Source organism: Hyperolius riggenbachi, chromosome 4 (genome assembly GCF_040937935.1).
Source record: "Hyperolius riggenbachi isolate aHypRig1 chromosome 4, aHypRig1.pri, whole genome shotgun sequence".
Taxonomy (NCBI): Eukaryota; Metazoa; Chordata; class Amphibia; order Anura; family Hyperoliidae; genus Hyperolius; species Hyperolius riggenbachi.
Genome location: NC_090649.1, coordinates 113644277 through 113716365, shown reverse-complemented (window position 1 = coordinate 113716365; position 72089 = coordinate 113644277). Strand labels below are relative to the sequence as shown.

Sequence of the window (72089 nt, the reverse complement as noted above, 5' to 3'; positions counted from 1 at the left end):
AGAGAGAGAGAGAGAGAGAGAGAGAGAGAGAGAGAGAGAGAGAGAGAGACAATGCCTCCAGCTGCGCTGAAAGTCCTTTCTGATAGGACGCTTGAGGCAGGGCAAGACAGAAGTTGGATGGCAAATTGTGACAGCTCTGGCCACACGTCAAGCCTGCGCACCCAGTAGTCCAGGGGTTAATCGCTGCTCAGAGTGTCTACATCTGCACTTAAGGCCAGGCAGTTGGCTACCTGCCGGTCGAGGCATTGGTGGAGGGTGGATCCGGAAGGGCTAAGGCGAGGCGTTGGACTAAAGAATGTCTGAATGTCCGACATCACCAGGAGATCGCTAGAGCGCCCTGTCCTTGCCTGCGTTGACATTGGAGAAGGAGGAAGATTACTGGCAAGTGGCACCTTTATTGCGTTGTGCTGTGACATCACCCTTAAACACACTGTAAAGCCTAGTTGCCAAAAGGTGTTGCAAGTGCTGCATCCTTTCAGCCTTGTGGTGATTTGGTAACACCTCCACCACTTTGTGCTTATACCGAGGGTCTAGTAGCATTGCCACCCAGTACAGGTCCTTCCCCTTGAGTTTTTTTATACGGGGTCCCTCAACAGGCTGGACAGCATGACAGACGCCATCTGCACAAAGTCGGATGCCGACATACTAGCCATCTCATCTTGCTCTTCCTCAGTGATGTCAGGTAAGTTCTCCTCCTCCCCCACCAGCCACAAAAAATACCACGGGAAAGGTGAGCAGCACAAGCCCCCTGCGATGCCTGCTGTAGTTGTTCTTCTGCCTCCTCCTCAAAATAACCACCTTCCTCATCTGACTCCTCTTCCCCAGAGGACTCCTCCCTCCCCCCTCCTCTGTGATGCCACAGCTGTTGATGATGCCACCGGTGATGTTTCCCACAACTCTTTCTCCTCTTCCTGCTCACGCTCCTCTACAGCTTGATCCACCTGTTTGTTCAGAGTGGCCAGGAGAGCTACTCCAGTGTGATGCTCTACTTTGAGGCAAGACATTTCCAAAAAGACGTGACACCGTCATACCTGGCATGCAGCATAGGCCCTGGGGAGCTGGGGGGTGTTGTTGTAGAGGAGATCGCAGCACCAGTAGAGTGGCACTGCCACTCAGCCGAGGAGGAGGACGATGACAGCGAAGAGGATGTAGCAGGAGGAGAAGGAGGAGAAAGAGAGGAGGTGGCAGCAGGCCTGCCTGCAAGCCGTGGAGGTGTCACAACTAGGTCCGCTACACAGCCACGTACTCCCTGCTTGCCAGCAGGTCACCAGGTTGACCCAATGTGCAGTATAAGTAATGTACCTGCCCTGACCATGCTTTGCAGACCAGGCATCCGTGGTCAGATGGACCCTTGACCCAACACTGTGTGCCAAAGATGACACCACGTGCCTTTCAACATCACGGTATAGTTTGGGTATCGCCTTTTGAGAAAAGTAATTGCGGCCTGGTATCTTCCATTGTGGTGTCCCAATCGCCACAAATTTTTGGAAGGCTTCAGAGTCCACCAGCTGGTATGGTAACAGCTGGTGAGCTAACAGTTCCGCCAAGCCAGCTGTCAGACGCCAGGCAAGGGGGTGACTGGCAGACATTGGCTTCTTCCGCTCAAAGATTTCCTTAATGGACACCTGGCTGCTGCTGTGGGCAGAGGAGCAGGAACAGCTCAAGGTGAGAGGCGGAGTGAAGGAGTGTGGCTGTGAAGGTGCAAGGGATAAAGCGGCTGAAGATGCTGCACCTGAAGGAGGAAGAGGAGGCTGAGGGTGGCTTTGCTGTTATGTGCTGCTTTTACTCAGGTGGTCATCCCATTGCCATTTGTGCTTTTTCATCATGTGCCTTCCTAAGGCAGTTGTCCCTACGTGGGTCTTGCTCTTTCCACGACTCAATTTTTCGTGGCAGAGAGAACAGATGGCATTGATCTCATCTGAGACAGACACACAAACAATGTCCACACTGCTGAGCCCTAGAATGATGGCACTTTGGTGGTAGCGTCAGCAGCTGACCTTGAAGGGCATGTTGGCTGGCTGTCCATAGGTGGCGATACATGCCGCCGGACACTGCCACAAGCTGTTTCTGATGACGTGCTCCCCTGCTTCTTTCAGCAACTCGTTGCAGTGACTGCTGGTATAAAAATGTGCAGCCATACAGGTGCAGTGAAAATGGATGCACTGACTGCTGCTATATAAAACTGCGTGCAGTCACACACAGGTGCAGTGAACAGGTATGCAGTGACTGGTATATAAAACTGTGTGCTGTCACACAAAGGTGCAGTGAAAGGTATACAGTGACTGGTATTACAATACAATGTGCAGCTGTCACACAGGTGCAGTTCACAGGTATGTACAGACTGGTATATAAAACAGCGTGCGGTCACACACAGGTGTAGTGAAAGATATACAGTGACTGGTATTATAATACAATGTGCAGCTGTCACACAGTGGTGCAGTGAACAGGTATGCAGTGACTGGTATATAAAACTGCGTGCTGTCACACACAGGTGCAGTGAAAGGTTTACAGTGACTGGTATTACAATCCAATGTGCAACTGTCACACAGGTACAGTTAACAGGTATGCACGGACTGGTATATAAAACAGTGTGCAGTCACACAGGTGCAGTGAACAGGTATGCAGTGACTGGTATATAAAACTGCGTGCTGTCACACAGGTGCAATGAAACGTGTACAGTGACTGGTATTGCAATACACTGTTCAGCTGTCACACAAGGACTGGTATATAAAACAGCATGCTGCCACACAGAGGTGCAGTGACTGGTATATAAAACTGGTATATAAAACTGCATGCTGTCACACACAGGTACAGTGAAAGGTATGCAGTGACTGGTGTATTAAAGGGGCACTATGGCGAAATTTTTTTAAAATATGTGCAAACATACTAAGAAGTACGTTTTTCCCAGAGTAAAATGAGCCATACATTACTTTTCTCCTATGTTGCTGTCACTTACAGCTAGTGTTGGGCGAACAGTGTTCGCCACTGTTCGGGTTCTGCAGAACATCACCCTGTTCGGGTGATGTTCGAGTTCGGCCGAACACCTGACGGTGCTCGGCCAAACCGTTCGGCCATATGGCCGAACTAAGAGCGCATGGCCGAACGTTCCCCGAACGTTCGGCTAGCGCTGTGATTGGCCGAACGGGTCACGTGGTTCGGACCCGAACGCGCTCTGATTGGCCGAACGGTCACGTGGTTCGGGTAAATAAATACCCGAACCACGTCATATCTCCGCCATTTGTCTGTGGGTTTAGCTTTGGGTAGGCAGGCAGGGTAGTTCGCGCTCCAGCCACGCTAGCCAGGGTCCCCCCTGTCATTGTGTCACTGCTGGGAACAGTAGTACACCGCTTGCTCAGCCACACTATATAGCATTCTGTTTACTGCCACTCTGTGTACCTCGCTCAGCCACACTATATAGCATTCTGTTTACTGCCACTCTGTGTCTGCTGGGAATAGTAGTACACCGCTTGCTCAGCCACACTATATAGCATTCTGTTTACTGCCACTCTGTGTACCTCGCTCAGCCACACTATATAGCATTCTGTTTACTGCCACTCTGTGTCTGCTGGGAATAGTGGTACACCGCTCGCTCAGCCACACTATATAGCATTCTGTTCACTGTTCTGTGTCTGCTTGGAATAGTGGTACACCGCTCGCTCAGCCACACTATATAGCATTCTGTTTACTGTTCTGTGTCTGCTGGGAATAGTGGTACACCGCTCGCTCAGCCACACTATATAGCATTCTGTTTACTGTTCTGTGTCTGCTGGGAATAGTGGTACACCGCTCGCTCAGCCACACTATATAGCATTCTGTGCACTGTTCTGTGTCTGCTGGGAATAGTGGTACACCGCTCGCTCAGCCACACTATATAGCATTCTGTTCACTGTTCTGTGTCTGCTGGGAATAGTGGTACACCGCTCGCTCAGCCACACTATATAGCATTCTGTTTACTGTTCTGTGTCTGCTGGGAATAGTGGTACACCGCTCGCTCATCCACACTATATAGCATTCTGTTCACTGTTCTGTGTCTGCTGGGAATAGTGGTACACCGCCCGCTCAGCCACACTATATAGCATTCTGTTCACTGTTCTGTGTCTGCTGGGAATAGTGGTACACCGCTCGCTCAGCCACACTATATAGCATTCTGTTCACTGTTCTGTGTCTGCTGGGAACAGTAGTACACCGCTCGCTCAGCCAGAGTATATAGCATTGTGTTTACTGCCACTCTGTGTACACCGCTCAGCCAGACTATATACCATTGTTTACTGACACTCTGTGTACACCGCTCAGCCAGACTATATACCATTGTTTACTGACACTCTGTGTACACCGCTCAGCCAGACTATATACCATTGTTTACTGCCACTCTGATTCTGCTGGGAACAGTAGTACACCGCTCGCTCAGCCAGACTATATAGCATTGTGTTTACTGCCACTCTGTGTACACCGCTCAGCCAGACTATATACCATTGTTTACTGACACTCTGTGTACACCGCTCAGCCAGACTATATACCATTGTTTACTGAAACTCTGTGTACACCGCTCAGCCAGACTATATACCATTGTTTACTGCCACTCTGATTCTGCTGGGAACAGTAGTACACCGCTCGCTCAGCCAGACTATATACCATTGTTTACTGACACTATATAGCAGACTATATAGCATTGTGTGTACACCGCTCAGCCAGACTATATACCATTGTTTACTGCCACTCTGATTCTGCTGGGAACAGTAGTACACCGCTCGCTCAGCCAGACTATATACCATTGTTTACTGACACTCTGTGTACACCGCTCAGCCAGACTATATACCATTGTTTACTGCCACTCTGATTCTGCTGGGAACAGTAGTACACCGCTCGCTCAGCCAGACTATATACCATTGTTTACTGACACTCTGTGTACACCGCTCAGCCAGACTATATACCATTGTTTACTGCCACTCTGATTCTGCTGGGAACAGTAGTACACCGCTCGCTCAGCCAGACTATATAGCATTGTGTTTACTGCCACTCTGTGTACACCGCTCAGCCACACTATATAGCATTGCGTACTCTGCCAGTCAGTGTGTATATTGCTGGGATCAGTAATACTCCACTCACCGTCAACCACTATATGAGCTCAACATGAGTTCCCCAGAGACCTCCGCTGTGAGCAGCACTCCCAACAACAGCAACAGCCAACGCCCCACGCAAGCTATAACATCCACCCCAGCAGCCAGTGGTCAGCAGCAGCCCTCCCCGGAGGAGAACGTTGTGTCCATCAGTCCGTCGCCAGAGCGATTAATGAGGGCTGCCATTGAGGAGATGATGGGGCCTGATGTGGAGGAGGAGGTCTGGCTCAGGCCAGCATCCCAAGTTAATGTTGAGGACGATGAGGGGTCTGTGTCTGGGGATGTTGGGGTGGCAGAGGTGGTGGGTGGGTCAGACTCAGGAGAAGAGTTGTATGATGAGGATGATGATCGGGACCATCTGTATGTGCCTCAGAGTCCGACCCCGGAAAACATGTTGTATCGTGTGTTTAGGTACTAAAATCTGCGTTCCCTCCCAGTAGTGTTGGGCGAACAGTGTTTGCCACTGTTCGGGTTCTGCAGAACATCACCCTGTTCGGGGTGACTATATAGCAGACTATATAGCATTGTGTTTAATGCCACTCTGTGTACACGGCTCAGCCACACTATATAGCATTGTGTTTACTTCCACTCTGTGTCTGCTGGGAACAGTAGTACACCGCTCACCCGCCACTGTATAGCATTGTGCTCTGTGTCACTGCTGACAATAGTGGTACACCGCTCACCCACCACTGTATAGCATTTCTGTACTGCCACTGTACTGCTGCCAGTCAGCGTGTACTTTAAGGATAAGTGAAATGAGGAAGAAATCCGGTGAAAGAGGGAGGGGCAAGGGAAGAGGTGTTTCCCCTGACGGTTCACGTACAGGCCACAGGGGAGCACCCAAGAAAACCCACTCAATACTGCCCATGTTGTCCAGGACAACAACCCTCACAGATCCAAAAGAACAGGACCAGATAATTACTTGGATGACCTCTCAAGCGTCCAGCAGTGGGTTAAGCAGCACCAGCACATCACGCACGAGGTCCGAGTCCTCAGCCAGTTAAAGTCTGGGCTTTCTTTGAAGACTGCACTGAGGATGTTACCATGGCGATTTGCAAGGTGTGCAAGACCCGCCTGAGCAGGGGGAAAAGTATTAACAACCTCTCCACCACCAGCATGAGCCGCCACATTCTATCCAAACATCCCACTCTGTGGGCAAACGCGGCAGGACAGGGTACCACCAGCAACACTGCCTCCCTTGGGTTCACCAGACTCACCACCAGACCCGCCTCAGCAGCAGCAGTAGCCCAGCCATTGCGTGGTTCACAACATTCACAAACATCAGACGATGCTGACACTGTCACTTTCCGGACTAGTGCTCTTGAGGTCTCCCAGTGTTCATCAAACACAACAACCAACAGCCCTTCGGTGTGCAGCGCTACGGTTGAGTTGTCTGTCTCTGAGATGTTTGAGCACAAGAGGAAATTGCCAGCAAATGACCCCCGGGCCGTGGCAGTAACAGCCAGCCAGCATAGCCAAGCTTCTGGCCTGCGAAATGCTGCCATATCGAGTGGTGGAGACAAACAGCTTCAAGGGCATGATGTCAGTGGCCATCCCACGTTACGTTGTTCCCAGCCGCTACCACTTTGCGCGCTCTGCAGTGCCTGAGTTGCATGAGCACGTGGTCAGCTAAATAACCCGAAGCTTGAAGAATGCCGTTGCCTGCAAGGTTCACCTCACCACTGACACCTGGACGAGTGCGTTCGGCCAGGGTCGATACATCTCCCTTACCGCGCACTGGGTGAACCTTGTGGAGCCTGGCAGCGATTCCTCACCTGCTACGGCGCGGGTGTTGCCCACGCCGCAAACAGCTGGATAACAACAGCAGCACCTACCTCTCTGACTCCTTCTCCTCCAACGCATCTCAAAGCTGTACCTCATCCGGAAATGCTAACCCAGCACCAGCAGCAGTAGGATCGTGGAAGCAGTGCAGCACAGCTGTTGGCATGCGTCAGCAAGCGTTGCTGAAGCTGATCTGCCTTGGGGATAAGCAGCACACAGGGGAGGAAATTTGGAGGGGAATAAAGGAACAGACGGATTTGTGGCTGGCACCGCTGGACCTGAAACCGGGCATGAAGCTAGACACCTGGCACGAACTGGCAATGTACGCAATAGAGGTGCTGGCTTGCCCGGCAGCCAGCGTTATGTCGGAACGCTGTTTCAGTGCTGCCGGAGGCATCATCACAGATCGGCGTATCCGCCTCTCCACAGAAAATGCAGACCGTCTGACTCAAATTAAAATGAATCAATCCTGGATTGGAAACGACTACGCAACACTCCTGGACCCCAACCAAGTAACATGACCGATGAACATCTGGGATGGTTTAGCGTTTCCGGTCCCTGTTTATTGAACCTCTCATCTGTATTACATTTATGACTGCATGGCGGCAAAAAGCATTGCTGCTATATCCGCACGCTTTTTGTCCTCATGCAAGGCCTGGGTTGTTGTGTCTCACAAAGCGTGGCCTTCTCCTCCTGCGCCTCCTCCTGTTCCATCACGTGTGCTGCTGCTGCTGCTGCTGCTGCTGGGTTACCGTTGCCGCGTGGTCCCTGTTTATGGAACCTCTTATCTTTATTACATTTATGACTACATGGCGGTACAAAGCATGCTATCCGCACGCTTTTTGTCCTCATGCAAGGCCTGGGTTGTTGTGTCTCACAAAGCGTGGCCTTCTCCTCCTGCGCCTCCTCCTGTTCCATCACGTGTGCTGCTGCTGCTGCTGCTGCTGGGTTAGCGTTGCCGCGTGGTCCCTGTTTATTGAACCTCTTATCTTTATTACATTTATGACTACATGGCGGTACAAAGCATGCTATCCGCACGCTTTTTGTCCTCATGCAAGGCCTGGGTTGTTGTGTCTCACAAAGCGTGGCCTTCTCCTCCTGCGCCTCCTCCTGTTCCATCACGTGTGCTGCTGCTGCTGCTGCTGCTGCTGGGTTACCGTTGCCGGTCCCTGTTTATGGAACCTCTTATCTTTATTACATTTATGACTACATGGCGGTACAAAGCATGCTATCCGCACGCTTTTTGTCCTCATGCAAGGCCTGGGTTGTTGTGTCTCACAAAGCGTGGCCTTCTCCTCCTGCGCCTCCTCCTGTTCCATCACGTGTGCTGCTGCTGCTGCTGCTGCTGGGTTAGCGTTGCCGCGTGGTCCCTGTTTATTGAACCTCTTATCTTTATTACATTTATGACTACATGGCGGTACAAAGCATGCTCTCCGCACGCTTTTTGTCCTCATGCAAGGCCTGGGTTGTTGTGTCTCACAAAGCGTGGCCTTCTCCTCCTGCGCCTCCTCCTGTTCCATCACGTGTGCTGCTGCTGGGTTAGCGTTGCCGCGTGGTCCCTGTTTATTGAACCACTTATCTTTATTACATTTATGACTGCATGGTGGTACAAAGCATGCTATCCGCACGCTTCTTGTCCTCATGCAAGGCCTGGGTTGTTGTGTCTCAAAGCGTGGCCTTCTCCTCCTGCGCCACCCTCCTCCTGTTCCATCACGTGTGCTGCTGCTGGGTTAGCATTACCGGTCCCTTTTCCTGGAACCTCTTATATGTATTACATTTATGACTGCATGCCGACAAAAAGCATGTTACCTGTGCAAAGAAAACAGACATTTCCCGCATTTAAAAGACAGTTTTCCCTTTGAAACTTTAAAATCGATTTTCTCAAAAACTATAAGCTCTTTTTGCTAATTTTTTTTTTCCTCTTGTACCCACTCCCAAGGTGCACATACCCTGTAAATTTGGGGTATGTAGCATGTAAGGAGGCTTTACAAAGCACAAAAGTTCGGGTCCCCATTGACTTCCATTATGTTCGGAGTTCGGGTCGAACACCCGAACATCGCGGACATGTTCGGCCTGTTCGGCCCGAACCCGAACATCTAGATGTTCGCCCAACACTACTTACAGCAGGTAGTAGAAATCTGACAGAAGTGACAGGTTTTGGACTAGTCCATCTCTCCATAGGGGATTCACAGGGATTTATTTATTTTTAAAGCACTTAGTGAATGGCAGTTGCTCTGTCCAACTGCCAAAAAACTGTGTAGCGAGCAGGGAAGCTGGCCAGCATCATTGGTTAAATCCTTTTTAGGGAATATCTTTATAAAGAATAAAAGCCTTGCAGAGAATCCCCCACCAAGAGATTGACTAGTCCAAAACCTGTCACTTCTGTCAGATTTCTACTACCTACTGTAAGTGACAGCAACATAGGAGAAAAGTAATTTATGGCTCATTTTACTCTGTAAAAAATGTACTTCTTATGTGTCTATGTTTGCACATATTTTACATTTTAAAATGTTTCGCCATAGTGCCCCTTTAAACTGCATGCTGTCACACACAGGTGCAGTGAAAGGTATACAGTGACTGGTATTACAATACAATGTGCAGCTGTCACACAGGTGCAGTTAACAGGTATGCACGGACTGGTATATAAAACAGTGTGCAGTCACACAGAGGTGCAGTGAACAGGTATGCAGTGACTAGTATATAAAACTGCGTGCTGTCACACACAGGTGCAGTGAAAGGTATGCACAGATTGGTATATAAAACAGTATGCAGCGGGGCGTGGCTGGCGCGCTAGGAAGATGGACGCTTCTTAGAGTTGCTCAGCGTGACCGACTGCCTTTGCCCTGTATAGCCGCCATCCCAACAGCCTAATTTGGCATTTCTCACCCTGCTCTGACATCGGCTCTGCTCCGTGCACATATGAGCAGGGCCATATTTCTGGCAAGGCCACATAGGCCCTGGCCTAGGGCACCAGAAATTTAGGGGATGCTCAGTGAGGGGCGGTAAAGCTATTCTATGCAGCCATCCATATCTACAAGAACAGATTTAACCTTCAAACTCCCTGTCCTGTACTTGTGTCGTCCCTGCAAGACCTGTAAGCTCTATCCTGCAGGTACACATCAGCCTAGCTCTCAGGGTGACACAATGGTTCCATCATTAATGAGATGACAAACATAACATAAAAGTTCTTAAGGAAAACATAACTTATAATCTATACGCATTTTACTAAAATAGTCATCTGTGACAACTGACATCCAATGAGGGAAAGTAAGTAGAATTCTCATTGGGGCACACAGAGATAACAACCATACAGACGGTATAGTTGGCCTTGGGCGGTGAAAAGTACAAATCCGGCCCTGCATATGAGGCGATCTTCAAGAGGATCCAGAGAGTCTTCTCCCTCCGCTCCGGTGGCATCCACTCGGAGGCGCCGAGGCCCGCCAAGCATGGCGTCTTCGGCCTCTTCCCTCTCAGATGCCACGATCACTTCTCACCTGCGCTGTAAGACTGGCAAGTCAGGGAACTCTACACCACGCTCTTCTCGCTCAGCCGAGGCAGCCCTGGAATGGACACCCAAAGATGCCCTCATGCTGGATAAGTTCAAGGCACTTTTACATCGTGAGCTAGATACAGTAGCTCATAAAGTCGCAGCTCAGCTGAAGAGAGAGATCAGAGATCTAACGGCACGCATGGGAGAACTGGATGACAAAGTAGATAAAGTGAACACGGTGGACACCCACGAGAAAGAGATAGGGGAGATGAAAGCGGAGCTAGCAGAGGCGAAATTACGTTTGGAGGACTCCGAGAACCGCTCCCGCCGCGGCAACCTTAGAATTCGCGGGCTTCCAAAGTCCATTTTGGATCTCAACTCCACCGCTACAGCCCTGCTGCAAGAACTGGTCCCTTCTCTACCAATCGACCGCCTAGAATTTGATAGAATTCATAGAGCTCTGGGACCGCAGAAGCCAGGAGGTCCTCCTCGGGACATTCTAATTAAATTTACCTTTTACCGTACCAAAGAAACAATACTGCAAGCAGCGCGGGAAAAGGAGCCGCTCACCTTTCAGGACAATCCATATCAGATATACGCGGACCTTGCTCCGGCCACTATTCAGAAGAGGAAGGACATGAAGCCCTTTACATCGGCCCTCTGTTCCCGCAATATTAAGTACAAATGAGGATTTCCCTTCAAATTGATTTTCACTTACTCTGGGAAGACTTATGCGGTACCTTCTCCAGAGGATGCTAAACAGCTCTTCGAGCAGCTTCGCCTCCTCCTCCCGGCTGACAACAACTCCAGGTCCCCATCAAGGCGCCTTTCCCAGAAGTCACCATCACTCCATGATGTCCAGCGTCAGAGCCCCGGAACCAGAAGCTCACCTAAATCTGCCACATGCTCCCAGGAGAGAGGCTCTCCCCACCGGGATGATCTACGGCCAGACTGATCTTCTTTCCGCATCTGTGCTTCCCACCCAGGCTCCCTGCCTTGTCTTTAGAGATTACCTTTGCATCTAAATCATTCGGATCTTATCATCTGCCTAGACGGTTGGGGAGGACTATAACTCTCTTTATCCTTTGGCCACTTTTACTTTTGCACATCAAAAGAATGGAGCGAACAGAAGTACTCCCCTTCTTTGGCCTGAAAGCTGTTGCTTATGAAACACTAGAGCATTTCTCCTCATGCGTTTCCTTGGAGTGTTACCTTGAGTGCTTTTTACTTTTTCTTTATTTTTTTTTTTTTTTTCATTTTTTTTTTTTTATTCTTTGGTCGCCAACCACTGGAACTGGACTACTGTTTTAGACCAGAAAACGCTGTAGGGTTAATTTACCCCCCCCCCCTCCTTCCCTCCCCCTGCACCCATCCCAGATCTGTTCATACCCCAAGGTCTCTATATGGAGCCTTCTGTCATTGTGCACCCCTTTCCCTCTTCCCCTTATCCTTCCCAGACACCCGTTATAATATGGTAGACCTAATCCAAGGGTCTTGTTTAAAACTTGTTCGTGTTCTGCCTTACTTAATGTTTGTTTGTTTCTATATATATATATTTATATATACGTTAAATACGCTCATGATGTTTACTTTTTGCTCTACAAAATGACTCATCCTTTCTGAGCTGTATGCCCTTTGGTCGTAAGGCAGCTTGCTTTGTTACCCTCCCCATCGACATATTTTAGATATATACAGCAGTTCTGCTTCACAGCCCTCAACGGCACTGTTGTTAATTTAAGCAGCTTGTTTGCTCCCACTAGATGGTGCTATTGTGCCATCTCTGTCACATTAGCTCTATAGCAGCTACGTTTAGGAGACGGTGTCTTGTGAGTGTAATTCTCTCCTATCCCCAGGAGCTCCCAGGGCCGGGCCGAGGCATAGGCTGGAGAGGCTCCAGCCTCAGGGCGCAGTGTAGGAGGGGGCGCACAATTCATTCAGCTGCCATTCCTAATTGTGTTTGAAACAGAAAGAAATAAGAAAAGGGGATACATAGCAGTGACTGCAAGCCAGATAACTAGATATTAAGGTGTTGGGGAGGTTGTGGGCCCTGTGGCGCCTCTTAGTCTAATAGCAATCAGTGTGTGACGGCTGGGGTGGCAGGGATGGAGGGGCGCACTTTGGTGTCTCAGCCTTGGGTGCTGGAGGACCTTGTCCCTGCTCTGGGAGATCCTATAGGCCATTGCGACCAGGGGGCAGCCCCTGTAATGTCAGAAATTGCAGCCCGGAAGCAGCCTTCCTCACTGAGTGTCGCGCATGCTCAGTGGGAAGTTAGACATTATTTACCTGGAGTGTCTCCGCTTCCGCGCCGCGTGCGCTCCCGGGGTTTTCGGGGGGGGGGGGGGGGGGGGGTACGTCTGGCTCTGGCTCTGTGTCGGGTTGCGGTCCCTTGGCCCCGCTGGTTCCCGGGATAGGTTTGCTGCAATCGGTCTGGGGGGCCGGCGGGGCTTGGGGGCTGCGGTTCGGCTATGTAGATACATGGAGAGAACTTCACCCTACCACTAAGGACTTTACCTTTTACTCAAACGCCCACGACAGCTTTAGTCGCATTGACCATATATTTATTCAGCAGAAGTATCTGCATCTTGTCCCAGCCGCCAAAATACACTCCACCACCTGGTCTGACCATTCCCCAATCTCAATCTGTTGCTCACTATCGCTCCCACTTAAAAGAGAAATTCCTCTGGCGTTTAAATGACTCCATACTTTCCAGAGAGGAAATACCAATTAAAAGACAAAGTTACAGAGTATTTTGCTGAGAACACAGGCTCTGTATCTTCTTCATTGACCTTGTGGGAAGCCCATAAAGCTACCATTCGAGGTTTTCTGATTGGCATGGCAAGCACACTTAAACGCCAACGCATCCAAAAGATCGCAGACCTAACTAGTAAATTTGAAGCGGCTGAACACACCTGGAAACAGCGACCTACCCAGATCAATAGAATCATTAAAGACCGACTCCGCACCGAACTAGACATGCTTCTAATGGATAAAGTAGAACAACAACTGCGTTGGAGGAGGCAATTATATTATTATAATGCAAATAAGCCCTTGGCTCTTTTAGCCAAGTGTCTAAAAAATAGGCCTCTTCACCCTACTACCCTGAAAGTGTGCAACTTTTCTGGTCAGGCAACCGCCAATCCTCGCAAAATAGTGGACATCTTTACGACATTCCTCACAGACTTATACACCAACGCTACTACTACTTAGTGGTGCTCAAATACCCCTTTTTAAAATTCGAGTTTGGTCTAATTCGAATAGTAAATTATTCGAGGTCAGTCGAATATTCGAGTCGAATAATTTTTACTATTCGATTCGACCTCGGACTTCGAGCTCACTATTCGAGTCGGTATTCGAGCTCACTATTCGAGCTGACTATTCGAATTGGCCTTAAATAGCTTCCAACACTTGTTTTGAGGGTGAATGATGCAAGAAACATCTTTTTTTCCAAGTAACAACAGCAAGTGATTATGTGGGGATGTTCCTTTAAAAAAAAATGTGGAAAGAGAAGTTGTGTCCTTAATTTTGTTCAGTAGTGTTACTGTATATACTTGTTCTTCTTCTTCTTTATCTTTCTTCTTCTTCTTCTAGATCTTCTTCTTCTATATCTTCTTCTTCTTCTTCTATATTGTCTTCTTCTTCTTCATCATCTTCATCATCTTCTTCTTCTTCTTCTTCTTCTTCATCATCATCTTCTTCATCTTCTTCTTCTTCTTCTTCTTCATCTTCTTCTTCATCTTCTTCTTCTTCTTCTTCTTCTTCATCTTCTTCATCATCTTCTTCATCTTCTTCATCTTCATCTTCTTCTTCTTCTTCTTCATCTTCTTCTTCTCCTTCTCCTTCTTTTTCAATATCGTCTTCTTCTTCTTCACGTATTTCTCTTTTCAATTTTTTTTTTAAAGAAATGCAGCTATTTTTGAGCGTAACAAATAGCTGGTGGGCGCACGCATGTTGGAAGCGCCATTGTATGTGCTCCCTGGCAGTGGAAACACAAAGACAGCAGGAGGTAAATTCAGCAGCAGGAGGAGGAGGATGAGTGTGTGGCAGCAGGCAGTCAATGAGGCAGGCAGCTCGCCGTGACATAATAGCCCTGGTACCTAGCGGTGATACCAGGGCTGTAAATAAACACAACAGGAGGTCCCAGACAGCGGTCGTGCAGCCCACATTGTGTCCAATACACAACTGGGACAACACAGTTTTCAACCCGTGCACCTCAGAAAAATTAAACCTTTTTTTTTTTTTTTTTTAATGGTTTGTTTGGTTTTGGTTTTGCAACCAATATAGCTATTGTTTGACGTAATAGCTGGTGGCAGAGTGGCAGCAGAAGGTAATTCTGTGTACCCTGGCAGTGGGAAACACAGACAGACAGCAACAGCAGCAGGAGGAATGGAGGAGTAATGTGAGCAGCTATTGTTTGACGTAATAGCTGGTGGCAGAGTGGCAGCAGAAGGTAAATCATCTGTGTAGTGTACCCTGGCAGTGGGAAACACAGACAGACAGCAGCAGCAGCAGCAGGAGGAGGTATGGAGGAGTAGTGTGAGTGTGGCAGCAGGTAGGCAGCGTGACATAATAGCCCTGGTACCTAGCGGTGATACCAGGGCTGTAAATAAACACAACAGGAGGTCCCAGACAGCGGTCGTGCAGCCCACATTGTGTCCAATACACAACTGGGACAACACAGTTTTCAACCCGGGCACCTCAGAAAAATTAAACCTTTTTTTTTTTTAATGGTTTGTTTGGTTTTGGTTTTGCAACCAATATAGCTATTGTTTGACGTAATAGCTGGTGGCAGAGTGGCAGCAGAAGAAGGTAATTCTGTGTACCCTGGCAGTGGGAAACACAGACAGACAGACAGCAGCAGGAGGAGGAATGGAGGAGTAGGCGAGCAGCTATTGTTTGACGTAATAGCTGGTGGCAGAGTGGCAGCAGAAGGTAAATCATCTGTGTACCCTGGCAGTGGGAAACACAGACAGACAGCAGCAGCAGCAGCAGGAGGAGGTATGGAGGAGCAGTGTGAGTGTGGCAGCAGGTAGGCAGCGTGACATAATAGCCCTGGTACCTAGCGGTGATACCAGGGCTGTAAATAAACACAACAGGAGGTCCCAGACAGCGGTCGTGCAGCCCACATTGTGTCCAATACACAACTGGAACAACACAGTTTTCAACCCGGGCACCTCAGAAAAATTAAACCTTTTTTTTTTTTAATGGTTTGTTTGGTTTTGGTTTTGCAACCAATATAGCTATTGTTTGACGTAATAGCTGGTGGCAGAGTGGCAGCAGAAGAAGGTAATTCTGTGTACCCTGGCAGTGGGAAACACAGACAGACAGCAGAAGGGCAGTACACAGCAGCCCACTGTAGGTGTAAAATGTGTGGCTGCAGGCGACGTAATAGTCAAAGTGAACCAGGCTGGCTTAGTGAGCAGGAGCCAGGAGGTGGTAAAGGGTGGTAAGGCACATTAACGATGGTTCCGGCAGCCAGTTCATGTCCCCCTCTCGCCGACAACAGGGGCCAGGAACTCGCCTTCCACCCACGCCTGGTTCATCTTGAGAAACGTCAGTCTGTCCACAGACTTGTGAGACAGACGTGAGCGTTTCTCGGTGACCACGCCACCAGCTGCACTGTCGCAGCGCTCGGACAGCACGCTGGAAGGGGGGCAGGACAGCACTTCCAGGGCGTACTGCGCCAGCTCGCTCCAGATCTCCATGCGCTTGACCCAATACTCCATGGGATCAACAGGGGCATCGCTGTCAAGCCCGCTGTACGACCCCATGTAGTCAGCCACCATGCGGGTCAGGCGCTGGCTGTGACCGGAGGAGGATGCTGCTGCATGCATCTCCTCTCTAGTCACTGCTGCCGGAGCCTCTACAGTCCTGTAGAGCTCGTGGCTGAGAGACAGCAGGTCTGTGGGGCGCTTGCTGCTGCTGGATGCAGGCACCTGCTGCTGCCTCTGTGCTGGCTGCTGGACAGTGGGGGTGGAAGGCTGGGGGAAGGCTTCCTCCAAGCGCTCAACAAGGGCCTGCTGCAAGCTCCTTATTTGTTGCGCTGGGTCTCCTCCTGCAGGCGGCAGGAACTGGCTCAACTTCCCCTTGAGGCGTGGGTCCAACATCATGCTGATCCAGATGTCCTCCCTCTGCTTCATCTGGATCACCCTGGGGTCCCTGCGCAGGCACGTCAGCATGTGCGCTGCCATTGGGAAGAGGCGGGCCACGTCTGCTGGCACATCGACGTCAGTGCTGTCCTCATCCTCCTCCTCTGCCGCCTCATCCTCTCTCCACCCCCGCACCAACTCAGCTGCGCTGTGCTGATCCCCCTCATCAGCAGCCAGGTCAGGGACCTCCACCAAGTCCTCCTCCTCCTCCCCCTCAGAGGTGGACTGCGCAGCTGGTTGCCGCTCCTGCTGGTCCAAGGCTGCCGCTCCCTGTTCCAGCAAAGCATCGAGGGCCCTGTTCAGCAGAGAAACCAGGGGCACCCACTCGCAGACCATAGCATGGTCCCTGCTCACCATGTTTGTGGCCTGCAGGAAGGGAGCCAGCACAAAGCACACCTGCTGCATGTGCCTCCAGTCATCATCGGGGACGATGGACGGGATGTTGCTGGTCTTGTCCCTTCTCTGAGCTGCGGAAACAGTGGCCAGGGCAAGGTACTGGTTGACAGCGTGCCTCTGTTCAACCAGACGCTCCAACAACGCCAGGGTGGAGTTCCAGCGAGTCGGAACGTCAAGGATCAGCCGATGGCGTGGCAGATCCAGCTCCTTTTGCACGTCTTCCAGGCTCGCACAGGCTGCAGCCGAGCGCCGGAAGTGACGCACAACATTCCTTGCCATTTCCAGCAGTTCGCCCATCCCCTGGTAGGTGCGCAGGAACTTCTGCACCACCAGGTTCAGCACGTGGGCAAGACAGGGGATGTGGGTCAGGTTTCCCCTGTCTATTGCGGCAACCAGATTGGCCCCATTGTCGGCCACCACCTCTCCGACTCTGAGGCCTCTGGGGGTCAGCCAAATCCTCTCCTGCTCCTGGAGTTTGGCCAACACATGGGTTGCCGTCAGCTTGGTCTTCCCAAGGCTGACCAAGTGCAGCAGCGCTTGGCAGTGGCGGGCCTTCACGCTGCTGCTGAGGCGGGGGGTTTGGCCAGGTGTGCCGGAGGATGGCAGAGGATCGGAGGAACCTGCTGCAGTTCCCCTGACCCTGCGGGGTGGCACCACCCACTGTGTTGCTGCTGCTGCTGTGCCCGCTGCTGCTCTCCCATCCTCACCCCCTTCCACCAAGCTGACCCAGTGGACAGTGAAGGACAGGTAGCGGCCTGTCCCGAAGCGGCTGCTCCAGGAGTCCATGGTGACGTGGACCCTTTCACCAACCGCATGCTCCAGCCCTCGCTCCACATTGGCCATCACAAAGCGGTGCAGTGCAGGAATGGCCTTGCGGGCAAAGAAGTGTCTGCTGGGGAGCTGCCAGTCTGGGGCTGCGCAAGCAAGCAGCGCACGAATGTCGCTCCCCTCCTGCACGAGCGTGTACGGCAGGAGTTGGGAGCACATGGCCCATGCCAGCAAGCCGTTCAGCTGCCGCACGTGACGGCTGCTGGGAGGCAGAGCCCTAACCACCCCCTGGAAGGACTCGCTCAAAAGGCTCTGGCGTGGCCTTTTGCTGACACGGGAATCAGCAGACACAGCAGAGGAGGCCACTGAGGACTGGCTGCCAGAACAGGCCTCAGTGTCGGCGGCAGGAGTTGCAGAGGGGGGAGGAGCAGTGCGTTTCCGCACTCCTGCTGGTGCTGCTGGAGGAGCAGGAGGGCGGGTGGCTGCTGTTGCTGCTGCTGCTGCTGAAGGCTGTGCAGTGATGGGTGTGGTGCCACTGCCAGCACCAGATGCCTTCAGCCTCTGGAACTCCTCATGCTGGTGGAAATGTTTAGCCGCAAGGTGGTTGATGAGCGAGCTGGTGCTGAACTTTAAGGGGTCTGCACCTCTGCTCAACTTCCGCTGACAGTGGTTGCAAGTGGCGTACTTGCTGTACACAGTGGGCATGGTGAAAAACCGCCAGATTGGTGACAGAAACATCCCCCTACGGCATGGAAGCGCTGCTGCCTGTCTCCCTGTGGTGGTTGGGGGGGGGGGGGGCTTGGGTGCGGCTGGTGGTGGTACTGGCTGATGCTGCTGCTGCTGCTGCTGAGCCTGAGACACCAGCAGGCTGTGGGACGCTGCCAATGCTTGCAATGATGCGCCTCCTTGCAAGGCCCACAAGCGCATCCTCCTCCTCCTCCTCAGAGCTGCTGAGGACGACATCCCCTGGAGGTGGTGGCACCCAGTCTCTGTCTGTCACCGGGTCATCATCATCATGCCCCTCCTGAAACATGTCCTTCTGGGATGATGACCCCCCAAACTCCTCTCCTGATGCGTGGATGGGACGCTTGACTGTCGCCACAGTCTTGCTGTCCAATCCCTCCTCCCCCAAAGTGCCCATCAGCATCTCCTCCTCAAAATCGCCAACAACAGCAGACAATACCCTGATGGTGCCTGGGGTAAAAAGACTGCTGAGTGACAGGTCGGCGACTGATGGTGAACTGGCCTCCTCCCCAGGCCCTGCTGGGCGGCTGCTGCGAACAGGGGTGGTGGTGGTGGTGGTGGTGGTGGTGGTGGTGAGGGTGGAGGCCTCGGATGCAGAGCTGATGGCGGGCTGCTCATCCTCCGTCATGAGTTGCACCACAGTGTCTGCATCCTTTTCCTCAATGGGACGTTTCCGACCCGGCTGGAGGAAAATGGGAGCAGGTGCTACACGCTGCTGCTGCTGTGTCTCTGCAGCGTGAGTTGCAGATGCTCCTGCTGGGCGGCGCCCAAGGCGTCCACGGCCAGTGGCTATGGGAGGAATGTTAGCCACTGACGCTGCTGCTGCTGCTGCGGAACTGTGCATGGTGGCGCGCCCGCGCCCGCGGCTTGCCACAATGCTGCTCCCTCTCCTCCTGATTCCCTTGCTGCCCTTCCCCTTGCCCAAACCGCGCTGGCTGCCACTTCCAGACATCTTCAATGTTTTGGGCGTATAGACAAAAGTTTTTTAAAAGGGCGGGTGAAAAGTGGGGTACTTTAATGGAGTGGGTTGGTTGGTGAGGTGACTGAGTGAGTGTCCCCTAGTACAGTAAGTAAGTAGTAACAGTCAGGAAGTACAACTAGCAGTTACAATAATCAGTAGTAATCACAAGTAAATTTAGTGTGTGTACACTCAGACAGTGAGTGCACGCACGCAGGAGCTAGTAGCCTATGAACACAGTGACTGAGTGTCCTAGACTCCTAGTACAGTAAGAGTAAGTAGTAACAGTAAGTACAACTAACTAATTACGATAATCAATCAGCGATCAGAAGGAAATAGAGTGTGTGTTGTGTGTGTACACTCAGACAGTGAGTGCACGCACGCAGGAGCTAGTAGCCTATGGACAGTGACTGAGTGTCCTAGACTCCTAGTACAGTAAGAGTAAGTAGTAACAGTAAGTACAACTAACTAATTACGATAATCAATCAGCGATCAGAAGGAAATAGAGTGTGTGTTGTGTGTGTACACTCAGACAGTGAGTGCACGCACGCAGGAGCTAGTAGCCTATGGACAGTGACTGAGTGTCCTAGACTCCTAGTACAGTAAGAGTAAGTAGTAACAGTAAGTACAACTAACTAATTACGATAATCAATCAGCGATCAGAAGGAAATAGAGTGTGTGTTGTGTGTGTACACTCAGACAGTGAGTGCAGTGCGCACACGCAGGAGCTAGTAGCCTATATGAACAGTGACAGTGAGTGTCCCTACGGGTACAGTAAGAGTAAGTAGTAAGTAAGTACAACTAACTAACAATAATCTATCAGTAATCAGAAGGAAATAGAGTGTGTGTACACACAGACAGTGAGTGAGTGCACACACGCAGGAGCTAGCTAGTAGCCTATAAACAGTGACAGTCAGTGAGTGTCCTACTCCTAGTACAGTATAACTACAATACTATTAGTAAAGGACAGCAGAAATACTGGTATAGATGAGAGAAATAAACAGAGGACAGCTGCCCACAGAGGCAAGGCCCCCCTGAGGCCTAAACCTGTAAGCTTGCAGCAGCTGCCTGTCTCTAATGTAACACACAAGCTACTAACTAAAATACAATGTCTATCTAACTAACAACAATATAGGTGTATATGGCAGGTGTAGGTGAGCAAAAACGCTAGGTAAATGACCACAATAGAGCACTTGCTAAGCCAAAGCACAAAGGAGCAACTCTCTCTCTGTACAAGTCTCAGGCAAGCATGGAAAAACCTAACATGGCGGCCGCTATTTATAGGGTAGGGGCTGGCCAGGGTCCCCCTCTGTGATTGGCTGCCGTCAGAGGGCCTGGGAGCCCTCTGATTGGCTCTAAGGACATCAATCTGGGCTATGACGCTATTCGAGCTCGGTACCGAGCTCGAATAGCGCCGGGTTGCTCGAATAGCTCGAATAGTGAATGGGCTATTCGAGTGTACTCGGATAGCCCATTCGAATAGCTCCAGCTATTCGGAGCTCGAATACCGAGCTCGAATAGCTGAAAAAGAGCTCGAATATTCGAGCTACTCGAATATTCGAGCTCTGCTGAGCACCACTGCTACTACTTCAGACAAAGCCATCCATGACTTTTTAGACCAAGTATGCCTACCTAAACTTACCCAAGACACTGCGACTAGCCTTAGTGCACCTATCACCTCTTTAGAAGTCCTTTCTGCCATAAAAACCCTTAAGATCAATAAAACACCAGGTCCAGATGGCTTCACAGCACAATATTACAAAAAATTAGCAAACTCATTAGCCCCAACCTTAGCCGACTGCTTTAACGAATTACGAGAAGGCAAACTTCCCCCTAGCTCCCTGCTATCTGCTCATATCTCTATGATCCCCAAAATTGAACAAGACTGTCATGCTCCTCACCAGTTTCGCCCTATTTCCCTCATTAATGTTGATCTTAAGCTACTAGGGAAAATATTAGCTTCGCATTTGAATAGAGTTCTGCCAGATCTCATTCACCGCGATAGGTAGGTTTTGTTCCAGGCCGCCAAGCGGAAGACAACACTAGACGTGCAATCCTCCTGTCCCATTACTTGCACTCCCATAAAATCCCAAGTGTAGCCCTGTCCCTAGACATCTTTAAGGCCTTCGATACCCTCTCATGGGACTACCTCAAACATACTTTAAGCAAATGGGGGCTAGACCCCTACTTCCTGAATTGGGTTGGAGGACTGTATTCCACTCCCACAGCTTCAGTGAGATTCTCAGGCCACACCTCGCAACCTTTTTCAATAAAGAGAGGCACACGTCAGGGCTGCCCCCTTTCCCCTCTACTTTTCATCTTAGCTCTGGAGCCACTTGCCTGTTTATTACAGGACAACATTAATATTAAAGGGGTAGATAGAGCCGGTTTTGCCCACAAATTATTAATGTTCGCGGATGACACCTTGTTGTATCTCACACAACCTCACATCTCCATCCCAAACGCCCTCAAAGCCCTCGAACAATTTGCCCAGGTCTCTGGGTTAAAAATTAACATGGCAAAATCTAAAGCCCTAGGTACCGCCCTAACACCACATCTTACCACTCAACTTCGGGAATTTTGCCCCTTTCAGTGGGTTCAATCTATACCCTACCTTGGAGTTACATTAACCCCCAGCTATGACTCCCTCTTCGCGGCTAACTATCCGCCATTACTTAAATCCCTATCTGCACTAACGGACAGATGGTCTTCACTCCCGCTCTCCTGGCTAGGGAAGATTAATTCAATTAAGATGACATTTTTACCTAAGCTCCTCTATTACTTCCGAACCCTCCCTGTCAAAGTGCCCCCCCCACTACCTGTGCACTTTTCAACATAGAATACAATCATTCATTTGGGGTCGTAAGCACCCTAGAGTCAATAAATCTACCCTTTTCGCCCACAAACTAGACGGTGGCCTAGGAGTCCCTCAGGTTAGCTCTTATTACCGAGCAGCGACTATCACTCAGCTAACACGGGTGTTTCAAACCCGTGACACTCCTCTCTGGGTATTTCTCAAAATGCCAGACAGTGCTCCTCTGCTCCCAAGCACCCTTCTTTGGGTACCCCAAAAGTTGCGGCCCCCCACCCTCAGCCCCCCCATGCTCCATAGCTTCCAAGTTTGGGACTCAGTCCGATACTCTTCTCATCTTCTATCCTCCCACCTCCCCATGCTACCTTTAGTTAACAACCCACTTTTCCTTCCAGGTAATGAAAATCCGTCAGCCTCTAGATGGTGGGTTGATAATGGTCTTACTAAAGTAATGCATTTCCTTACCCCCAGAGGGGTGTACAGTTGGCCAGCCCTACAAGAAAACTTTCAAGTCCCGCCGAGAGAATATTTTCGCTTTTTGCAGATAAAGCATTGGGTGCAGTCCCTCATCCAGAATAGGGAACCCCCTTATGATACCACCCCATATGAGAACATATGCCTTCACCGTCCCAACTCTAAAGGGCTGATCTCTACAATTTACGCCTTTCTAACCCGCCCAGAACGACCACTAACCCATGCCTACACTATCAGATGGGAATCGGATCTGTCGGACACGAGAGACAGAGAGAACTGGCTAAATATATGGAGCAGGATTTCCTGCTGCTCAACGAATCTACATACAGTAGAAGCGGCCTACAAGGTTATGACCCGCTGGTACCTTGTCCCGGCAAGAATAGCTAAGGTGTTTCCTTCTGCCAGTCCTTTCTGCTTCCGCGGCTGCAGGTCACATGGAGACATGCTACATATTTGGTGGACCTGTCCCAGACTCACTAGGTTTTGGTGCCAAGTTTATAGGCTACTCTACTCTCATCCCTCTTCCATGTCACTATCCCCAAAAACCCATGGCAAGCTCTCCTGCATGAAAAAATAGAGCTACTCAACTCATCTCAGAACAAACTAGCCTCATTTGTTTTCTCGGCAGCTACCATGACAATTGCCAGCAACTGGAAAAAACCTTCTGTTAACATTGGTGAGGTGAAATCAAGAATCAACTCCTTTATGATCAACAAGAAATTGACCGGTATTTTGAGGGATACCCATAGAAAATTTGAGAAAATTTGGGACCCCTGGATCCAATTAGAACATCCTCTCATGGAGAGCTCCTTGATCACGAGGCTATGAGTCGAGATGGCCCTCCTCCTCTTCTTCTTCCTCTCTCTCTCTCTTTTTTCCTTCTTTCCTCCATTCTCTCTCTTCTGGTTCTTTCCTCCTCGTTTGAACTCCCCAGTTGAGCTCGTCATAGCGACCTCTTGGTTGCTCGTCTATTACTGGACGACGGGTACCGGAGATCACAGTCTTTCCCAGCCTCAGGCTGGGACTACCCTTCCCTTACTCATATGCATGCCCCAGATAGTTGGACGTGATCCTCTGGGGCACACCTTTATAAAACTTTCCAATGTGCATGTCCCCTTTGTTTACATTGTGATTATGTTATCATCCGTTTTATTGTAGGATAACTGTCCAATGTTACGTTAATTGTTATGTAATTATTTGGCTTTGTTGTTAGCCTTAATGTATTCTTTTCTTTTTTGAAAACTGAAAACTTAATAAAATCATTGAAAAAAAAAAAAAAAACAGTATGCAGCAGTCACACTAGGCACTGAATATGCTGGGTCTGGCACAGTATAGGAATTAGCGAGGGCCAGCTGCAACAGACATTAGCTCTCAAAAGAGCTGTTTTGATGGTGCATTTCCAGCAACAAATATCAGCAAGGAGCAAGCTAACAGACCTAACTATCGCTTTCCCTATCTCTCCAATGGCTCTCCCTTCTCTCACTAATACTGCAGCAACACAGAGTGAGAACGTAGTTGATGCTGCTGCCTTATATAAGGGGGGCTCCAGGAAGGAGTGCAGCCTGATTGGCTGCCATGTGTCTGCTGACTGTGATGTAGAGGGTCAAAGTTTAGCCCAATGATGTAGTATAGGGGGCGGGTCAAACCGGCATAAAGTTTGCGATCCGATACGAACGCGAACCCGCGTTGTTCGTGTGAATAAGTTTGCATGCGAACCTTTCAGGACATCTCTATCAGTCAGTATACTGTCACTGAGGACTACACTGACTATAACTAACTTAAGTTAATCACTGGCTAGCTAGCTAAATACAAGTATCAAATACAGTAATAGAGCAATGAAATGAGTGAAAACGCTTGGTTTAACACCCAAAAAAACAACTTTTGATTTATACAATATGGCCTGGAGATGCTCTCAGTCCACAGAGACTAGCAAGGACGGTGCTTTTAACATGGCCACCACTTTATTTACAGGAGGGGAGGGCAGAGCCTCCCTTAGCTGGCGTAACAATAGGGTAAGCAGCCCCTGCCCCCGCGTGGGGGGCTCGGGGCCCCCCTGGGGCCCGCTCATGGCCGTTTTGGGGGCGCAGGAGGGGTCGCAGCATGAGGGGAGAGCTTTGCACATCAGCGGGGAGGGGGGACAGTCCTCCCCCCCTCCGGCTCTCCTCTCTGCGCTCCCCTCCTGCATATATCTAAGTGTCAGCAAGGGCGACGGTGGCAGCAGCTATAATTACCTCCATTCACCACCGGAGGTTGCCGATCTGCAAGGGCTTCACATTACTTCCTGTTAAAACTCTCACTTCTCGTCTAATCAGAAGTGTTACTTGTTGGCTTTAGGCAAACGGAGAAAGAAATCATCACTTTACCAGTGATTAACCTAATAAAGAAACACTGAAATTGCTATTACTTTTTATTTATGTAGTGCCAACATCCCCCATAGTACTGTACAAACTAGACAATAGAGGGAAACATACTTTAGATACAAAAACTTAATTCAGTAGTACTTCAACACGCAGTACAATCAGAACATCTAGAGACACAAGCACAAAATATATACATAGTTGAAGACACCAGGCATTCTGGTACCTGAAGCAGTGCTACTGGCAAATTTTTGCCGAAGTCATATTCGCATTGGCATTTTTGATTTTGAGAACATTTTCACAAAAATACATTATATGTTCCCAATATGCTGAAAATTCTCAGAAACGCAAAAAAAAAAAAAAAAAAAAAAATTTACTGTGAAAATGCAAAAAATCTGTTATTTTAGTGCGAAAATTTGAAAAATACTGAGAACATTTGCAAAAAAATGTGAAAAATCCCAAACTTATTACAAAAATGATTTTTGATGGTATTTTGACTCGAAAGTCAAATCTAACATGATTTTCGTGAAAATGAATGCAAACAATATTGGCATTTTCACTCATCACTGATCTGTAGCTTTAAAATTACAAAAGGGAATTGACAAATAACATTTACATTGCACTTTTCTGCTACTGGTAGACTCAAAGCACCAGAGCTGCAGTCATTAGGATGCGTTCTACAGGCAGTACCAGTACTAGTGAGTTTTGCCCAAGGTCTTCTGTTAAAGAGGATCTGTAACGTCAAAAAATCCCCTGGGGGGTACTCACCTCGGGTGGGGGAAGCCTCCGGATCCTAATGAGGCTTCCCACGCCGTCCTCCATCCTTCAGGGGTCTCGCTGCAGCCCTCCGAGAAAAATGACGTCAATATTTACCTTCCTGGCTCCTGCGCAGGCGCTCTGACGGCTGTCGGCTCCGGACTACACGGAAATACCCGATCGCCGTCGGGTCTGCTCTACTGCGCAGGCGCAAGTTTCCGGCGCCTGCGCAGTAGAGCGGACCCGACTGAGATCGGGTATTTCCGTGTAGTTCGGAGCCGAGAGCAGCCACAGCGCCCCCGCTGGAGCCTGCAAAGGTAAATATTGAAGTGACAGTCGGGTCTGTCGCCGGCTGTTCGGAGGGCTGCAGCGAGACCCCCGTGGGACAGAGGATGGCGTGGGAAGCCTCATTAGGATCCGGAGGCTTCCCCCACCCGAGGTGATTACTCCCCAGGGGATCTTTTTGATGTTACAGAGTCTCTTTAAATAGGTTCTATCTTACTGAACAGGAACAGCCAAGATTCAAACTCAGGGGTCCAGAGTCCTTAAAGCTAATGTAACCCCAGATTTTTAAAAAAAAAGTCAGATACTCACCTAAGGAGAGGGAAGGAGAGGTCCTAATGAGCCTCCCCTCTCCTCTCCCGGTGCCCTCCGTGCTGCACTGTCTCCCCAGTTCGCATCCGCAACCGCAGGGACTTCGGAAGTCTTCGGGAGCCGAGTCCTCCCAAAGATAGGCGGCGCCCATGCGAGTGTGTCATAGAGGGCGCACGCGCGTGCGCAGTGTAGTGCGGCCCGTCTTCGGAAGCACTCGGGCTCCCGAAGCATTTCCGAAGCCTCCCTTCAGTCGGGAGACAGCGGTATTTGACCGAAACGGTCGAATACCGATACGGGGGAGCCAGGACAGCAGCGGGCACCGGGAGAGGAGAGGGAATGCTCTATGGAACCCAGAGCGTCCCTCTCCTTAGGTGAGTATCTGACTTTTTTTTTTTAAATGGGTTCCCTTTAGCTTTAACTAGTACACTATCCAGCCACTGGTAGCTAGCTACATGTTTAATTTGTGTGTATGAACAAGAAAAATGCCAGTAGGAGGGCAAGGGTGTGACTAGCCCATTACAAATATGGATCAGTGTAGGTGGCAAACAGGATAGATGAGTTGTCTGATAATTTCTTGATCTCTCTTCTAATTTTTAACTTCTCACTTTGCATTGTACTGATTTATTTTTTCCACTTTTTGCTAAAGTTCCTCTTTAAGCACATTACAGCATAGGTACTTAAACATTTTACGTGCTGCACCCCTTTGCCTTGTTAAATAAGGAACTAATTTAATTTACTTGCTTTTCTTCCTGTTTCAGTTCAGTCATTGGACTCTACCACCATGCGGAAGCCATCAAAGATATTCTATATTTTCTGCCTGATGTTTTGTTTAGCTGGTATTAGCTTTTTTAGCATACACATCCTAAATGGGTACCAGCATATCATGAAATCCTTCCGTTTGAACGGTATTGGCTCAGATTCAGTTGGTTTTACGGCAACTGCTATTCTAAAGCAAGGCAATGGCATCCTGTTTATGGAGACCACAGACAGAATGGAGCCACCATCCTTGGTCTTGTGTGCTATAGAGTCAGCAGCTCGCATTTACCCTGACAGACCGGTGGTCTACTTCATGAAAGGACTTGGGGATATCACCACAGAGGAAGAGGAGGATAATACAAGGCGACATTTTCCATCCCTTTCATCTTTTCTCAATGTTTATTTCTTTCCTCTCAGAATGGATGAATTATTTAGTAACACACCTCTTATGACTTGGTTTAAAAAGGTAAGGGGATAAAGAAAATTGATTTGAGTATACACATGGATATGAAGTGGGGTAACATTCTTCACTTCTAGACTGCCTTGGGAACTGTGAGAATCTGCTCAGTTGCCTGTGCAGACAGGCAGCTTTTTGACCACTGTTCAGGTCTGCATTCTGCAGGTCTCTTTAAGAGAGACTTTTTTGTCAGTATTGCAGCTTGCTGCTGAGGAATTTGCATACATTCATTATGCAAATTCCCTACCTGCCTCCTGTGATGACTGGCAGTATAAAGGTTGGGATTACCCACAGTCCTTTGCTGGTCATTCCTTCAGGGTTTGTAGTAAACACTCCTAGAGAGTGTCAGCCATGCTACTTCTTGTTGAAGTTATCTTAGAGTAATTCCTGGAAAACTGCACTAGGCAGGTTTCCTCAGTGCAGTTAGGATTGCTTATCTGTTTGTTTGTTCTGTTGCGATTGTCCTGTCCCAGCGGTGGTCGACAGGAAATGGTTCTGATCTCTGTTCTTGGAGTATAGCTGGTGCAGCGGTTGCTACCAGCTATCTCTTCTGATTTGTCTCCTTGGATCGCACTAGCCACTTTCCGCTAGTGCTGTGGATCCTTCCGTTCTGCTACTCTGTCTGCCTGGATCGCACTCGCCTAGCGCTAGTGCTGTGGATCCTTCTGATCTGTCTTCCTGGATCACACTAACCGCTAGCGGTAGTGGCTGTGGATCTTTCTGATCTGTGTTTCTGCTTGGATCACACTTGCTCTGACGGAAGAGCGGTGGATCCTTTCTGCCTAGTTCCTGTTTCACGTTTGTCTGTCTTGTCTGATACGAACGCTTGCTGTAGGCTCGGTGAGGTAACCGTTAAGCAAGCGCTCGAATTCTCTGTTTCGTGTTTGTCTGTCTTTGGTTAGTTAGGCGTGCTTGTCTCTGTTGTGCGTAACACGCGGAGACCGCGCACGAACGCGTGCACTGTTGCGAATGAGTGCGGTGTTCGCGTTCAGCTAGCGTTTGTTATTTTCCTTATCTTTCTCTTTGTATGATTTGCTGTGCCTTTGCTACCCTTGTGCACTGTCCTGCTCAGTCTTGTGTCGCTTTTGGCAATCGCCATTCTTGCGATTGCGTTTCCTACTTCGTTTCCGCCGTTGTGTGTTCGCCGTTGATGGGTGGCGACTAGTTTGGTGGGCACACATTGGTTCTGTCCCTTTGCTCTGTTCCCTGTGGGCTATCCAGCCCTGCCTGATTGTACCTTGTCCTGGATCTGTACAATTCCCATTTGGCATCTGTGGCTGTGCAGCGGCTGTGTTCGCCTGCACTCCACAGCGCCATCTGCCGGTGGGAATTGCCCTCTGTGGGTGCATAGCACCTAGCCTGGGTGTCCTCAATTATACGCTTGTGGAAGAAATCCGCCGCGTCAGTGCACGTCTGGTGCGCTGACCACAGAGACAATTCCACAATCGTTACAGAATGACTAGCCAAACTAAAATTCCCAGGGCAGAGGGAACCTTTGATTTGTTTCAGATGTCATTGCCTGAGACAAAAGCTTATGTGGATCCTGCTATAGGTAGGATCGCACACTATATTAAAGCAGTTTGAATCTGTGCGATCTGATGTCTGTTTCTTGGATGTTCCTGCAGATTGTGATCGGCATGAGTCTGCCGGTTTCCTCAAGGATGTGTGGGATCCTTTTTCATTTAGAAACAGATCTTTGAGATCTTCCGTCTGTGACCCTGCTATGGGGAAAATTTCTCGACTATGCAGCGTCAAAAGTAAAATTAATATGCCTAATAAAGTTTATCCTGTTGATGTCGCTATTTCTTCTGCTAATGAGTCTCTGTCTCACCCTGTTCACACCTGTAAGGGCCCGTTGCCTGGTGACAGTTGCTCCAGTGTTTCTGTCCTGAACACCTTACAGTCTGCTCCGCAGATCGCGGAAGTTTGCGCTATGGAAGCGTCAGTTTCACAAACTAAAGTGATTTTTGATTCGTTACAGAAACCTTTCAAAATGAGAACATTAAGTGGAATAAAGATGGTCAGTTTAGTTTACCTGTAGCTTCTTCCAGGCCTCTACAGTCCTTCTGGTTGTGTTGCTCTTCTCTCTTCAGCCCCCCTATGCTCCTCCAAAAACTGGCCAAAGGGGACAGTCCCTTGCTACTGCACATTTTCAGCCCTGGTCGAGCACCTTCATGATCACAAGCCCATGGCCTGTAGCAGTTTTTATAAATTGCTAAGAGCAGAATGTTACCTGTCACAGGAGTGCAATCAGAAGACGTGTGGCCCGCATGCAGCTTTCAGAGGAGCACAGTGGATGAAGGGAAAGCAGTGAAATGACAGTTAGGGATCAGGACTGCAGGGGGCTGGAAGAAACCCCAGGCAAGTTAAACTGGCCAGTGGCCACCTTTAGGTTCCCTTTAGCCCTCCTGGCTAGCTGCGTGTACAAAAAAAAATTATGCAAATCGGCCCAGCAGGGCCTGAGAAATCCTCCTGCGCGGCATAGCCCGAGCTCAGCTCGGGCTTGCCGCCAGGAAGGTTAAAGTACACCTGAACTGAGAGGAATATGGAGACTGCTATATTTATTTTTTTATACTTTTTAACCACTTTTGACAACTTGACGAATCTATATCTTTCTTAGCAAAACTACAAAAGACATATGTGGTAACATTTTAATTGTGATAAGTAGTAGAATCGAGTTTTAAGAGTTTTAGTGTTGAGGCTCATGTCTTTTGTATTCTTTTTAGTCGCAAACTGAATCAAAAGCAATTAAATGTTCGCATATTTTGTACCAAAATGAAAGACAACGTGACAGAATATAAAATAAATATGGTAATTACTAAACAAAATGTTCATACACTAAAAGCCTAATTTGTCCTGAAAAAAATATATAGATCATTTAGGTGTGATAAGTAGTAATAAAGTGGCAGCGCTGATATGTGAAAATTGCTCTCGTCCTGAAGTGGTTAATAATACCAGTTGTCTGGCTATCCTACTGATCCTCTCCCTCTAATACCATTTGCAAAAGACTCTAAACAAGCATACAGATCAGGTGTTTCTGACTGTACATGTAAAAAAGGCTTACAGAAAAAAGGGCGCATGGGATTGCCCCTAGTAGAATATCACACTACATACTACAGATACCTAACCCTTAATCCACTCAGGTAGTACCTAATCCTTAAGCCTCCCCCCCACACCCCTGTGGTACCTAACTCTTGACCCTCCCCTGCTTGTGCATACCCCTTAACCCCCATCCACCGTTTGGTGGTGCCTAACCCTTAACCCCCCCCCCAGCTGCAAAGACATGATTAGTGGCAATAAAGTAAAATTTGGTCGTCCCAGGGTTACTTATATAATAGCGGACACTTAGGCAACCCACTAGGCAAATTGTGGCCAGTGCTGCTCATCCAGATTCCGACTATCCGGGTGACCTTTTTTCAGCTATCCGACCGGATTCGAATTCCGGATACCTGGCCCCAAATCTGGATAGCTATCTGCGAATATTTGGGCGCATAATGCGGATATCCATGGATATTGCAGATATCCGGATCCGAAATACTGTAACTAAAGAGATGACGTCCTAGAGCCAATCAGAGGGCTCCCAGCAGAAGCCCTAGCAACCAACCACAGAGGGGAACCCTGGCCAGCCCCACCTGACCTCATTGAGCCAATCAGAGGGCTCCCAGCCTAAACCCTGGCACCCAATCCCAGAAAGGAACACTGGCCAGCCCTCCTGTATAATAAGGAGGGCTGTCATGATGAGACATATCACCCTAGCTTGCTGAATGCTCACTGAGAGACATGCTCCAGTGCTGCTGGCCTAAGCAAGGGTTGTACACAGTTATAAACCTAAAGCTGTTCAGTGATTAACCCCTTCACTATCACTCCACTATTGTTAAATCGTTAATTAGCTTGATGTCATTGTGTGACAATCATTGTGTGACAGTCAGAGTGTGTGCTCCAGTGCTGCTGGCCTAGCAAGGGCTGTACACAGTGATAAACCAGTAGCTGTTCAGTGATTAACCCCTTCACTATCACTACACTATTGTTAAATCATTAATTAGCTTGATGTCATTGCGTGACAGTCAGAGTGTGTGCTGCAGGCAGCTGCTATGTGTCTGTGTGTGTGCTGTGCACAGACCAGGCCAACTGCTGTCTGCTGGCCAGCTATTAGCCTTAACTAGCTACAGTATACAATTTAGACAAATGGGTCCTAAAAATTCCTATCACAGATAATCCTCCACAAGTCTGAGACTTCTCAATATGATCAATGTAAGACTAAGGAAGCAGGAGGAAATAAATTATATATAAAAGTACAAATTTTATTAATGACCAAAATAAACACACATATATGTAAATCTATTTAAAATTGACCAGAACACACAGGTGGGCCACCATGTCTAGGCCAGATGAAAAAATGTAGGGGATCCCCTAAAAAAATATTGATAGTGCGCAATCCATCAAATATCTTAATGCAAAAAAAGGGGGAAGCGACTCCTAGCAGGTAACATTGAAACAAAAGACCTTGGAGAGAAATATATCATTGGCTCTAAAGGCCAAGTGTCCAGGACCTAAATGGAAAAAAAAAAAAAAAAAAAAAAAAAAAAAAACACATCCTAGTAGAAGAGCACAGGTGTATCAGATACTGGCTGTGTTGCTGCAATGTTTCATTGGTTTTAAGGGCCAAGTGTCCAGGACCTAAATGGAAAAAGACTTCCTAGTAGAAAAGCACAGGTGTATCAGATACTGGCTGTGTTGCTGCAATGTTTCATTGGTTTTAAGGGCCAAGTGTCCAGGACCTAAATGGGAAAAGACATCCTAGTAGAAAAAGCACAGGTATATCAGATTCCGGCTGTGTTGCTATAATATTTCCAGTGATTTGCAGGATCAAAAGGCTGAATAACGGCTGATAGAAAGATTCAATCCATCACAATAGGTGGTCTTACTGCATATGTTATCACAAAATAATTGATGTGCAGGTCCACAGGTCAGGCAAGCTGTCTCATTTATGAGTTATAACAATGGCCAGGTGCATAGAGGTAGATTGATAGGCACACACTGTATGTGGCAAGCACTTCGGGCTAGTAAACAAAAAAAATTTATATTCACAGCAAGCCTGACACATCCGCAAGCCCCAGGAGCAACAAGCAATTCACCAGAGTTAGTGCCCCAATCAGAAGCACATTCTGAGACAGATTCACAGGCAAATGTTTAAACCACAGACATATGCAGGTACAGATGGTGTGATATTAAAGTTGATATAGTTCATTCATGGAACAGTCCGCCAGGGTCATCCCTTCAGCAGCATCAACTTGATGTAGACAAACTCAAAATTCCAGCAAACAACAGCATATAGCAGCATATAGGTGCATCCTAGGAAGCTGTTTCAATGATCATATGGTAAACAGTGGTTACTCCATAGGAGGCTGTTTTCAAGTCACCAGTAGAAATGCATATCATTGAGGTATACTCATCTGAGTAGCTGGTCACTGCAAAGTACATCCACAGGAGCCCATGTGCTGCCACCACAAGTGTGTCTGGTCACAAAGAGAGCCTTAGAGGCCAACCGGTTTCACTGGTGAGATTACCAGCATCATCAGGGCAGGCTCAGAAGTTTTGCCGCCTGTGGGAGAGAGGAGCCGGCCTAAAATGGCACTGGGCGGCCAAAGGATGCTACCACGCCCCCCCATGACCACTCCCACCCCACCATCACAGGATGCAGGTGGTGAGTGAGAGGTGGAGGCAGAGGCGTGATGCATCCAATTCTCCGCATGTACGCACGGCGTTCCCCCCGCGTCCGCATGCGGTGATGCGGATCAAAGGAGGGAACGCATATATGCGTACAAGTGCACGCACAGCGTTTCCCTCGCGTCCGCAACCGCCAAGCGGATCAAGTAGGAGGGAACGCGTATATGCCCTGGGGGGGGCGCGCATATCCCGATGTGCCCTGGGGGGGTGCTCGGGGTCGGCCCAGTCTTTGGCTTGACATGGACCATATACTGGGCTAATGCCTGCTGGCCCGTGGCCTGCCTGTGGGCCTTCCCTGCCCTCCTCCCCCCGTGGCCCTGCCCTTCCCCCCCCTGCCCCGTTTCCTGTTGCCCCAGGGCACACTTGGCCGCGGCTATGGTGGCGCTCCGGCGGTGATGGCGACTGGGCGGCCCAGGGGACCCGGGGACCCGCCTGCGGGACAGCCGGGCCACCCTTTCTCCTTACCATCGATCAGGGGGTGGGGTCTTAATAGTCCGTGCCCCTCAGCGTTCCCGGAGCCCTTTTGCGTCGGCCGCATTTCCATAGCGGCCCTGTTTGGGGGTCTCTGTGGGTCGCGTACAGTCGTACGCATATACGCGTTCCCTCCTACTTGATCCGCTTGGCAGTTGCGGACGCGAGGGAAACGCTGTGCGTGCACTTGTACGCATATATGCGTTCCCTCCTTTGATCCGCATCACCGCATGCGGACGCGGGGGGAACGCCGTGCGTACATGCGGAGAATTGGATGCATCACGCCTCTGCCTCCACCTCTCACTCACCACCTGCATCCTGTGATGGTGGGGTGGGAGTGGTCATGGGGGGGCGTGGTAGCATCCTTTGGCCGCCCAGTGCCATTTTAGGCCGGCTCCTCTCTCCCACAGGCGGCAAAACTTCTGAGCCTGCCCTGATGATGCTGGTAATCTCACCAGTGAAACCGGTTGGCCTCTAAGGCTCTCTTTGTGACCAGACACACTTGTGGTGGCAGCACATGGGCTCCTGTGGATGTACTTTGCAGTGACCAGCTACTCAGATGAGTATACCTCAATTATATGCATTTCTACTGGTGACTTGAAAACAGCCTCCTATGGAGTAACCACTGTTTACCATATGATCATTGAAACAGCTTCCTAGGATGCACCTATATGCTGCTATATGCTGTTGTTTGCTGGAATTTTGAGTTTGTCTACATCAAGTTGATGCTGCTGAAGGGATGACCCTGGCGGACTGTTCCATGAATGAACTATATCAACTTTAATATCACACCATCTGTACCTGCATATGTCTGTGGTTTAAACATTTGCCTGTGAATCTGTCTCAGAATGTGCTTCTGATTGGGGCACTAACTCTGGTGAATTGCTTGTTGCTCCTGGGGCTTGCGGATGTGTCAGGCTTGCTGTGAATATAAAATTTTTTTGTTTACTAGCCCGAAGTGCTTGCCACATACCTGGCCAAGTGCCTATCAATCTACCTCTATGCACCTGGCCATTGTTATAGCTCATAAATGAGACAGCTTGCCTGACCTGTGGACCTGCACATCAATTATTTTGTGATAACATATGCAGTAAGACCACCTATTGTGATGGATTGAATCTCTCTATCAGCCGTTATTCAGCCTTTTGATCCTGCAAATCACTGGAAATATTATAGCCACACAGCCGGAATCTGATATACCTGTGCTCTTTCTACTAGGATGTCTTTTCCCATTTAGGTCCTGGACACTTGGCCCTTAAAACCAATGAAACATTGCAGCAACACAGCCAGTATCTGATACACCTGTGCTCTTCTACTAGGATGTGTTTTTTTTTTTTTTTTTTTTTTTTCCCTCCATTTAGGTCCTAGACACTTGGCCTTTAGAGCCAATGATATATTTCTCTCCAAGGTCTTTTGTTTCAATGTTACCTGCTAGGAGTCGCTTCCCCCTTTTTTTGCATTAAGATATTTGATGGATTGCGCACTATCAATATTTTTTTAGGGGATCCCCTACATTTTTTCATCTGGCCTAGACATGGTGGCCCACCTGTGTGTTCTGGTCAATTTTAAATAGATTTACATATATGTGTGTTTATTTTGGTCATTAATAAAATTTGTACTTTTATATATAATTTATTTCCTCCTGCTTCCTTAGTCTTACATAGCTACAGTATACGTTAGTTAGGTTAGGGATTAGGGGATAGGATTACTCTGTTATTGTGTAGTTAGTACTGTAGTACTGCAGTCAGTGCTAGTAGTTGATAGAGTAGTAGTAGTACTGTGTTAGCTTTCTACAGAACTGCTGTGCTTTGAGCAGTGCCAGTGTGACAGTTAGTGTGCACTAGTGTCTTCTCCTCGGCTGTCTGACTGTCACTCGGCACTTGGCACGTGTCACGTGGCACTTGGCATGTGTCACGTGGCACTTGCCATGTGTCACGTGGCACTTGCCATGTGTCACGTGGCACTTGGCACTTGCCAAGTGGCAAGTGTCACGGGCCAAGTGCCACGTGACACGTGCCAAGTGCCACATCTGGTATGCTACTGGCACACGTTACACCTGCTGCTGCTGCATTGCCCTTCTCCTGCTGCCTGTGCTGCTCACACCGCCAAGGTGCCACAGGCTACTGCTGCTGTGCTGATACCACCTATATTTAACTCAAAACACAATTGCTGCGTAATATTTTAGAGGTGTCTTGGCTGAAAACTGTCATGTCCCAGTTGTGCAGTCGGACTTTGGACACAATGTGGGTTGCACGACCGCTGTCTGGAACCTAGGCCTGATGTTAATTGACAGCCATTTTTTTTGGGGGGGGGAGGATTTTAAGTCCCCACATCATCAATTAGTGTTCCCCTTTACAAAATAATGATGCTGCATTCCTCATTTACCCTAAAAACCGTTTTTAAAGCAATTTAAAGGCCAGTTTTTCTATCTGGATATCCGAATCCACCCGGATACCCCGGATACTGAGGTCGAATATCCAATCCGGATACGGATTGGAACATTTTGAAATCTGATATCTGACCCGGATCGGATATCTGGGTATCCAGACCCGGATTTTGAAAAGGGGTATCCGAGCAGCACTAATTGTGGCTATAAATATCAGCCACTTTGTGCTCACTATTTATAGCTGCAATTAGCATACCGGGTGGCTCTGGTGCCCACTATTTTATCGGTAGCCTCAGGTGCTCAAATGTCACTTTATTGCCCCAGCCTCAGGCACCCAGATTTCCTTTTGATTGTCGTTATTTGTAGACTGGGGCGCCCATCATGGCCGTTAATCCCATTCTCAGGTGCCTAAATTTCTCAGCACTGATGCTCATTGTAATAATAATATAATAATCCGATGGCGCTGCCCTTTCTTTCATGGCTTGGTTTGTGGCCAAATTTCCTGTTGCGGTTTCTAAATCTGACTGGATTAGCTGCATGCTTATTTCAGGTTTGCAATTCAGACACTACTGCAGCCAAAGAAAGCATCTGGTTTGCCAGGCAACTAGTATTGTTTAAAAGGGAAAAAAACATGGCAACCTTCATATCCCTTTCAGTTCAGGTGCCCTTTAAGCAGTTGGAAATATTGTGCTATCGTTATTTAAAGTATAATTGTTATAAAAAAAAACAAAAAACAACCAGCATCTAAGCATACTACAATAAATTAGCAATTCTCTGCATCTGTTAAAGAAAAGCAAGAAGATTTGAGCCAGGATTATACAAAGGTGGACCTTCCGTGACGCTGCCCAAACAACTTGCGTCAGGTGGCGACTTCCGAAGGGTGACATTCTGATGGCCCCTCCCTTCCCAGCCATCGCTCATTTACCTTTTCAAATTGGTGGCCCACTCCTCCACCACAGTCCCTGGAACCCTCTTTCTAGACCTCAGATCATCGGTGACCCAGCTGCAGACAGTGTAGTGGTTCCCGTAGCGTTGCATATGCAGGAGGTTCATACTTCCTGTATATATGCCATTATCAGGGGAACCAATCTCCTGTCTCTTCACTGCAGCCCTGCAGGTCACCACTGGTCTGAGGTCTAGCGTGCAGGACTCAAGAATGTAAAGGAGTGGTGGCAGGGGGGGGGAGGGGGATGTCAGCCTGGCTTCCTATACTGGGGGCAGCTATACTTGTCTACTTATACTGGGTGAATCTATGTCAGGCTACCTATACTTGGGGCAACTATTCCTGGCTATCTATACTGGGGGCAACTATACTTGGCTTCCTATACTGGAGACAACTGTACTTTGCTACCTCTACTGGGAGCACCTATACTTGTCTATCTATACTTGGCTACCTATACTGGGGGCACCTATACTTGGCTACCTATATAGGGGGTGCCTACACCTGGCAACCTATACTGGAGGAACCTATACCTGGCTACCTATACTGGGGGCACCTTTACTTGGCTACCTATACTGGGGGCACCTTTACTTGGCTACCTATACTGGGGGCAACTATACTAGGCTACTTATACTGGGGACGACTATACTTGGCTAGCTGTACTGGGGGCACCTATACCTAGCTACCTACACTGGAGGCACCTATACTTGGCTATCTATACCTGCTGGATATTTATACTGGGGGCACCAATACTTGGCTACCTATACTGAGTGCACTTATACTTGGCTACCTATAATGTGGGCACCTATACTTGGCTACCTATACTTTAGGCACCTATACTTGGCTACCTATACTGGGAGCACCTATACTTGGCTACCTATACTGGGGGCACCTATACTTAACTATCTATACTGGGGGCACCTATACCTGGCTAACCTCTACTGGGGGCACCCATACCTGGCTATCTAAGCTAGGGGCACTTATACTTGGCTACCTTTACTGGGGCACCTATACTTGGCAACCAATATTGGGGGCACCTATACCTGGCTAACCTCTACTGGGGGCACCCATACCTGGCTATCTAAGCTAGGGGCACTTATACTTGGCTACCTTTACTGGGGCACCTATACTTGGCAACCAATATTGGGGGCACCTATACCTGGTAACCTATACTGGGGGAACCTATACCTGGCTTCTTATACAGGGGGCACCTATACCTACCTATACTGAGGGTGTTTTTTTGTTTTAAGTCCGCAACTACGCATCGTAGTTCATAAACAAAGTTTAAAAACATTGCATACATATTTCCGCATAGTCGTAGTACCACCATTGGAAGCTCTGCCCAATACGCGTAGTTGACATATGTATTGCGAAGTCAACTACGCGTGCGGTAACTGCATCTATAGGGATTGCGCATGCACAGAAATGTTATTGCCCATCTATACGTATACAATTCCGCATTGGAAGGTGGAATGTACGCATATATTAGTTCACCCATGCGCATATTTAGCGGATTATTGCGGAAATTTTTCCGCATAAGGGCATAAGCGTCCGCATACACTACGCTTCGCACTACGCGAAGCTTCCGCATTTTACTGCGTAGTCTACGAAATGCAAACGTAGCAAAGTTTCTGATTTCGAAACTATAGTTTGCAAAGCGTAATTGCGTAGAACTTCACGTAGTTCCAGCGTAGCGAAGTTGGCTGACTACGACCATCCCTGGTCGCACCGCAGCTACAACTTGTGGCGCAAATGCGATCATTGTGTAATCGTGTGGTGCTGTGCGATCATTACAAATAGTGGGGGTGGGGCGCATCCTCACAAGTTTGCCTCAGGCACCAAACATTCTAGAACCAGCTAACTTAAAAGTAAAAGCCTGTACACACAGGCATTCTTGCTCCCTTAACTCCCCCCCCCCCTCAAATCAGGCCACCCCTGAGTAAATTTATTGTGAACTCCCTGCCTCATGTCGTGTAACTGTTTTATATCATCCTGCATGACGAGACAAGGATTAGGATGTAAGCTCCTGAAGTCAGTAATATGGTGCAGAAATTAGACTGTAAACTCCTGACGGCAGTTACTGGCATTAGGCAAGGAGCCCCCCAATATCCCTGTCAGTCTAGTGATCCCCTGGGCTTCCTTCCCTTCATCATTCAAGATGTGTCTCTGTGCTGAGCATAGTGTTGGGCGAACAGTGTTCGCCACTGTTCGGGTTCTGCAGAACATCACCCTGTTCGGGTGATGTTCGAGTTCGGCCGAACACCTGACGGTGCTCGGCCAAACCGTTCGGCCACATGGCCGAACTAAGAGCTCATGGCCGAACGTTCCCCGAACGTTCAGCTAGCGCTGTGATTGGCCGAACGGGTCACGTGGTTCGGATCCGAACGCTCTCTGATTGGCCGAACGGGTCACGTAGTTCGGGTAAATAAATACCCGATCCACGTCATTTCTCCGCCATTTGTCTGTGGGTTTAGCTTTGGGTAGGCAGGCAGGGTAGTTCTCTCTCCAGCCAGGCTAGCCAGGGTCCCCCCAGTCGTGTCGCTGGCGCTGCTGGGAACAGTAGTACACCGCTCACCCACACTATATAGCATTGTGTTTACTGCCACTCTGTGTCTCTGCTGGGAACAGTAGTACACCGCTCACCCTGTATAGCATTGTGCTCTGTGTCGCTGCTGGGAATAGTAGTACACCGCTCACCCACCACTGTATAGCATTGTGTTTACTGCCACTCTGTGTCTATGCTGGGAACAGTAGTACACCGCTCACCCACCACTGTATAGCATTGTTCTCTGTGTGGCTGCTGGGAACAGTAGTACACCGCTTACCCACCACTGTATAGCATTGTGCTCTGTGTCGCTGCTGGAAACAGTAGTACACCGCTCACCCACCACTGTATAGTATTGTGTTTACTGCCACTCTGTGTCTCTGCTGGGAACAGTAGTACACCGCTCACCCACCACTGTATAGCATTGTGCTCTGTGTCGCTGCTGGGAACAGTAGTACACCGCTCACCCACCACTGTATAGCATTGTGCTCTGTGTCGCTGCTGGGAACAGTAGTACACCGCTCAGCCACCACTGTATAGCAGTGTGTTTACTGCCACTCTGTGTCTCTGCTGGGAACAGTAGTACACCGCTCACCCACCACTGTATAGCATTGTGCTCTGTGTCACTGCTGGGAACAGTAGTACACCGCTCACCCACCACTGTATAGTATTGTGCTCTGTGTCACTGCTGGGAACAGTAGTACACCGCTCACCCACCACTGTATAGCATTGTGCTCTGTGTCGCTGCTGGGAACAGTAGTACACCGCTCACCCACCACTGTATAGCATTTCTGTACTGCCACTGTACTGCTGCCAGTCAGCGTGTACTTTAAGGATAAGTGAAATGAAGAAGAAATCCTGTGAAAGAGGGAGGGGCAAGGGAAGAGGTGTTTCCCCTGACGGTTCACGTACAGGCCACAGTGGAGCACCGAAGAAAACCCACTCAATACCGCCCATGTTGTCCAGGAAATCAACCCTCACAAATCCAAAAGAACAGGACCAGATAATTAATTGGATGACCTCTCAAGCGTCCAGCAGTGGGTTAAGCAGCACCAGCACATCACGCACGAGGTCCGAGTCCTCAGCCAGTTACAAGGAGCCAGTGGGCACAAAGCTGACACAACCGGCAGCGACACCACGCACACAACTGCCAAATAACCAGTCCGAAGAATTTCCTCAGGACACAATGGGGTATTCGCAGGAGCTATTCCCAGCCCAACAAACTTCCACCTTTCAAAGGTCAATGGAACAGCCAGAAATTTTGTGCCCGGATTCACAACCATTTAGTGTTGACTGAAATGCAAGGTGAGTCCGAGGACTTTGAAACCCAAATCCCAGAGCAAGTTGGGCAGGAGGGGTTTCAATTGCAGGAGGTCGGCCGAGAAGATCTGGAAGACGACGTTGGAGTGAGCTGCGCAGAGGTTGTTCTGGGGAGCTCTACTCCACGGCGGCGGCCCACAATCACATATGACGAGTTTGAGGAGATGGAAGAGGAGGAGGGTATGGACAATGTTGACAGAGACCCAGATTTTGTATGTGAAGGAGAACATCGCCGTCGTAGCAACAGCACAGATGAGTCTGTTGAAGAACCCAATGCTGCACGAGTTCGCCTTGTGCGACAAGGTAGGCGGCACGAAACTTCAGGCACCACAAGCGTGGAAGTTCAAGTGAGACGCAAAAGAGGCGCAAACAGAAATCGTCAGCAAGGCAGGTGCTCCAAAGTCTGGCCTTTCTTTGAAGACTGCAGTGAGGATGGTACCATGGTGATTTGCAAGGTGTGCAAGACCCGCCTGAGCAGGGGGAAAAATATTAACAACCTCTCCACCACCAGCATGACCCGCCACATGGTATCCAAACATCCCACTCTGTGGGCGCCAGGACAGGGTACCAGCAACACTGCCTCCCTTGGGGTCACCAGACTCACCACCAGACCCTCCTCAGCAGCAGCAGTAGCCCAGCCATTGCGTGGTTCACAACAACATTCACAAACATCAGACGACGTTGACACTGTCACTTTCCGGAATAGTGCTCTTGAGGTCTCCCATTCTTCATCAAACACAACAACCAACAGCCCTTCAGTGTGCAGCCCTATGGTTCAGTTGTCTGTCTCGGAGATGTTTGAGCGCAAGAGGAAATTGCCAGCAAATGACCCCCGGGCTGTGGCACTAACAGCCAGCATAGCCAAGCTTCTGGCCTGCGAAATGCTGCCATATCGAGTGGTGGAGACAAACAGCTTCAAGGGCATGATGTCAGTGGCCATCCCACGTTACGTGGTTCCCAGCCGCTACCACTTTGCACGCTCTGCAGTGCCTGAGTTGCATGAGCACGTGGTCCGCAAAATAACCCGAAGCTTGAAGAATGCCGTTGCCTGCAAGGTTCACCTCACCACTGACACCTGGACGAGTGCGTTCGGCCAGGGTCGATACATCTCCCGTACCGCGCACTGGGTGAACCTTGTGGAGCCTGGCAGCGATTCCTTACCTGCTATGATGCGGGTGTTGCCCACGCCGCAAACAGCTGCACCGCCGTCCCTCTCACTGGATAACAACAGCAGCACCTACCTCTCTGACTCCTTCTCCTCCAACGCATCTCAAAGCTGTACCTCATCCGGAAACACTAACCCAGCAGCAGTAGGATCATGGAAGCAGTGCAGCACAGCTGTTGGCATGCGTCAGCAAGCGTTGCTGAAGCTGATCTGCCTTGGGGATAAGCAGCACACAGGGGAGGAAATTTGGAGGGGAATAAAGGAACAGACGGATTTGTGGCTGGCACCGCTGGACCTGAAACCGGGCATGGTTGTGTGTGATAATGGGAGTAATCTCATTCGCACTTTAAGGTTGGCTAAGCTGACACACATCCCTTGCCTGGCGCACGTGATGAACCTAGTAGTTCAGCGGTTCCTGAGGACATACCCAGGCGTGGCCGATCTTCTGTTGAAGGTGCGACGAGTGGCCAAACATTGTAGAAATTCCAGTACTGCTTCGGGGGCACTCGCCAAGATGCAGGAGCACTTCAATCTCCCCCACCATCGCTTGCTGTGTGATGTCCCTACGCGCTGGAATTCTACGCTGCACATGCTAGCCCGCTTTTGCGAGCAGAAGAGTGCAGTGGTCCAGTACATGACGGCGCAGTACCGAGGCACATCCGGACAGCTGCCAAGCTTCTGTGGATCCGATTGGGCCAACATGTTGGACCTCTGCCAAGTCCTCCAAAATTTTGAGCAATCCACGTTGCTTGTGAGCAGTGACAACTCTTCAGTCAGCATTACCATACCACTGCTGTGTTTACTGAAGAAGTCAATGTTGAAAATCAAGGAAACAGTTGTCATGATGCAACTGGGGGAATCTGAAGGAGAAAACGATCAGCGTGATGATACCAACATTAGGCCATCTGCCTCAGGAAACGCTGGCCCCAGCAGCTATGACGAAGAAGAGGAGGAGGAACAGCTGGAGTTGGAGCAGGAATTTCATGCCACCACTGACGAGGGCCAGAGCGGTGCACATTGGACTTCCACAATTCAGCACAAATGGTCAGCAGAAGCAGACTAGGAAGAAGGTGACGACTATGATGCATCACAACAACTATCACAACGCTCACAAGAGGATGATGAGGATTCTGGCAGGACTCTGGCACACATGGCTCAATTCATGCTAGACTGCATTGAACGCGACCCACGCATTGTGCGCATTCTGGACAACCCCAATTACTGGGTTTATACCCTTCTGGATCCACGGTACAAACACAATGTTCCAAAACTGCTTGAAGAAAGAGTCAGACAGGTCAAAATGGAAGAATACCAGCAGGCCCTTGTGGAGACTTTAGAGAGGAGATTGACATCCTCCCCCTCCTCTAGCCAGTTGTACGCCGACAGACTGACTTCCGCAAACCCAGGACGACCAGGAGTGCAGCAAACAACACAAGCCGCAGCTGGTGCCCAAAAGGGAATGGTATCGGCAGTGTCCTTGGAGTGGGAAAATTTTCTGACACCCATGCAGCAGCCCACAGAACAGCAAGCGTGCAGATCCACCTCCAACACTGATCACCTGGAGAAGATGGTCAAGGACTACATGTCAGATGGCGTAGCTGTGTTGAACAATCCATCTGCACCCTTCAACTATTGGGTATCGAAGCTAGACACCTGGCACGAACTGGCAATGTACGCAATAGAGGTGCTGGCTTGCCCGGCAGCCAGCGTTATGTCGGAACTCTGTTTCAGTGCTGCCGGAGGCATCGTCACAGATCGGCGTATCCGCCTCTCCACAGAAAATGCAGACCGTCTGACTCAAATTAAAATGAATCAATCCTGGATTGGAAACGACTACGCAACACTCCCAGACCCCAACCAAGTAACATGAACAATGAACATCTGTGATGGGTTAGCGTTTCTGGTCCCTGTTTATTGAACCTCTCATCTGTATTACATTTATGACTGCATGGCGACAAAATGCATTGCTATCTGCACGCTTCTTGTCCTCATGCAAGGCCTGGGTTGCGCCTGAAAGCGTGGCCTTCTCCTCCTGCGCCTCCTCCTGTTCCATCACGTGTGCTGCTGCTGGGTTAGCATTGCCGGTCGCTTTTTACGGAACCTCTCATCTGTATTACATTTATGACTGCATGCCGACAAAAAGCAAATTGCTATCCGCACGCTTCTTGTCCTCATGCAAGGCCTGGGTTGTTGTGTCTCAAAGCGTGGCCTTCTCCTCCTGCGCCTCCTCCTGTTCCATCACGTGTGCTGCTGCTGGGTTAGCGTTACCGGTCCCTTTTTCCTGGAACTTCTCATCTGTATTACATTTATGACTGCATGCCGACAAAAGCAAATTGCTATCCGCACGCTTCTTGTCCGCATGCAAGGCCTGGGTTGTTGTGTCTCAAAGCGTGGCCTTCTCCTCCTGCGCCTCCTCCTGTTCCATCACGTGTGCTGCTGCTGGGTTAGCGTTACCAGTCCCTTTTCCTGGAACCTCTCATCTGTATTACATTTATGACTGTATGCCGACCAAAAGCATGTTACCTGTGCAAAGAAAACAGACATTTCCCACATTTAAAAGACAGTTTTCCTTTGAAACTTTAAAATCGATTTTCTCAAAAACTATAAGCTCTTTTTGCTAAAAAAATTTCCTCTTGTACCCACTCCCAAGGTGCACATACCCTGTAAATTTGGGGTATGTAGCATGTAAGGAGGCTTTAAAAAACATGAAAGTTCAGGTCCCCATTGACTTCCATTATGTTCGGAGTTCGGCTCGAACACCCGAACATCACGGCCATGTTCGGCCTGTTCGGCCCGAACCTGAACATCTAGATGTTCGCCCAACACTGAGCTACCCTCCCTACGCTCTCTTTGTTCCACACTTGAACACAGGCACACACATTCTTGAACACTCACATGCAGACATACACACTTGAACACGCGCACACACACACGCAGACATGCTTGAACACAAGCACATACTCTTGAACTTACAGTGGGATGCGAAAGTTTGGGTAACCTTGTTAATCGTCATGATTTTCCTGTATAAATTGTTGGTTGTTACGATAAAAAATGTCAGTTAAATATATCATGTACTTTAATAAGAATGTTGGGCGCACAATAGAGTTCCGACCAATAACTTTGTCAAAGAGTACTGATTGGTGCACAAGGAATCATTTTTATTCAGAAAAATGCTTAAATAGACGTTCGGATATAAATGTAGCAAACAATATATACAGTAGATACAGCGGCAAGCAAGCAGCATGCAGGGCAGGTAAAAGCCGATCCCATAGATTCAAACATGGGGATTAGTGGCAGGGCCTGGCCGAGGCATAGGCTGGAGAGGCTCCAGCCTCAGGGCGCAGTGTAGGAAGGGCGCACAATTCATTCAGCTTTCATTCCTAATTGTGTTTGAAGCAAAAATAATTGAGAAAAGGGGATACATGGCAGTGACTGCAAGCCATATAACTAGATATTAAGGTGTTGGGGAGGTTGTGGGCCCTGTGGCGCTTCTTAGTCTAATAGCAATCAGTGTGTGACGGCTGGGGTGGGAGGGATGGAGGGGGGCACTTTGGTGTCTCAGCCTTGGGTGCTGGAGGACCTTGTCCCGGCTCTGATTAGTGGGGTTTGCATATAGCATAAGCTCATAAGCACAGGCAAGAGCGTGATAAATTACCTGTCCTAAGATGAGTCCGTTCTCTCTGCTGCAGTTGCCTGCTGTTTGTTCTCCAAGCCCGAAGCTCTGTTTTTGTCCTCATGGGGTGTTCCTCCGGTCACTGTATTCCAATGTATCGCTAAATGATGTCCAGACAGCTTGCACCACAGATGGACATACAGCAGTGTGACACAGGACGCCAATGCGGATACGCGTCTGCCGAAGTCAATTTCCACACACGCTGAATGAGAGGGGATGACGTCAGAGCCCCCTAGCTACGCCCACCGACTGGTTTTGCGCATGCGTGCTTCATCAGGGTGTGGCCTAAACATAATGGAGATGACTTTTATCTGGTTAGATCACTCCTACTCCACCCAATAAGGGACGGACAGGGAGGCATGGGTGCCGCCTATCAACAGAGCACCGTAGCAGCAGAACTACATATTATGAATAGAAGCTGAGCCTTGGAAAGCAAAAACATTGTGGCATATAGAAATATGGTGAAGCAGGGGAAAACAGGAATCACATCAGCACCACCCGCGGAACGACAGGTCTATATCCCCTATATATACACCTATGGTTAAAGCCCTGTGTCTGTCTTGCAGACACACAAGATTAGAGATGGCTCGAACAGTTCGCCGGCGAACGGGAACCAGCGAACTTCCAGGGTTCGCGATCGCGGAGATTTGCAAACTTTACCGGAAGTTCGATTCGCCCCCATAGTGCATCGTTAGGGTCAACTTTGACCCTTTACCTCACAGTCAGCAGGCACATTGTAGCCAATCAGGCTACACTCCCTCCTGGAGCCCCACCCCCCTTATAAAAGGCAGGCAACGTCAGGCATTGGACTCACTCGTGTGCCTGCAGTAATTAGAGAAGGGAGTGCTGCTGCAGAGATAGCTATAGGGAAAGCTTAGTTAGGCTCTTGAAGGCTTGTTAGCTTGTTTCTTGCTGAATCCTATTGCTAAGAAAGCACCCCTCAACAGCTCTTTTGAGAGCTAATCTTGTTCTTGTGATCTATTTTTTTTTTTGTGTGGCCCACTTGCATTATATCCACTTCACGACCGCCCCCAGCCGATGGGCGGCGGCAAAGTCCGGGCCCAAACGACCGCAATACGCCCATCGGCGGGGGCGGCTGCGGGAGTGGCTATGCGGCGATCGCGTCATTCGTGACACGATCAGCCGCCGGGGACTGGCTCCGCCCCCCGTTCGCTGTAACCCGCCGGCCGTTCGGAAGCGCCGGCGGGTTACTAGCACCCGGATCGCCGCGTGTACTGTGTATAATAGGCTTTGTAATGTATACAAAGCCTATTATACTGGCTGCCTCCTGCCCTGGTGGTCCCAGTGTCCGAGGGACCACCAGGGCAGGCTGCAGCCACCCTAGTCTGCACCCAAGCACACTGATTTCCCCCCCCCCTGCCCTCTGATCGCCCACAGCACCCCTCAGACCCCCCCTGCCCACCCCCCAGACCACTGTTTGCACCCAGTCACCCCCCTAATCACCCATCAATCACTCCCTGTCACTATCTGTCAACGCTATTTTTTTTTTTTTTTTAGTCCCTAATCTGCCCCCTACTCCCTCCTGATCACCCCCCACCCCTCAGATTCTCCCCAGACCCCCCCCAGACCCCCCCCCCCCCGTGTACTGTATGCATCTATCCCCCCTGATCACCTGTCAATCACCCGTCAATCACCCGTCAATCACCCCCTGTCACTGCCACCCATCAATCAGCCCCTAACCTGCCCCTTGCGGGCAATCTGATCACCCACCCACTCCAATAGATCGCCCGCAGATCCGACATCAGATCACCTCCCAAATCCATTGTTTACATCTCTTCTCTCCTCTAAACACCCACTAATTACCCATCAATCACCCCCTATCACCACCTGTCACTGTTACCCATCAGATTAGACCCTAACCTGACCCTTGCGGGCAATCTGATCACCCACCCACACCAATAGATCGCCCGCAGATCCGACATTAGATCACCCCCCAAGTGCAGTGTTTACATCTCTTCTCTCTTTTAAACACCCACTAATTACCCATCAATCACCCCCTATCACCACCTGTCACTGTTACCCATCAGATTAGACCCTAATCTGCCCCTTGCGGGCACCCAATCACCCGCCCACACCTCAGAACGCCCTCAGACCCCAGCCCTGATCACCTCGCCAGTGCATTGCTTGCATCTATTTCCCCCCTCTAATCACACCTTGAGACACCCATCAATCACCTCCTGTCACCCCCTAGCACACTTACCCATCAGATCAGGCCCTAATTTGCCCCGTGTGGGCTCCTGATCACTCGGCCAAACCCTCAGATCCCCCTCAGACCCCCTTCCGATCACCTCCCCAGTGCATTGATTGCATCTATTTTCCCCTCTAACCGCCTCCTGAGACACCCATCAATCACCTCCTGTCACCCCCCCTAGCACTCCTATCCATCAGATCAGGCCCAATACATCCTGTCATCTAAGAGGCCACCCTGCTTATGACCGATTCCACAAAATTTGCCCCCTCATAGACCACCTGTCATCAAAATTTGCAGATGCTTATACCCCTGAACAGTCATTTTGAGAAATTTGGTTTCCAGACTACTCACAGTTTTGGGCCCGTAAAATGCCAGGGCAGTATAGGAACCCCACAAGTGACCCCATTTTAGAAAGAAGACACCCCAAGGTATTCTGTTAGGTGTATGATGAGTTCATAGAAGATTTTATTTTTTGTCAAAAGTTAGCGGAAATTGGATTTTTATTGTTTTTTTCACAAAGTGTCATTTTTCACTAACTTGTGACAAAAAATAAAATCTTCTATGAACTCACCATACCCCTAACAGAATACCTTGGGGTGTCTTCTTTCTAAAATGGGGTCACTTGTGGGGTTCCTATACTGCCCTGGCATTTTAGGGGCCCTAAACCGTGAGGAGTAGTCTAGAAAACAAATGCCTCAAAATGACCTGTGAATAGGACGTTGGGCCCCTTAGCGCACCTAGGCTGCAAAAAAGTGTCACACATGTGGTATCGCCATACTCAGGAGAAGTAGTATAATGTGTTTTGGGGTGTATTTTTACACATACCCATGCTGGGTGGGAGAAATCTCTCTGTAAATGGACAATTGTGTGTAAAAAAAAAAATCAAATTGTCATTTACAGAGATATTTCTCCCACCCAGCATGGGTATGTGTAAAAATACACCCCAAAACACATTATACTACTTCTCCTGAGTACGGCGGTACCACATGTGTGGCACTTTTTTGCACCCTAAGTGCGCTAAGGGGCCCAAAGTCCAATGAGTACCTTTAGGATTTCACAGGTCATTTTGCGACATTTGGTTTCAAGACTACTCCTCACAGTTTAGGGCCCCTAAAATGCCAGGGCAGTATAGGAACCCCACAAATTACCCCATTTTAGAAAGAAGACACCCCAAGGTATTCCGTTAGGAGTATGGTGAGTTCATAGAAGATTTTATTTTTTGTCACAAGTTAGCGGAAAATGACACTTTGTGAAAAAAAACAATTAAAATCAATTTCCGCTAACTTGTGACAAAAAAAAAAATCTTCTATGAACTCACCATACATCTAACGGAATACCTTGGGGTGTCTTCTTTCTAAAATGGGGTAATTTGTGGGGTTCCTATACTGTCCTGGCATTTTAGGGGCCCTAAACCGTGAGGAGCAGTCTTGAAACGAAATTTCTCAAAATGACCTGTGAAATCCTAAAGGTACTCATTGGACTTTGGGCCCCTTAGCGCAGTTAGGGTGCAAAAAAGTGCCACACATGTGGTATCGCCGTACTCAGGAGAAGTAGTATAATGTGTTTCGGGGTGTATTTTTCCACATACCCATGCTGAGTGGGAGAAATATCTCTATAAATAGACAATTGTGTGTAAACAAAATAAAAAAATTGTCATTTACGGAGATATTTCTCCCACCCAGCATGGGTATGTGTAAAAATACACCCCAAAACACATTATACTACTTTTCCTGAGTACGGCAATACCACATGTGTGGCACTTTTTTGCAGCCTAACTGCGCTAAGGGGCCCAAAGTCCAATGAGCATATTTAGGTTTACAGGGGTGCTTACAATTAGGCACCCCCCAAAATGCCAGGACAGTGAACACACCCCACAAATGACCCCATTTTGGAAAGTAGACACTTCAAGGTATTCAGAGAGGAGCATAGTGAGTCCGTGGCAGATTTCATTTTTTTTTTGTCGCAAGTTAGAAGAAATGGAAACTTTTTTTTTTTTTTTTCACAAAGTGTCATTTTCCGCTAACTTGTGACAAAAAATAAAATCTTCTATGAACTCACCATGCCTCTCACTGAATACTTTGGGATGTCTTCTTTCCAAAATGGGGTCATTTGGCGGGTATTTGTACTATCCTGGAATTTTAGCCCCTCATGAAACCTGACAGGTGCGCAGAAAAGTCAGAGATGCTTGAAAATGGGAAAATTCACTTTTGGCACCATAGTTTGTAAACGCTATAACTTTTACCCAATCCAATAAATATACACTGAATGGTTTTTTTTTATCAAAGACATGTAGCAGAATAACTTTCGCGCTCAAGTGTATAGGAAATTTTACTTTATTTGAAAAATGTCAGCACAGAAAGTTAGTCATTTTTTTGACAAAATTCATGTCTTTTTTGATGAATATAATAAAAAGTAAAACTCGCAGCAGCAATCAAATAGCATCAAAAGAAAGCTGTATTAGTGACAAGAAAAGAAGGTAAAATTCATTTAGGTGGTAGGTTGTATGACCGAGCATTAAACCGTGAAAGCTGCAGTGGTCTGAATGGAGAAAAAGGCTCTGGTCCTTAAGGGGCGAAAAGACTGTGGTCCTCAAGTGGATATACTGCCCTGTCAGTCAGTCGCAGCTGGCCTTTGGCCCCTTGGTGGTAATTGCTACTGTGCCACTGCCAGGCCCAGCACATTCAGTGACTACCTGTGTATGTGACAGGCAGCTGCACATTTGTAATCCCAATCACTGCACCTGTTCACTGTTCAGTGCACCCAACTACCTACGTGAGCGCACGCAGTGTCACTGTGCCTGTCCGGTATGTGTCTGTGTGTGACAGGTGCACATTTGTAATACCCACCACTGCATATACATACCTGTTGTTCAGTGCACCCACCTACCTATGTGAGCGCACGCAGCGTCACTGTGCCTGTCCGGTACCTGACTGTGTGTGACAGGTGCACATTTGTAATAATCATTGCATACACCTACCTGCTGTTCAGTGCATCCACCTACCTATGTGAGCGCATGCAGTGTAGAGATGGCCCAAACCGTTCGCCCGCAAAAGGTTCCAGGCAAACTTTGGGTGGTTTGCGTTCGCCAGCGAATGTGAACTTTTGCGGAAGTTCGGTTCGTCCCCATAATGCTTCATTAGGGTCAACTTTGACCCTCTACATCACAGTCAGCAGGCACATTGTCGTCAATCAGACTACACTCACTCCTGGAGCCCCACCCCCCTTATAAAAGGCAAGGTTCTCCGGCCGTTTTACTCACTCGTCTGCCTACAGTAATTAGTGAAGGGACAGCTGCTGACAGACTCTATTAGGGAAAGCTTATTTAGGCTCTTGTAGGCTTGTTAGCTTGCTCCTGGCTGATTGTTATTCCTTATATAGCACCCCACAACACTTTCTCCTTCCTCCTACTCCAGGAGGAGAATCTTGTCTTCCAGGGATTTGTAGGGTGTCAAAAGCACACTTACATACATTGGCCAGGAATCGAACCCAGGTCAACTGCTTGGAAGGCAGCTATGCTTACTACTATACTACCAACACTACAGGCTGAAGCCAGCCTAGCTGGCCTGTGAAGGATGAGAAGCTAGGTAGCCATGCAACCATTCCTGCTAACCTAAAGCTTATTTGTGTCTTACAACACATTGGCTTAAGACTTTACCAAATCCAATGCTCCAATATGGGGAAGCTCTTCACTCATCTCTTCAACTACTAGAAAGGCCCAGGAGTAGTCTTAGCTACCGTAATTTATATGTTACGGCAGCTAACGATTTTAGGTTCGCGAACCTAAAATCGGAGGTTCGGGCCATCTCTAACGCAGTGTCACTGTGCCTGTCCAGTATCTGTGTGTGTGTGACAGGTGCAAATTTGGAATACCAGTCATTGCATAATTGTTCACAGTACCTGTGTGACCACACACTGTTTAATATACCACTCCGAGCATACCTGTTAACTGCACCTGTGTGACAGCTGAACATTGTATTGTAATACCAGTCACTGCATACCTTTCACTGCACCTGTGTGACTGCACATTGTATTGGTCAAGTCAGTGCATACCTCTCACTTCATCTCCCCCCAATATGGACAAAACAGGTAGAGGCAGAGGCAGGGGCAGACCCAGGCCACCCGGCAGGTCTGTTCGAGGTCGTGCTGACATGATTTTGTGCGGCCCTGGCCTAAAGTACAGTGCTCAGAAGAAGCACTCCCAAAATTGTCAGGACGTGGTTGACTATTTAACCACTTGAGGGCCTCCCCCAACCGATGGGCGGCGGCAAAGTCCGGGCCCAAACGACCGCAATACGCCCATCGGCGGGGGCGGCTGCAGGCGTGGCTATGCGGCGATCGCGTCATTTGTGACGCGAACAGCCGCCGGGGACTGGCTCCGCCCCCGTTCGCTGTAACCCGCCGGCCGTTCGGAAGCGCCGGCGGGTTACTAGCACCCGGATCGCCGCATGTACTTGGTATATTAGGCTTTGTAATGTATACAAAGCCTATTATACTGGCTGCCTCCTGCCCTGGTGGTCCCAGTGTCCGAGGGACCACCAGGGCAGGCTGCAGCCACCCTAGTCTGCACCCAAGCACACTGATTTCCCCCCCTCCTGCCCCCTGATCGCCCACAGCACCCCTCAGACCCCCCCTGCCCACCCCCCAGACCACTGTTTGCACCCAGTCACCCCCCTAATCACCCATCAATCACTCCCTGTCACTATCTGTCAACGCTATTTTTTTTTTAATCCCTAATCTGCCCCCTACTCCCTCCTGATCACTCCCCACCCCTCAGATTCTCCCCAGACCCCCCCCAGACCTCCCCCCCCATGTACTGTATGCATCTATCCCCCCTGATCACCTGTCAATCACCTGTCAATCACCTGTCAATCACCCGTCAATCACCCCCTGTCACTACCACCCATCAATCAGCCCCTAACCTGCCCCTTGCAGGGGAATCTGATCACCCACCCACACCAATAGATCGCCCGCAGATCCGACATCAGATCACCTCCCAAGTGCAGTGTTTACATCTCTCTTTACATCTCACCCATCAATCACCCCCTATCACCACCTGTCACTGTTACCCATCAGATTAGACCCTAATCTGCCTCTTGCGAGCACACAATCACCCGCCCACACGCTCAGATTGCCCTCAGACCCCCCCCCCCCTTATCAATTCGCCAGTGCAATATTTACATTTGTTATTCCCTGTAAATTCCCACTGATCACCTGTAGTGATGGGCGAACATCTGGATGTTCGGGTTCGGTGTGGTTCGGCCGAACATGCCCCTGATGTTCGGCATGTTCGAGCCGAACCCCGAACCCAACCCGAACATGTCCCTTTGGGGCCCCTATAGGGTCCCAGCATAAAGGGAGAGCATGCCCTGAGCGCGGGGGGGGGGGGGGGGGGGCGGAAATACCCCCCACCCCTCCCCGCTAAGCTCTCCCTTTTGCCGGTTCCCTATAATGTTAAATTTAAGCCCCCCAAAAGTACCTGAGGAGGAGGGCAGGAAGCGGGCAGCCGGGGATGCTAGGTGCTAGTACCTTCTGGTACTTCCGCCCTCTCTTGACGCACTTCCTGTTTACATTTGAAGTCGCATCAAGAGAGCGCAGAAGTACCGCGATGACGCGAACGAGGGTATGCGTCATCTACAAAGAAGGCCTGTTCGGGTTCGGGCAGCATGCCCGAACACCCTCCCGAACACCATGAGGTGTTCGTGGGGTGCCGAACCGAACCCGAACAGGCCAAAATCCGGGCGAACCCGAACAGTGGCGAACACTGTTCGCCCATCACTAATCACCTGTCAATCACCCATCAATCACCCCCTGTCACTGCCACCCATCAATCACCCCCTGTCACTGCCACCCATCAATCAGCCCCTAACCTGCCCCTTGCGGGCAATCTGATCACCCACCCACACCAATAGATCGCCCGCAGATCCGACATCAGATCACCTCCCAAGTGCAGTGTTTACATTTCTCCTCTAAACACCCACTAATTACCCATCAATCACCCATCAATCACCCCCTATCACCATCTGTCACTGTTACCCATCAGATTAGACCCTAATCTGCCCCTAGGGCACCCAATCACCCGCCCACACCTCAGAACGCCCTCAGACCCCAGCCCTGATCACCTCGCCAGTGCATTGCTTGCATCTATTTCCCCCCTCTAATCACACCTTGAGACACCCATCAATCACCTCCTGTCACCCCCTAGCACACCTACCCATCAGATCAGGCCCTAATTTGCCCCAGGTAGGCTCCTGATCACTCGGCCAAACCCTCAGATCCCCCTCAGACCCCCTTCCGATCACCTCCCCAGTGCATTGATTGCATCTATTTTCCCCTCTAACCGCCCCCTGAGACACCCATCAATCACCTCCTGTCACCCCCCTAGCACTCCTATCCATCAGATCAGGCCCAATACATCCTGTCATCTAAGAGGCCACCCTGCTTATGACCGGTTCCACAAAATTTGCCCCCCCCCCCCCTCATAGACCACCTGTCATCAAAATTTGCAGATGCTTATACCCCTGAACAGTCATTTTGAGAAATTTGGTTTCCAGACTACTCACAGTTTTGGGCCCGTAAAATGCCAGGGCAGTATAGGAACCCCACAAGTGACCCCATTTTAGAAAGAAGACACCCCAAGGTATTCTGTTAGGTGTATGATGAGTTCATAGAAGATTTTATTTTTTGTCAAAAGTTAGCGGAAATTGGATTTTTATTGTTTTTTTTCACAAAGTGTCATTTTTCACTAACTTGTGACAAAAATTAAAATCTTCTATGAACTCACCATACCCCTAACGGAATACCTTGGGGTGTCTTCTTTCTAAAATGGGGTCACTTGTGGGGTTCCTATACTGCCCTGGCATTTTAGGGGCCCTAAACCGTGAGGAGTAGTCTAGAATCCAAATGCCTCAAAATGACCTGTGAATAGGACGTTGGGCCCCTTAGCGCAGCTAGGCTGCAAAAAAGTGTCACACATGTGGTATCGCCATACTCAGGAGAAGTAGTATAATGTGTTTTGTGGTGTATTTTTACACATACCCATGCTGGGTGGGAGAAATCTCTCTGTAAATCGACAATTGTGTGTAAAAAAAAAAAATCAAAATGTGTCATTTACAGAGATATTTCTCCCACCCAGCATGGTTATATGTAAAAAATACACCCCAAAACACATTATACTACTTCTCCTGAGTACGGCGATACCACATGTGTGACACTTTTTTGCAGCCTAACTGTGCTAAGGATTTCACAGGTCATTTTCAGACATTTGGGTTCAAGACTACTCCTCACGGTTTAGGGCCCCTAAAATGCCAGGACAGTATAGGAACCCCACAAGTGACCCCATTTTAGAAAAAAGACACCCCAAGGTATACTGTTAGGGGTATGATGAGTTCATAGAAGATTTTACTTTTTGTCACAAGTTAGCGGAAATTGATATGTATTGGTTTTTTTTTTTCACAAAGTGTCATTTTCCGCTAACTTGTGACAAAATAAAATCTTCTATGAACTCACCATACACCTAACGGAATACCTTGGGGTGTCTTCTTTCTAAAATGGGGTCACTTCTGGGGTTCCTATACTGCCCTGGCATTTTAGGGGCCCTAAACCGTGAGGAGTAGTCTAGAATCCAAATGCCTCAAAATGACCTGTGAATAGGACGTTAGGCCCCTTAGCGCCCCTAGGTTGCAAAAAAGTGTCACACATGTGGTATCACCGTACTCAGAAGAAGTAGTACAATGTGTTTTGGGGTGTATTTTTATACATACCCATGCTGGGTGGAAGAAATCTCTCTGTAAATGGACAATTGTGTGTAAAAAAAATCAAATAATTGTCATTTACAGAGATATTTCTCCCACCCAGCATCTGTATGTGTAAAAATACATCCCAAAACACATTATACTACTTCTCCTGAGTACGGCGGTACCACATGTGTGGCACTTTTTTGCACCCTAAGTGCGCTAAGGGGCCAAAAGTCCAATGAGTATCTTTAGGATTTCACAGGTCATTTTGCGACATTTGGTTTCAAGACTACTCCTCACGATTTAGGGACACTAAAATGCCAGGGCAGTATAGGAACCCCACAAATGACCCCATTTTAGAAAGAAGACACCCCAAGGTATTCCGTTAGGAGTATGGTGAGTTCATAGAAGATTTTATTTTTTGTCACAAGTTAGCGGAAAATGACACTTTGTGAAAAAAAAAAATTAAAATCAATGTCCGCTAACTTGTGACAAAAAATAAAATCTTCTATGAACTCACCATACTCCTAACGGAATACCTTGGGGTGTCTTCTTTCTAAAATGGCTAATTTGTGGGGTTCCTATACTGCCCTGGCATTTTAGGGGCCCAAAACCGTGAGGAGTAGTCTTGAAACGAAATTTCTCAAAATGACCTGTAAAATCCTAAAGGTACTCATTGGACTTTGGGCCCCTTAGCGCACTTAGGGTGCAAAAAAGTGCCACACATGTGGTATCGCCGTACTCAGGAGAAGTAGTATAATGTGTTTTGTGGTGTATTTTTCTACATACCCATGCTGAGTGGGAGAAATATCTCTATAAATAGACAATTGTGTGTAAAAAAAATAAAAAAATGTCATTTACGGAGATATTTCTCCCACCCGGCATGGGTATGTGTAAAAATACACCCCAAAACACATTATACTACTTCTCCTGAGTACGGCAATACCACATGTGTGGCACTTTTTTGCAGCCTAACTGCGCTAAGGGGCCAAAAGTCCAATGAGCATCTTTAGGCTTTACAGCGGTGCTTACAATTAGGCACCCCCCAAAATGCCAGGACAGTGAACACACCCCACAAATGACCCCATTTTGGAAAGTAGACACTTCAAGGTATTCAGAGAGGAGCATAGTGAGTAGAGTTGGGCCGAACCTCCGATTTTAGGTTCGCGAACCTGGTTCGCGAACTTCCGCGGAAGGTTCGGTTTGCGTTAAAGTTCGCGAACCGCAATAGACTTCAATGGGGATGCGAACTTTGAAAATAATTATGCTGGCCACAAAAGTGATGGAAAAGATGTTTCAAGGGGTCTAACACCTGGAGGGGGGCATGGCGGAGTGGGATACATGCCAAAAGTCCCCGGGAAAAATCTGGATTTGACGCAAAGCAGCGTTTTAAGGGCAGAAATCACATTGAATGCTAAATGACAGGCCTAAAGTGCTTTAAAACATCTTGCATATGTATACATCAATCAGGTAGTGTAATTAAGGTACTGCTTCACACTGACACACCAAACTCACCGTGTAACGCACCGCAAACAGCTGTTTGTGTAGTGACGGCCGTGCTGGACTGGTGCGCACCATGGCGAGAGTGCAGGTTTTGGTGGTTTTACAGCCCATATGGTCGCCTGGCTGATGTAGCTGAATGACAGAACAGTGACTGTCCAGCTGATCAAATTTGGTCTGACCACAATGAAGCAACGACCTTATTATCTTTTGTGTGCCCCCCGAGACACTCATCTAGGCGCCGGTCATTGCTTCATTGTGATACGCAAGCCCCTTCACCACGGCAAGGTAATGATCATGAAGGGGAATGGGCGCATGTACATGCCTTTTCTTTTGTTGTTGCAGCTGCCCGCAGTGCAGCCAGAAAAATTAGGCAGTCATGTACACGCACCAGAAAAATTATTACAGCGGCCGCTGCTAGCAGCGGCCTAAAAAATTCAGCAATCCGCCTGGAGTCCCGGACCCTGTTGGTGGTGGCGGAGAAGGCAGTCAAGCGGCCTGCAGGCAGACATGCTGTGTGGAGGGACTGGGAGCGACTTAGTCTTCTTGGGGCAGGCCAGGCAGCCAGTCACACGGCGTGCAGGCAGAGATGCTGTGTGTGCGGGGACTGACTTGTGACTAGTCTTGGGGCGGGCAGCAGCCCTCCGGGATCCATGCCTCATTCATTTTGATAAAGGTGAGGTACTTAACACTTTTGTGACTTAGGCGACTTCTCTTCTCTGTGACAATGCCTCCACCTGCGCTGAAGGTCCTTTCTGACAGGACGCTTGCGGCAGGGCAGGAGAGAAGTTGGATGGCAAATTGGGACAGCTCTGGCCACAGGTCAAGCCTGCGCACCCAGTAGTTCAAGGGTTCCTCATCGCTGTTCACAGCAGTGTCTACATCCACACTTAAGGCCAGGTAGTCGGCTGCTGCGGTTTTTCTCCTGCCGCTGTCCCCTCCTCCTCCTCCTCCTCCTCCTCCCCCAAAGAAACACCTTGCTCATCATCCTCTGAGTCTGACTCGTCTTCTGCACACGACTTCTCTTCTTCCTCCTCCTCCCCCCTCTGTGCTGCCGCAGGTGTTGAGGAAACAGCTGGGTCTGATGAAAATTGGTCCCATGCCTGTTCCTGCCGTAACGGTTCCTGGTCACGCTCATTCACAGCTTCATCCGCCACTCTACGCACAGCACGCTCCAAGAAGTAAGCGTAGGGAATTAAGTCGCTGATGGTGCCCTCACTGCGGCTCACCAGGTTGGTCACCTCCTCAAACGGCCGCATGAGCCTGCATGTATTTTTCATCAGTGTCCAGTTGTCGGGCCGGAACATCCCCATCTTCCCAGACTGTTTCATTCTACTGTAGTTGTAGAGGTAGTGGGTCACGGCTTTCTTCTGTTCTAGCAGGCGGGAGAACATGAGCAGGGTCGAGTTCCAGTGAGTCGGGCTATCGCAAATGAGGCGTCTTACCGGCATGTTGTTTTTGCGCTGAATTTCCGCAAAGCGTGCCATGGCTGTGTAAGACCGCCTCAAATGCCCACAGAACTTCCTGGCCTGCTTCAGGACATTCGCTAAGCCAGGGTACTTTGCCACAAATCTTTGAACCACTAGATTCATGACATGTGCCATGCAGGGTATGTGTGTCAGCTTCCCCATATGCAAAGCGGCAAGCAGATTGCTGCCGTTGTCGCACACCACGTTGCCTATCTCCAGGTGGTGCGGGGTCAGCCACTCATCCACCTGTTTCTTAAGAGCAGCCAGGAGAGCTGCTCCAGTGTGACTCTCCGCTTTGAGACAAGCCATGTCTAAGATGGCGTGACACCGTCTTACCTGGCATGCAGCATAGGCCCTGCGGAGCTGGGGCTGTGTAGCTGGAGAGGAGAACTGCCACTCAGCCAAGGAGGAGGAGGACAGCGAAGAGCATGTAGCAGGAGGAGAGGAGGTGGCAGGAGGCCTGCCTGCAAGCCGTGGAGGTGTCACAATTTGGTCCGCTGCGCCCTGCTTGCCATCGTTCACCACCAGGTTCACCCAATGGGCTGTGTACGTAATGTAGCGGCCCTGCCCGTGCTTGGCAGACCAGGCATCCGTGGTCAGGTGTACCCTTGACCCAACGCTCTTCGCAAGAGATGACACCACTTGCCTCTCAACTTCACGGTGCAGTTGGGGTATGGCCTTTCTCGAAAAATAAGTGCGGCCTGGCATCTTCCACTGCGGTGTTCCGATGGCCACAAATTTACGGAAGGCCTCAGAGTCCACCAGCCGGTATGGTAGCAGCTGCCGAGCTAACAGTTCCGCCACGCCAGCTGTCAGACGCCGGGCAAGGGGGTGACTGGACGAAATTGGCTTCTTCCGCTCAAACATTTCCTTCACGGACACCTGACTGCTACTGTGGGCAGAGGAGCAGGAACCGCTCAAGGGAAGAGGCGGAGTGGAGGAGGGTGCCTGTGAAGGTGGAAGGGAGAAAGCGGCAGAAGCAGATAATGCACCTGATGGAGGAGGAAGAGGAGAAGGAGGGTGGCTTTACTTTTGTGTGCTGCTGCTGCTTTTGCTCAGGTGGCCATCCCATTGCTGTTTGTGCCTTTTCTCCAGGTGCCTTCGTAAGGCACTTGTCCCTACGTGAGTGTTGGCCTTTCCACGGCTCAATTTTTGTTAGCAGAGCGAACAGATGGCTTTGGTCCGATCTGAGGCACACACATTAAAAAATTTCCACACCGCTGAGCCACCCTGGGATGTGGGCACTATGGGGACCTCAGCAGCTCATGCTGAAGGGCAAGTTGGCTGGCTGTACATAGGTGGCGATACATGGTGCCGGACTCTGCCACCAGCTGTTTCTGACGAAGAGCTGCCCCAGCTTCTTTCAGCAACTTCTCTCCTCCTACTACTCTCTGACTCCCCCTCTGAACTGTCCCCCTCTTCATCTCCTCTATTGGGAACATACAGAGGATCCCTATCATCGTCATCATCGTAGTCATCCTGCCCAGCTTCGCTTGACTCAGAAAAATCCAAACATGCACCATCAGTAGGTCCTTCATCCTCCTTACACGTTACATCCATAGTGTTGCCACGTAACGCAGACATATGAGCTGGTGAAAATTCATCTGGCTGTAACAACAATGGCTGTGCATCAGTGATTTCACCACTAAATAATTCTTGCGAAGTGTCAAATGCAGCGGAAGTGGTGCTAGTAGTAGCGCTGGTGGCTGAGCAAGATGAGATGTTCTGTGTCGCTAAATACTCAACCACGTCCTGACAATCTTGGGAGGATATGGGACGTGCCTTCTTCCGAGCACTGTACTGTGGGCCAGGTCCACACAAAATTACATTTACACGACCTCGCGCAGACCTGCCGGGTGGCCTTCCTCTGGCTCTGGCACTACCTCTTCCTCTACCTGTTTTGTCCATATCGGGTATGCACGGAGTGGTATATCACACTGCGTGCATTCACGTAGGTAGGTGGGTTCACTTAACTGCACAGGTATGCGCACTGATGCGGTGAGTTCACTGAACAGAACAGGTATACAGTGGCGGGTTCACAGACCAGGTATGCAGTGGCAGGTTCACTGAACACAACAGGTATGCAGTGGCGGGTCCACTGAACAGAACAGGTATGCAGTCGCGGGTTCACTGAACACAACAGGTATACAGTGGCGGGTTCACTGAACACAACAGGTATACAGTGGCGGGTTCACTGAACAGGTATACAGTGGCGGGTTCACTGAACACAACAGGTATGCAGTGGCGGGTTCACTAAACAGGTATGCAGTGGCGGGTTCACTGAACACAACAGGTATGCAGTGGCGGGTTCACTGAACACAACAGGTATGCAGTGGCGGGTTCACTAAACAGTACAGGTATACAGTGGCAGGTTCACTGAACACAACAGGTATGCAGTGGTGGGTTCACTAAACAGGTATACAGTGGCGGGTCCACTGAACAGAACAGGTATGCAGTGGCGGGTTCACTGAACACAACAGGTATGCAGTGGCGGGTTCACAGAACAGGTATGCAGTGGTGGGTTCACAGAACAGGTATGCAGTGGTGGGTTCACAGCACAGGTATGCAGTGGTGGGTTCACTGAACAGGTATGCAGTGGTGGGTTCACAGCCCAGGTATGCAGTGGTGGGTTCACAGCCCAGGTATGCAGTGGTGGGTTCACAGCCCAGGTATGCAGTGGTGGGTTCACAGCGCAGGTATGCAGTGGTGGGTTCACTGAACAGGTATGCAGTGGTGGGTTCACAGAACAGGTATGCAGTGGCGGGTTCACTGAACAGGTATGCAGTGGTGGGTTCACTGAACAGGTATGCAGTGGTGGGTTCACTGAACTGGTATGCAGTGGTGGGTTCACTGAACAGGTATGCAGTGGCAGGTTCACTGAACAGGTATGCAGTGGTGGGTTCACAGCACAGGTATGCAGTGGTGGGTTCACTGAACAGGTATGCAGTGGTGGGTTCACAGCACAGGTATGCAGTGGTGGGTTCACAGCACAGGTATGCAGTGGTGGGTTCACAGCACAGGTATGCAGTGGTGGGTTCACAGCACAGGTATGCAGTGGTGGGTTCACAGCACAGGTATGCAGTGGTGGGTTCACAGCACAGGTATGCAGTGGTGGGTTCACAGCACAGGTATGCAGTGGTGGGTTCACAGAACAGGTATGCAGCCAGACAGGAACAAGTTAAGCCGAACTAATCTTTCCCTGAGAGACAGTCTGCAGCAGCTCACTCTACTCTCACTAACGCAGGCAGCACACGAGTGACCGTAATGGCCGCCACTGCCTGCCTTATATAAGGGGGGGTGGGGCTCCAGGGGCTAGTGTAGCCTAATTGGCTACACTGGGCCTGCTGACTGTGATGTAGAGGGTCAAAGTTGACCCTCCATGTGAATTATCGGGCGAACCGAACATCCGCAAAGGTTCGCTTGCGGGACGCGAACGCGAACCACTGAAGTTCGCATGGAACCGTTCGCAGGCGAACCGTTCGGCCCAACTCTAATAGTGAGTCCGTGGCAGATTTCATTTTTTTTTTTGTCGCAAGTTAGAAGAAATGGAAACTTTTTTTTTTTTGTTTGTTTTTTTGTCACAAAGTGTCATTTTCCGCTAACTTGTGACAAAAAATAAAATCTTCTATGAACTCACCATGCCTCTCACTGAATACTTTGGGATGTCTTCTTTCCAAAATGGGGTCATTTGGGGGGTATTTGTACTATCCTGGAATTTTAGCCCCTCATGAAACGTGACAGGTGCGCAGAAAAGTCAGAGATGCTGGAAAATGGGAAAATTCACTTTTGGCACCATAGTTTGTAAACGCTATAACTTTTACCCAATCCAATAAATATACACTGAATGTTTTTTTTTTTTTTTTTTTTTAATCAAAGACATGTAGCAGAATAACTTTCGCACTCAAATGCATAGGAAATTTTACTTTATTTGAAAAATGTCAGCACAGAAAGTTAAAAAAGTCATTTTTTTTGACAAAATTCATGTCTTTTTTGATGAATATAATAAAAAGTAAAACTTGCAGCAGCAATCAAATAGCACCAAAAGAAAGCTGTATTAGTGACAAGAAAAGGAGGTAAAATTCATTTAGGTGGTAGGTTGTATGACCGAGCAATAATTGTGAAAGCTGCAGTGGTCTGAATGGAGAAAAAGGCTCTGGTCCTTAAGGGGCGAAAAGACTGTGGTCCTTAAGTGGTTAACACAGAACACCTCATCTTCCGCAGCCACCAGCGCAACTACAAGCACCACATCCACTGCATTTGACACTTCACATGAGTGATTTGGTGGGGAAATCACTGATGCACAGCCATTATTGTTACAACAAGATGAAGGCGCTAAGCCAGTTACACCACCTCATATGTCTGAGTTAGGCGACACTATGGACGTAACGTGTGAGGAGGAGGATGATGAAGCGCCTGCGGTTGGTGCAGTTTATGAGGTGTCTGAGGCAAGCGAAGCTGGGGATGATGATTTATTTATGATGATTATACAAGATACAAGATAGATTTATTCACCAAGTATGGTGGTGCCGTACTCAGAATTGCTTGTGGTACACATGGCTTGGCAAGTACACGACAACAGTTGTACATACACACATTACATATACAGCAAAATTACACATATTGACAACATTAACAATGCATTTACATCTGCAGTTCCACTTACACAGTATTAACATTACGATAACATCTATGTAATAGTGTGTGCTAGAGGTCCAGAAGAGAGGGCGGAAGGGCAGCACCTATGGCACGCATGTTGATTACAGACTAGGAGAGAGGAGTCAGGGGTCGGTGTTGTTGAGCAGTAGAACTGCCTGGGGGAAGAAAGAGTTCCTGCGCCTGGTGGTCTTGGAACGGATAGTTCGGAAGCGCAGTCCGGATGGGAGGAGCTCAAAGAAGAGGCTGCCAGGGTGGGAAGGGGTCTCTGGAGATTTTGGTTGCCCTCTTCCTCATCCTAGCAGTGTGGAGGAGATCAAGAGGTGGCAGGGGCAATCCAATGATCTTTTCTGCCTCACTGATCATTCTTTGCAGTTTGTGTCTGTCGCTGGCTGTCGCGCCAGCATACCAGACGATGACTGAGGAGCAAAGTATGGACTCGGTGGTGGCGGTGTAGAAGCTGGTCAGCAGCTCCCGGGGCATGCCGAATTTTTTAAGTTGCCGCAGGAAAAATAGCCTCTGCTGTGCCTTCTTTTGGATTTTGATGGTGTTTTGCCCCCATCTTAGGTCAGTGGATAGGGTTGTGCCAAGGAACCTGGCTGATGGTACTCTGGAGACCTCGGTCTCACCTATGTGGACTGGTGGGGGAGTGGGAGGGTTTTTCCTGAAGTCAACAATCAGCTCTACAGTCTTTGTATAAGATACATATGCCACGTGGGATCCTAAGAGACAAGATGACCAAGTGGACAGTTACAGTAGAGGGGGAGCCCGAGAGGAGTAGGATGAGACGAGTTGCTGAAAGAAGCAGGGGGAGCTCATCATCAGAAACAGGTGGTGGCAGTGTCCGGCGCCATGTATCGCCACCTATGGACAGCCAGCCAACATGCCCTTCAACATCAGCTGCTGAGGCCACTATAGTGCCCACACCCCAGGGGGGCTAAGCGGTTTGGAATTTTTTTAGTCTGTCTGCCGTAGATCAGAGCAATGCCATCTGTTCTCTCTGCCTCCAAAAATTTAGCCGTGGAAAGGCCAACACCCACGTAGGGACAACTGCCTTACGAAGGCACATGCAAAAAAGGCATAAACTGCAATGGGAAGACCACCTGAGGAAAAGCAGTACACAAAAGAAAAGCCACACTCCTTCTCCTCTTCCGCCTTCAGGTGCATCAACTTCACCCGCTTTCTCCCTTGCACCTTCACAATCACAGCCACCCTCCTTCACTCCGCCTCTCACCTTGAGCGGTTCTTGCTCCTCCGCCCACAGCAGCAGCCAGGTGTCCGTGAGGAAAATCTTTGAACAGAAGAAGCCAATGTCTGCCAGTCACCTCCTTGCCCAGAGTCTGACAGCTGGCTTGGCGGAACTGTTAGCTCGCCAGCTGTTACCATACCAGCTGGTGGACTCTGAGGCCTTCCATAAATTTGTGGCCATTGGGACACCACAGTGGATGATACCAGGCCGCAATTATTTCTCTAAAAAAGCAGTACCCAAACTGTACCATGAAGTTATCTATGGCACACAGCATTGGGTCAAGGGTCCATCTCACCACGGATGCCTGGTCTGCCAAGCACGGTCAGGGCAGGTACATTACTTACACAGCCCATTGGGTCAACTTGGTGACCGATGGCAAGCAGGGAGTACGTGGCTGTGCAGCAGAAATTGTGACACCACCACGGCTTGCAGGCAGGCCTGCTGCCACCTCCTTCTCCTCCTGCTACATCCTCTTCGCTGTCGTCGTCGTCCTCCTCCTTGGCTGAGTGGCAGTTCAACTCTACAGGTGCTGCGATCTCCTCTCCAGCTACACATCCCCAGCTCCCCAGGGCCTATGCTGCATGCCAGGTACAATGGTGTCATGCCATATTAGACATGTCTTGCCTCAAAGCGGAGAGTCACACTGGAGCAGCTCTCCTTAACAGACAGGTGGATCAGTGGCTGACCCCACACCAACTGGACATCGGCAACGTGGTGTGGTGTATGGCAGCAATCTAATTTCAGCTTTGAATTTGGAAAAGTTGATACATGTTCCCTGCATGGCACATGTGCTGAATCTCATCATTCAGAGATTTGTGTCTAAGTACCCAGGCTTACAGGACGTCCTGAAGCAGGCCAGGAAGTTGTGTGGGCATTTCAAGCGGTCTTACACGGCCATGGCATGCTTTGCCGACATTCAGTGGTGAAACAACTTACCGGTGAGACGCTTGATTTGAGAAAGCCCGACTCGCTGGAATTCGACCCTGGTTATGTTCGATCGCCTGCTACAACAGGAGAAAGCCACCCCCCAGTATCTCTACAACTACAGTAGAAGGACACAGTCTGGGGAGATGGGGATGTTCTGGCCAAAGAATTGGACTCTCATGCAAAATGTCTGCAGGCTCATGCGGCCGTTTGAGGAGTTGACAAACATGGTGAGTCGCAGTAAAGGCGCCAACAGCGACTTGATCCCATATGCTTTTTTTCTGGGGCGTGCCATGCGTAGAGTGGTGGATCAAGCTGTGGGCGAGCGTGTACAGGAACAGGAGGAAGAGTTGTGGGATCAATGCTCATCAGAACCAGATATTTCCTCAACACCTGCGGCAGCACAGACGGGGGAGGAGGAGGAGGAGAAAGAGTCGTGTGGGGAAGAGGAGTCAGACTCAGATGATGAAGAAGGTGTTTTTTTGGAGGAGGAGGTGGCAGAAGAACAACCGCAGCAGGCGTTGCAGGGGACTTGTGCTGCTCAACGTTCCCGTGGTATTGTTCGTGGCTGGGGAGAGGAGAACTTACCTGACGTCACAGAGGAAGAGCAAGTTGAGATGGATAGTACGTCTGGATCCAAATTTGTGCAGATGGCGTCTTTCATGCTGTCCAGCATGTCACAGACCGCTAGGCCGGTCTGCGGATGGGGTAAATCGATCAGCGTCAGAAATCCTCTTACACGGTCATTTGTTCATCACGAAGGGTAACCCGCATTCGCAATTTGATGAACTGACTCGCGAAGAGAGCGTTCTGATACCAACCGAATCACTCCACACACACATACAATTCAAAGATCTGCCACCAAGCGAGTTACACAGCCCGCTACTGTAATTATACTAGGACTTGGAGAACACTTTAGTAACCCCTAACAATATGCAGGAACCTGGGTCAGATCGTTATATCTGGGCCGGGTTCTCGCATACGGGTTGTAGAGGTGTATACTTCTATTAAACACAGGGTAGCGAGTTCAGGAGAATAGGTACGATTGTGTATGTTCAGCAACAGGTCATAACCGCTAAACGATTTTTAAACGTTTAATAACACAAATGCATTACATACAGTTATATACACCTATTAACATATAAAACACAGAGCTTAAAAATAAAAAGGAATAAAATCAGAAAGTTCTTACTTAGTTGGCTGAGCAGTCCATTTGAAGGATGAAGAAAATAGTCCAGTTTAAAGTAGGCATTCAGGTTAAAGTCTTTGTACACAACATGCGCCCGGTTCTCCTTGAGCACATGCCTAGACCTTCCTGGTAGATGGGAATTGAAGAACTGGGAGGAGTTCCTTGCAAACGCTTTTTACTGACCAGAGTTTTGGGGCGGTCACTACCTGGAAAGTAGGTGTGTTTGAGGCAGGGTTACCTCCTGGCAGGCAAGTTACCACCCACAGACTTGGAGCAAGGAATGTACCAATTATTAATAATTTGTGTAATTCCGCCCCAGATGGGTGCAACGCAAATCCGAGACCATATTCATAAGCAGCACGCGACTCTGTATTAAATGAGTCTATACACGCCTAGTCTGTCGAATTTGCTCTACGCAGGCTGGATCAAGTGGATTCTCTATTGTTTCCTGATAGCTAGAGAATGATAATTCATGTGAATTATAGACCTGTTTCCTAGGTATCAGGAAATGTAATTTTGGTCTTGCTGTGCCAAACCTATTTTGAATTATTAATAAGTTAACGTTCCCTTTGTGTGAAGCTATACGCTTGGAGGGAAATTTTGAATCTCAACCAGTTTGAGCTGGGTTTCCTTTTGGGGAAAGATGAGCTATGTACCAAATGGCTTCTCGGCAGGGGAGCTAGCCACGTGTGAATTCTTTCCTGACCTGAACAGGATGTGGGGGAGGGCTGTCCTCTCTCAGTAAGAGAGAGGGAAATTGACATCTATTGTGCATTTACCCAAGACTGACAGGAACTGTGCACGACATGCGAAAGTCGATGGCGCTAGCGCACGACTTTTCCGTAATGTTCGTCACACAGCATGTTGAAGGACCCCGTATAAAAAAACTCAAGGGGAATGAGCTGTACTGGGTGGCCACGCTACTAGACCCTCGGTATAGGCACAAAGTAGCGGAGATGTTACCAACTCACCTGAAGGCAGAAAGGATGCAGCACATGCAGAACAAGCTGGCAACTATGCTTTACAGTGCGTTTAATGGTGATGTCACAGCACAACGGAATAAAAGTACCACTGCCAGTAATCCTCCTCCCATGTCCACGCAGGCAAGGGCAGGACGCTCCAGCGGTTCTCATGGTGATGTCAGACATGCGGACATTCTTTAGTCCAAAGCCTCGCCTTAGCCCTTCCAGATCCACCCTCCACCAACTCCATGACCAGCAGGTAGCCGACTACCTGGCCTTAAGTGTGGATGTAGACACTGTGAGCAGCGATGAACCCTTGGACTACTGGGTGTACAGGCTTGACCTGTGGCCAGAGCTGCCACAATTTGCCATCCAACTTCTGTCCTGCCCTGCCTCAAGCGTCCTGTCAGAAAGGTCCTTCAGCGCTGCTGAGGCATTGTCACTGAGAAGAGAAGTCGTCTAAGTCACAAAAGTGTTCAGTACCTCACCTTTATCAAAATGAACGAGGCATGGATCCCGGAGGGCTACTGCCCACTCGAAGACTAAGTCAGTCCCCACACACAGCATCTCTGCCTTCACGCCGTGTGACTGACTGGCTGCCTGCCCCAAGACTAAGTCGCTCCCCACACAGCATCTCTGACTGCAGGCCCCTTGACTGCCTTCTCCGCCACCACCAACAGGGTCCAGGACACCAGGCGGATTCCTGAATTTTTGGAAATTTTTTTGTGTGTCTGCCTCAGATGAGAGCAATGCCATCTGTACTCTCTGCCACCAAAAATTGAGCCGTGGAAAGACCAAGATCCACTTAGGGACAACTTCCTTACGAAGGCACATGATGACAAAGCACAAACTGTGGATGACCACCTGAGGAAAAGCAGCACACAAAAGCAAAGCCACACACCGCAGTGGAAGATACCAGGCCGCAATTATTTCTCAAATAAGGCGATACCCAAACTGTACCGTGATGTTTGAAAGGCAAGTGGTGTCATCTCTGGCACACAGCGTTGGGTCAAGGGTCCATCTGACCATGTGGTCTGCAAAGCACGGTCAGGCCTGCCCAAAGACTAAGTCAGTCCCCACACACAGCATCTTTTCCTGCATGCCGTGTGACTGCCTGCCCCAAGACTAAGTTGCTCCCCACACAGCATCTCTTCCTGCAGTCCGCTTGACTGCCTTCTCCTCTCCGCCACCACCAGCAGGGTCCAGGACTCCAGGTGGATTCCTGAATTTTTAAAGCCGCTGCTAGCAGCGGCCGCTATGATAATTTTTCTGGCGCGTGTACATTCCTGCCTAATTTTTCCGGCTGCACTGTAGCTGCAACAACAAAACAAAAGGCATGTACATGTGCCAATTCCCCTTTGTGATCGTTACCTTGCCGCGGTGAAGGGGCTTGCATATCACAATGAAGCAATGACCGCCGGCTATGAGTGTCTCGATAAGATAATAAGGTCGTTGCTTCATTGCGGACAGACAAAATTCGATCAGCTGGACACTCAGTCACTGTTGTTCTGTCATTGAGCTACCACAGCCCGACAATATGGGCTGGAAAGCCGCCATCACCTGCACTCTCGTCATGGTGCGCACCAGTCCAGCACGACCATCACTACACAAACAGCTGTTTGCAGTTACTGCATACCTTTCACTGCATCTGTGACTACACATTGCATTATACCTGGCAGTCAGTGCATACCTCTCACTTGAATGAATGGATGGCAGACTTGCCCTCCATAACAGATTGTTGTTAAAGGATTTAAAGTTGATTCATCTCATATACAGCAGGGCCTCGAAAGTCCTCCTGTATTGTTATTTATTGTCACTACCTCGGGACTTGCATGCCATGCCTGCTGCCTTCCTTGGATGTGTGGTGGTAGTCATTTCTCAGGCTCCAACTCTGGACCGGGATCAAACCCTGATTCCCCGGCCATTCCCCGTGGTCACCATGGTACTGAGAAAGTACCATCGAAAGTTTCACACAGTTGAATGAATGGCAGACTTGCCCTCCATAACAGATTCTCGTTACAGGTACTGAACAGCCAGCAGAAAAAGTAATTTAATGTAAGCTTTAACTATGGTAGAGAAAGAACCATCGAAAGTTGATAAGGGAGTCAGACATTACCTGACATCACTGAGTGAGGAAGAGCAATCTCGCCATGGTGCGCAGTAGTCCAGCACGGCCATCATTACACAAACAGCTGTGTGCGGTCCGTTACACAGTGAGTGTGGTCTGTCAGTGTGAAGCAGTACACTAATTACACTTCCTGATTGATGTATACACATGCAAGATGTTTTAAAGCACTTTAGGCCTGCAATTTAGTACGCAATGTGATTTCTGCCCTTAAAACGCTGCTTTGCATCAAATCCAGATTTTCCCGGGACTTTTGGCTAGAAATGGCCCGAACCTACGATTTTTGGTTTGCGAACTTATGCGGAAGGTTCGGTTCGCGCGAACTTTCGCAAACTGCAATAGACTTCAATGGGGAGGCGAAGTTTGAAAAATAGAAACACTTATGCTGGCCAGAAAAGTGATGGAAAAGATGTTTCAAGGGGTCTAACACCTGGACCCCAGGTGGCGGAGTGGGATACATGCCAAAAGTCAGAGGGAAAAATGCAGTATATGCAGCGAGGTGGGTTCACTGAACACAACAGCTAGGTATATGCACACGGCTGTCCCCAGTACAGCGCTGCTGCCGATCGCAGCGCTGTACATGTAAATAGATGACGATCATGCTGCTCGGAGACTAAAGGCGGGGCGGAGCTCCACCCCCCGAGAAGGAGATGCGCGCGCAGCCTGCACACGATCTCCTTCAGTAGCCAGCTCCAGGACCTGACACCAGTTGGCGTTAGGCGGTCCTGGGGCTGCCGCCGCGGCCACGCCCGTTGGCGTGGAGCGGTCATAGAATAGTTAAACAATTATTGCACTTTCTGTAAATCCAATAAACTTCATTTCACTTTTCAAATATCACTGTGTGTGTCTCATAATAAACTGACATGTTTTATTGTAACAACCAATGATTTATACAGGAGAATCATGACGATTAATGACGAGTAAAATTATCTAGCTGTTGCTACAACATACTTTTGGGCGCCTCCACCAACGTGCTTCACTTGTATACTCCACACCTCCTGGAGGTGTCATCCCAAACCCTGGGCGACATTATCTACCGGGAAATAGGACTAAAGGAGGAGAGCAACCACCCAGATCCAGAGGGTCCGGGATACCGAGCGGAGATGGTTATCTTTCCGCAGGCATTAACGTGGTTGCAGAACTGCAACCTACCTTTGTGAGTATATCTTATTCACAAATTTACACCTCCAATTTATACTAACAATACTGCACCATAAGGGCTCCCGGTCTCACCTTTCCTACAGGTCAAGGTTAACCTTCTCCATTGTGAAGGGAGCACCCGAGACCCACACAGATACACTTTGAAGTGTGGAGCTCTTTCGTCCTAAAACATATTAAATATTATTAATATTATTAATATTATATTATTTATGTTAAAAGCTATACATAAATTATTTTATTACTGTTGTTGTATTAAAGTACTCCTTTTTTTTTCTATATTACTAGACAGACCCTAAAAAGGAACGTTATTGGATCCATGTCAGCTCAGATGCCTGTAGGTTTGCCATGATTTGGAAATATGGTGGAATATACATGGACACTGATGTCATCTCAATCCGTCCAATACCTGAGGCGGATTTTCTAGCAGGAGAAGATTCTCAGAGTACCAGCAGTGCTGTATTTGGTCTCTCTCCACATCACAATTTGACTTGGCAATTTATGGAAAATTTTGTTGAGAACTACAGAGGAGACAAATGGGGTCACCAAGGACCAGCAGTCTTCACACGTCTAGTGACTAAATTGTGTGGTATGTCAGTATTAGAATCCAAAGAGGATGCAATGTGTGCAAATATATCCTATTTTAACCCTCGGCGCTTCTACCCCATCTCATATTCTTCATGGAAAAAGTATTTTGAAGTATGGCGGAACTTGCCAACTTTTAATGATTCTTATGCATTACATCTTTGGAATTACATGAATTCAGAACATAAAACTTTGGTACCAGGAAGCAACACATTGGTGGAACATCTTTATCAAGATTATTGCCCCACAACATATGGGCACATTTTAGGAAATGAGAAGACTCACGTCTAAAACAAGATTGCTGGGTTAACTGAACGTAAAATTATGTTTATTTAAGCACTTGTTATGTATTAAAACATCATATTTGAGCCTGTTAACGGCAACATGATGTTGTAATACGTTGCGCGTTCCACCGTTTCCGTCGGGATTCCGTGTTCAGCGTTTGGGAAAGAGGTCCTCTACCCAATCGCAATGCCTGAAATGAATGAACGTCACC

At 49.0% G+C, this 72089-nt stretch overlaps 1 protein-coding gene across 1 annotated transcript; it reads left to right on the top strand.

Moving 5' to 3' along the window:
• The first annotated feature begins 27340 nt into the window (after nt 1-27340).
• LOC137571056 (alpha-1,4-N-acetylglucosaminyltransferase-like) lies at nt 27341-71884 on the top strand. The gene is made up of 2 exons (XM_068279742.1): nt 27341-27616; nt 71297-71884. The coding sequence occupies exons 1-2, from the start codon at nt 27368-27370 to the stop codon at nt 71882-71884; spliced, it is 837 nt and encodes a 278-aa protein (XP_068135843.1). The 5' UTR covers nt 27341-27367.
• Nucleotides 71885-72089: the final 205 nt, after the last annotated feature.

Bases quoted from the DNA above. Each gene is read 5' to 3' on its own strand.
- LOC137571056 (XM_068279742.1), top strand. From the start codon at position 27,368: ATGGAGACCACAGACAGAATGGAGCCACCATCCTTGGTCTTGTGTGCT. The intron at 27,617-71,296 runs GTAAGGGGATAA...CTATATTACTAG, and splicing joins TTATGACTTGGTTTAAAAAG to ACAGACCCTAAAAAGGAACG.